Genomic DNA, 72089 nt, shown 5'->3' on the forward strand with positions numbered 1-72089 from the left:
AAAAGAACTATGCGTCTGCTCTATAAAATGTATGATAGTTACCATCAACAGCACAACGCTCATCCTCGGTAGAACTGCTGCCAAACATATCCACCTGGGAGGTCGTTGCACCTAGCTCGCTCACAGGGGTGTTGCAGCCAGACATCTGTTGTAGGCTTGCTGGAAAAATACCCATCATTGCCACTTTGTTAAGTTTAACTTGATACACCAAACTCACCTTTAGCAGCATGGCTTGCCGTCATGAGGGAGCCTTGCTCGCATGTCTTATGTAGGACGTCCTCACCAGCTTGTTCCTCACTTGCAGGACGGCTGCAGCCTACATTCATTGGCAACACTGAGTGTTAGTCGCAAACACAGGACACTACAAGTACCTTGCAAAGCAGGGTCTTCAAACATAGTGCTGATACCTATAGACTTTTCCAGATGGTCCTCTGGAACGGTGTTTTGATGTGATGCAACAGCGAAACCTCCAACAGATGGCACATCGGCAGCATCTGCAAAAGCTAAATAGAAAAAAATGTTCACCTGAGGTTGGTTCAGGTCGAAATAATTGCCACAAAACTCTTACCACTAGCAATTCTATGAAGACACAGAGACGTACATGAGCTACAGCAAAGTGCACCAAGACAGTGCTGACACTTGGAACTTTGCTCTATTGCGTACCTGAGGAAACTGTAGGTACAGCTGTTCTAATGAGTCGCGTGCGACCTGGGTCCAGGAAATCTTTTGCAGTGAAATGGTCGCTGCATATCCTGTATGACTTGTACAACACACCTGCCGGCTTTTCCATAAGGTCGGCTCTGCGGGAATATGCCACCCATGCCGTCGACCTGCGCACGTTTTAAAAGAGCATGTTGTATGGCACAAACAATAAGCATCAAGCATTTTATTGCATGAGTGCGTACATGCTTGACAAATCAGGAATTTCAAATGCGCTACATTAGTTATAAAAAAAAAATTTGTACACTAGTTTTGAAATTGCCGAACAGCTGTAGGGGCCTCTAGAATGTTCCACTTAATGCGATAGAATGTTTCATTTTGCAAATTTTCTATAACAAGATACTCACAAAGAGGTACACAACACTTAAGTTACAGGTACAATGGTACGCTTATACCACAAAAAAAAAGATGCATTTGCTGCAATGTGTAAATGCTCATGATTTTTTAAGAATCCCAAACTGATTCCAGAGCGTACACATTATGCCCCTCACTGGATTACTTCAGCTAAATAAATGTTATAATCGGGCGACATTGCTGGATATTTTCATTAAAGCAGCAGAAACAGTGCGCTGCTAAATTGCAACACAACAAACCTGCTGTCCTGTGGGCTACGAAAAAAACTGGTGCCGGGCTTCTTTCTCGTTCTTCCATTGTTTTGGCACCACTGTACACAACAGTAACTGCCGTACGAGCCACTACAGGAGGACATCTGTTGAGAAACGTAAATGACAAGCATGTGTCATTGATGTAAAGCGCTTGAAGAGGCGACATGCGCGAAAGCGGCGAACGGACGAGATTACGAACAAAGGCAATTAGCTTTAACATTTTTAATTTAACAAAACATAAGTTACAGTAACGTTGGGCGCCAGAGGAAGGGCCGCAAATTTATCTTGCTAGATGCATTAAAGCGCGAAGGCCGAGCTGCTTTTTGCTGCGTCACGACAGGCGCGGCGAGCGGGCCTCAAAATAATTTTCAACAATGTTGGGCGTCAGAGAAAGAAAAGCGCCATGAACTTGTCAGTGCATTAAAGCGCGAAACCGCGCACCACGGCAGAGCTGCTTTTCGCTAACTGCGTCGCAGCGCCAGGCGCACCCACTGCGCTTGAAAAGTACCCCAAAAAGTAACCAATTTAGTCACAATAATGTTGGGGGTCAGCGAAAGCGCCAATATGGCCGAAACTTGTCACATTCAGTACACGCGAAACTGCGTCACAGCACCCTGTGCGACTAGCGTCTATGCTAGCGTGCCCAAAAACTACTGAAATTAGTTAAAATTAGTTAAGGCTTACAGGAAGCGTCGCAAACATCTCCCAGTACGATTCTTTAATTAAAATTAACTGCTCCACGACGGCCACGCTGTTTTTCGTTAACTGCATCACAAGTCTAGACTAGGTGCCAGATAAGCCTAATTGCTCGAAATGCGTCGCAGACTGTCAAAGAAAGTTTCTCACCTTGCCGTTGTCCAATAGTGCAATTTCGTCATGTCGCAGTTCCGAACGAACGCTAGAATTCGCCGGGTGCCCATGAAACCAGGCTAAATCCCAAAACAGAAAAACAGTCACACGGGTGAGCAAACAGTCCGACGCTCAGATACACGGCCGGTCGCTCTCGCTTCGGCGGCGTGTCTGACGAATGACGCAAACATCTGCCTCGTCATTCGCCGGTTCGCCTGTCGCTAGGCAACGGAAGTAAGCCGCAAAGTTTAACTTAATTTATACGCAGATATTTTTAATTTTTCCGGGAAAGAATAAAATAAATTAAACAATTGCTGTTAATCTCATTTCACATTCTTCTTTTTCTCGATGCTCGCGACCCCAATTCGTCGATGTTAAAAGTATAGCGTGACGTGTTTCCTGTTTCCAATTTTCGCCGAGTGTCCGCTCTTGTTCAATTCCTTTCTCTATGGATGTACTGTCACATCGTTCAGAGGCCGCCTTCATGGCAGACATTACAGACGGAAGTTTGTATCAGCAGCAACGCAAGGATCTCGGTCTCGGTGCTATGGACTTGACCATGACGATAAACTCTGATGGAAGTCCGGTTTTCAACTCGTCAAAGTTTTCAATATGGCCCGTTCAGACGATAGTTAATGAGTTTCCTCCAGGATTGCGGTCCAAAAATGTTACAGTTGCCATGCTGTGGTACGGCCAGTGCCATCCAGATATGACATTGGTGCTGAAGGCATTTTCCAAGCAAATGGACTCTCTCGCCGAGACTGGGATCAACTGGACGTGTGACGGAGAGACCTTTCACTCAAAAGTGAGTAATTCCTTCTATTTGTTTTTGTAAGTTTCATCTAGAAAATGTAAAGGCACATCATCTATCCCTCCACACAATTCCACAACCAAAAAATGAAGAAACACATGTAAAAGGTGTAAGGACGATGGGATTGAAAGTACATATTGTTGCACTAGCTTTCTTTTTCTTTTTGGAAGCGCCATTTGTGTAATCTGTATAACATGTCAAAAACTAACCAACCTACAAAATAACTTTTTTATTTTTAAGGTGAGTCGCAAAATTGAATTGCAATTTTTTGTAGGTAGGTTATTCCAATGAATAATGTTATTGTTGTCAAAAGACCAATTGTCAACACATAAGCTTTTGAGCCAAGTGTAATATAGCAGTGTCACACGGCCACTTGCAATCGCTATTGAGCCCGATTCGGGTAGAAATTCTGGACCACAGTTGGCACCCTCGCGCAGCTTGCGCAAAGGAGCCGATCTTGACCGAGAAATTCTATCCCACCCCGCAGGGGCGTCTGCGTAAGCAGGCGTTTGGTGTGTTGCGCCACCACGTACCCGAGCACACGAGGGTTGGACCCTCCCGCGTGTAGCCGTGCGCGGCTTAGCCGTGTCTGGGGAAAGGGGGATCCTGGGGGTTGAGCCGATGCTGGGTGCTTGGACCTTTAAGGCCCCCCGGCGGAGGCAACACACCCCTTTGGCCTCTGCTTCACATAGACGGCACCTCCAGACTGACCCACCTGGAGGACATCGGCAGTCGCCTTTTCCTGTCTCTCCCTCCTCAAATCTTTATCTCTCACTTTTTTACCTTTCCTGTCTCCTTCTCTCTTCTTTTTACTTCCTTTCTCCTGGCGGCAAGGGTTAACCCTGTGTGGCTATCCAACCTTGGGTACACCATATTCGGTTATAGTGACGGCGTACGACTGGCGTCGTGCAGACTTGTATGCAAGCTCTGCCGCGTCCCCTCGTTGGGCTCCGTGGTGGGCGGTCGGCGCTGTTGCCGAACATATACAATTTTTCATGGAAACTTCTTTCCCCTCCCTTGCTGATCGCCCTCAGAAACGAGGGCGCACCGAAGATGTTTTCAAGTTTTTTGGACGTCAAACCCAGAATTTTCCCCGCTTTCACGTTATTCATTCTGAAAAGCCAAACAAAGTAGTCCGAAACGTTTCACCATTCCTTGTTTCAAAATCCCTGACTGATGCTTTTGGTCCAGGTTACAAGGTGTCGAGGATGGCAAGCGGCGACCTCCTCTTGGAGCTCCGCGATGTAAAACAATACGAGAAACTACCGCAACTAGTTTCATTTGGCGAGACCCCCATAACAGTAACCCCACACCGTACAATGAACACCACCCGTGGTGTTGTGTCAGATGATGATTTACTAGAGCTGACTGAAGCGGAACTCTTGGAGGGCTTCAGCGAACAAAATGTGATCAACGTCAGAAGAATAAAGATGAGGCGGGATGGTAAGGAAATTGCGACCAAACACCTAATTCTCACATTCAATTCAAGTGTCCTGCCCGAATCCATCGAGGCCGGCTACATAAAGCTCCGTGTCAGGCATTACGTGCCCAATCCACTCCGTTGTTTCAAATGTCAGCGCTTCGGTCACAGCTCGCAGAGCTGCCGCGGCCGCCAAACTTGTGCTAAATGCAGTGCCACAGAACACACCACTGAAACTTGTGAGAACGCTCTCCAGTGTGTAAACTGTGATGGGGAGCACGCCGCGTACTCACGGTCGTGCCCATCCTGGAAGAAAGAAAAAGAAATAGTAACGATCAAAGTTAAAGAAAATATCTCATTCAAGGAGGCACGCAGGCGGGTTGTATACCTGCCAAAGAAAAGCTTTGCCGAAGTGGCGCGTCAGGGGGCAGCGTCACAACGGCGTCCGGCGCCTGTCCGACCCACAAACAGTGAGTCGGCAGTTACGCCGTCTGCCCCCACGGTGGTTGCAGCTAGCGCTGCTCCGCCAACCGAGCAGAAGGGACCTACTACCCCGAAGTTGGGCGCAGCTGGGGCTGCTCCAACCACCCCGGCCCCTTCCAGCGCTGGCAACAGCCGGCGCAGCCAAATTCCCCAGGGAGCCCCATCGACCTCCGGGCCGGTGGGCGCAGCGGTCTTGCCCTCCAAGGCGGGACTCTCCCTGATAACTTCTCGCTCGCAAGAGCACGTGTCCGGCGCCTCACAAGAGGCAATGGACACAACACCTAACCTCAAGGCGCCCCAAGCGCCTAAGGAGCGGCGAGGATCCCTCGAACGCTCCAGAAAGGGCAAAACTCCCGTTACAGGGCCTCGAAAGGGCTCTGTAATTTAATCTCTGTAATCTCGATAATCACTGCTTCTGTAGACACAGCACCTACTGACCTCCAATATGGATACACAAATAATTCAATGGAACATCAGAGGTCTTCTTAGGAACCTTGATGATGTGCAAGAGCTTATCCAAAAACACAATCCACTAGTGCTGTGTCTACAGGAAACACACCTAAAACCACAACATACAAACTTTCTCCGACCGTATATTAAGATTCGCAAAGATCGCCATGATGCTGTCGTATCATCAGGCGGCGTTGCCATTTTGATTCATAAAAGTGTTTCCTGTCAGCGTTTACAGCTACAAACGCCCCTTGAAGCAGTGGCGGTTCGAGCTGTTCTTCTGGATAAACTCGTCACCATTAGCTCGATCTACGTACCCCCACACTACAAATTAAACAAACATGAATTTCAGTCATTTATAGACGAGTTGCCAGAACCCTATGTAGTTCTTGGCGATTTCAATGCGCACAGCTCCCTGTGGGGCGACTCTCGTACAGACGCGCGAGGTCGTCTTGTTGAACAGTTCCTTTTTTCTTCAGGTGCCTGCTTGCTCAATAAGAAGGAACCCACGTATTACTCCCTAGCAAACAGAACCTTTTCTTCAATAGATCTTACCATAGTTTCCCCGTCCATACTACCCGAACTCGAATGGGAAGTCACGAACAATCCTTACGGGAGCGACCACTTCCCTATACTGATAAGAACATCTAAAGAAAACGAATATCCTCCGCAAGCTCCTAGGTGGAAGATAGACACAGCTGACTGGGAGAAATTTCGAACACTTACTAACATCTCGCTGGCTGATATGTCTTCTTTAGAAATCGATGCAGCTGTGGAGTACTTTACAGCCTTCATCATAGATGCCGCAACTAAATGTATATCACAAGTAAATGGACTGGCAGGCAAACGGCGTGTTCCCTGGTGGAACGATGATTGTAGGATCGCTCGTAAGAAACAAAATAAAGCGTGGGGGTTGCTACGCGCCTCCCCCACTGCGGAGAATCTTATCAATTTTAAAAAAGTTAAATCCCAAGGCAGGCGAACCCGCCGACAGGCCAGAAGAGAGAGCTGGCAGAACTTTTTAACAGGTATCAACTCGTATACAGATGAGGCCAAAGTCTGGAACAGGGTTAGTAGAATAAGAGGGCGACAAACATACTCCCTCCCTTTAGTAAACACACAAGGCGAAACCCTGCAAGACCAGGCAGATTCACTAGGGGAGCACTTTGAGCGTGTGTCAAGCTCAATCAATTATTCCCAGTCCTTTCTTAAGCATAAAGAAATAATAGAACGTCAGCCAATCATACGGAAATCCAGGCAGAATGAACAGTATAACCGGCCTTTCGGTATTGCCGAGTTGAGAGCTGCCTTGAACACATGTAAAAGCACTGCACCGGGACCAGACAGAGTCATGTATGACATGATCAGGCACCTACATACTCACGCACAAGTTACACTTCTTACACTATACAATACTATTTGGGCTTCGGGGTACCTCCCATCCACATGGAAAGAAGCGATTGTGGTTCCTGTCCTAAAGCAGGGAAAAGACCCTTCCTTGGCGGCTAGTTACCGTCCGATAGCTCTAACTAATTGTCTGTGTAAGCTTTTTGAAAAAATGATAAATCGCAGACTTATACATTTCCTTGAGCTCAACAATATACTCGATCCTTATCAGTGTGGATTCCGAGAAGGGCGGTCCACAACCGATCATCTTGTGCGCATGGAAGGAAATATCCGCGATGCCTTTATACATAAACAGTTTTTTCTATCGATATTCCTCGATATGGAGAAGGCATATGACACGGCATGGCGTTACGGGATCTTACGAGACCTGTCGGCAATTGGCATCCGTGGAAATATGCTGAACACAATTGAAAGCTATTTGTCAAATCGTACCTTCCGAGTAAAAGTCGGCAATGAACTCTCACGTCCCTTTACGCAAGAAACTGGTGTACCCCAGGGAGGCGTGCTCAGCTGCACTCTCTTTATCGTAAAGATGAACACGCTACGTGCTTCACTACCACCTGCCATTTTTTATTCCGTATACGTAGATGATATACAAATAGGCTTCAAATCCTGCAACCTTACAGTATGCGAAAGACAGGTACAGCAGGGCTTGAACAAGGTTTCCAAGTGGGCAGACGAAAACGGATTTAAGGTCAACCCCCACAAAAGTGCTTGTGTTCTCTTCACAAGAAAGAGAGGCCTGGTCCTAGATCCTTGTGTAGAACTGGGCGGACACCAAATTCCTGTCAGCAAAGAACACAAATTCCTTGGTGTTATTCTTGACTCTAGGCTCACTTTCATTCCTCACATAAAACATGTTAAAGAAAAATGTCTAAAAACAATGAACCTACTTAAAATCCTATCATACACAACATGGGGTAGTGACAGGAAGTGCCTGTTGAATCTTTACAGGAGCCTAGTTCGGTCGCGAATAGACTATGGAGCCGCAGTGTATCACTCTGCCGCCCCGAGCGCGCTAAAGATGTTAGACCCCGTACACCATCTGGGAATCCGTCTGGCCACTGGGGCATTTAGAACAAGCCCTGTTGAAAGTTTGTATGTTGAGTCCGATGAGTGGTCACTCCATTTTCGGAGAACTTACATCAGCTTCAACTATTTTCTGAAAGTGCGCTCTAATAAGGAACATCCGTGTTTCACAACCGTTAACGACTTGACATGTGAAACACTTTTTCATAACAGACCCTCTGTGAGACGTCCTTTCTCACTGCGTGCAAGAGAACTTAGCACGGAAATGGATGTCCCAATTCTCGACCAACGCCTAATGCCTCCAGCTAAGCTAGTACCACCCTGGGAGTGGCAGCTGATAGAATGTGACACATCCTTTGTACAGGTCACTAAACATGCGTCAGAGACACATATCAAAATGCACTTCTTAGAGCTCCAGTACAAGTACTCGTGCACAGAGTTTTATACGGACGCTTCTAAGTCGCATGCCGGGGTGTCCTACGCAGCCATTGGCCCATCCTTCTCGGAATCCGGTGTACTGCACCCTGAAACAAGCATATTTACGGCTGAGGCCTATGCACTACTGTCGGCTATGAAACATATCAGAAAATCAAATGTTCAAAAAACAATTTTATTTACAGACTCCTTAAGCGTGGTAAAAGCCTTGAAGTCACACTGTAAACACAGAAACCCCGTAATTATTGAGCTCTATTCCGTCCTCTGTAGAGCGTATATGTCTAACCAGCATGTCATTATATGCTGGGTGCCTGGACATAGGGGCATCGAGGGTAACGTTCTAGCAGACCAGATGGCCACATCAATTTCATTGCATACAGTCAGTCCTACTGCTTCGGTCCCTGTCACGGACCTGAAGCCTTTCTTAAGAAGGAAACTGCGAAACCACTGGCAACGTAAGTGGGACGTAGAAGTAAATAACAAACTGCACGTGATAAAGCCACAGTTAGGTTCTTGGCCCTCCGTAACAAAATCACGGCGAACAGATGTCCTATTCTGTCGCCTCAGAATAGGACACACATTTGGTACACACAACTTCTTACTCACTGAAAATGATCCTCCAACTTGCGGTAGATGCGGGGAGAGGCTGACCGTCCTCCATGTCCTCCTGGAGTGTCGGAAAGCCGAATCTGACAGAAAGAAACATTTTCCGTTAGCATACCGGCAGCATATTCCCCTTCATCCTGTAATGTTACTCGGCCCAGAACCGCTCTTCGACACTAACGCAGTCCTAAGTTATCTGAAAGATGTTGTGTTGCATGTTGTTAGCCCAACATGTTCGTAGCGTCTCCTCTCTTCAGAGGATGGCGCTGCGATAGTTCTTTCGTGTAGCACGTGCCTCTAGGCCCTTGTGTTTGAAGGGCTCTGGCGAGGCAACAGTGCTCCAGGCATTTTTACCATCTCATATATTTTCTATTCTGCATCATTCTTTCACGATGGATTTTAGTGTTCATAGTATTCGTCATCTGTCATCGCCATAATTTTATAACAAGTTAATTTTACGCACTCTACAGCGAATATTTTTAGGCCACTTTACAGCCAAGTCACATCTTCCATAACACATCGTCAACATTACAACTTGTCATGGCGCTCTTTGGCCAAACCTGGCCCTTGCGCCACTAAAAACCACACATCATCATCATCAAATTCTATCCCAGCTGGGCTCAATTGCAATTGAAATTGCGCCATTTGAAAACCATATGACAGCTTCTCATTTTTACATCAAAGACCTTATTTTCCTATTCCGGTCTTTACAGGTCTACTGTTCCACTGGTACGGCTGATGCCCCAGCGAGGGCTCTGATGCAGAACACGGTCCAGTATAATGGATACTTTGGGTGTGGCTGGTGTTAGCACCCTGGCAAGTGCATTGAAGGTAAGCAAACTCACTTTTATACAAAAACATCTAGCTGACTGCATTTTAATCTGTCTATGGGTTTTACCATCACTAGTTTGCCACTGTAATTTGGTTTCTGCATTCTTATTTCCTCTACACAAATTTGTGTTTTGAGCATTCTTTTTGCGAAGTAATTTTGCCTCAAGTAAAAGTCAGTGTAAATACCAAAGGTCAGTGTAAATACAAGAAAAAAAAAAGAAAGGCTGCAGCCTTTCTTTTTTTTACTTGTACAAACTTTTTGAAAGCTTAATGGGAACTTCACATCAGCATGCACTGACGTGGCTGTTGGGAGTGTCACATGTATTCAGGAATATTAATACAAGTTGGAATATGTATTATTCATTGCAGCAAAGGTTTATTTGCCTACTAGTTAGTTTTGTACTTAATTTATTTCTTTTATATTTATTTGGCAGGAACAGTCAAGTATCCTGTCAGCGCCACAGCTGTGCCTGACAGGACTAAAGAAGGAATGATTGAGGACATGGCTGAAGCTCGCAGAAGTGGAGTGAATGTTCGGGGAGTGAAGGGGCCATCCCCACTGATAAACTTCTTGGGATTTGATATTGTGTGGGGCTTCACCCCTGACTACATGCACTGTGTTTTGCTTGGAGTGACATGCCAGTTTATGGAGTTGTGATTGTCTGGTGTTGGGGCTCCGTATTACATTAGATCACCTCAATGTGTTAGGACAATCGATCAAAGGCTGTGTGCCATAAAGCCACCACAAAGCATCACACGCCTGCCGAGATCTGTTCAGCTGAGAAAGTTTTGGAAGGCAAGTGAGTGGCAGCAGTGGCGTTTATATTTCAGCCTTGTGTGTGTTGATGGAATGTTGCCAGGCAAGTACATGAAGCACTTCAGCCTGCTGGTAAAAGCAGTTCACCTCCTACCTGCAGATACTGTCTCAGCTGAAGACATAAGGCAGAGCACAGAATGCCTTGTGCAATTTGTTGTTGGTGTTCAATTCCTTTATTCCAAAAAAGAAATGACATCAAATGTGCATTTATTGCTACATCTTGCAAAAAGTGCTACGATGCAAGGGCCACGTTGGGCACACACTTGCTTTGTTTTTGAAGCAGGAATAGGAAAGATTAAAAAATTGATTACTTCTGCAAAGGGCGTGTCTCATCAGGTGATGAGCAGAGTCCTAATGGCCAACGAGGTTGGTGCATACAAGGCAACTGCAAGTCGCCAAGTTAAAGATTTTGTGTGCTGGGATATGCACAAGGACGAATCGCTAGCCCTTTTAGGCAAGCCAAGGCTTGCCAGTGTGTCCCTTCGTAGATTAATCGAGGCACAGGTCCCTCAGCCGATCACTGGCCCTGTTGAGGAACATGACAGAGTCCGTATCTCAGGGCATATGTTCCACCGTGAACAATACCAAAGGCCTGACAGAACTGACTGCACAGCTGTACGACTGCCAAACAATACGCATGCAAAGATACAGCATATTGTCTCAGTGAGCTGCAGTGACAGAAAGAGAATTTACTTCGTATCGAAGAGCTATGTTAGTTCTCTCTCTTTTGGCACAACACACATTTCAAGCGTTCAAAAGTGCATGCCAGAGAAGGTCCTAGAGGTTGACAATAAAACAGCTGCATGCCTTTGGATTGAATGTGATGGAATGCAGTTTTTTTGCAATCTCGTCAATCGTTTCCAGTAATACATTTTTTACTTAACTTTTGTGTACATTCCGCTTTTTATTAAATAACTTTAAATATAAGCACAATCTGTGAGTATGCTTGCTATGAGCTTTATACATATTGTTACAGAACAAAATCGGAAGTGCCCTTCCACTCTGCGAAGAAGGATGACCAGCGAAGCTGTGTATGTGGGCCCCTTAATGGCATACTACACCGCCGCGGGTCGGCCCGGCATTGCACTATCCTCGGGATCGGCCCACATATGGGGAGTGCTTAATGCCTGCTTCACCTCCGCCGCGGGTTGGCGGAGGTGATGCTTAGAACATTTAATGTCACGGTTTTCAGGAAATTAGTATTCAGCAAAGTTTAAACTAGCTACAACAGCCCATTTAAAACTCACAATGTTTGTGTTGTTCAGTTCCTCTGGATAAATTGAATGTTAATAACAAATGAGTGTTACTTCCTCTGGTATCTTTGAATGTTACTAATAAATGTTTCCGAAAACATCCTTATAGTACAACGCTAAAGACCATGCGGCTGGTAACTTCACATTGTAGCACCTTTCGACATTGATGTCATCAACTTGACGAGTTCTGTGGTTCTGGGGCTTCCCGTGATGTCCCCCGAGCTCTGTTGACATTACCGATCGGGATGTTTGTGCATAGAGCATGATGGGAGACGACGATACTACTTTGTTGCCAGGCTGTTTGCCAGATGCAGTTACCAGGTGGCATGCTGAAGAGATTTTGCTTTGCAACTTTATTTCCGGCATGTTACTGTGGCTTATGAGGTCTCAACACAGAAAACTGAATAATTATTGGTGTAGTTACTTCCTACAACATGAATATTTTGCTGACCATAAATGTGAAATAAAATTCTATCATTAGAATTAACCTAGAACAAGATTGTAGAATCAGTGACCTTAAAACCATGCTGCATGCTTAGGAAATGAATTGCAATTTATATGTTTTGACTCTTTTACCTTGAGTATGCCACTACGGCATGGAACGTGAAAACTAATAAACTTGTTCCCTGAAAGCTATTCAGAACCGCTTTGTTACTTGCATGTAAAAGAATGTCTTATTGTCAGGACCATTTCAAAGGTCACTGTACTTTTTTCTAGACTATCTCTTCGACTGAATCTTGTGTGGAAATACAGGATTCCTGGTTGTGCTATATTATGTCCTCCTAGAACTTGCATTCTCTGTTATTGTTTATACATCTTTTCTTCCCTTCTACAAGAGATTACTTTATTTTGCATGATCACGTTTGCTTTGTTGGCATTATTTTGTATTGTTTGTGTATTCACGGCGGTATTTTGCATTGGTATTTCATGTATTATTGTTTCTTTTGTTTTTTGTTCCTGTCTTGGCCGTGTAATAATATAATTTGTTTTGTCTACTACCTGAGAGGATGTCCCTCTACAGCTTTATGCTCAAGGAACTCCTTCTATATCTTCAATTTTATTACACATATTAGCAGCTCAGTAAAACATGATTCTGATTCTCACAAGTGGACATATCTAAAGCCGCCCACATGCATTTCATGGTAATGTCAGTGTTGTACTTATTAAAGATAGTTCTTTTTCTCACGTAGGATAAACAAATAAAACAAAGGTCCTGAAGCGATGTTTGAGCCCCTGATAACGTTTTCCCTGAAGCATGCAGAAACCTGGTACTGCAACCAATGACATGAATATTTGTGGTAGAACACCATCTAAAACATTTCTTGAACATTTTCTTGTTCTTTGTTTCCAAGTTCCTTTTTTTGTCAGTGTTTATTCTTTGATGTATTATGTTTGCATTGAACAAGCAGTGTGTTGGTAATCTGTTCCTTATGTATAAACAGTATTTAGGTACAGTCTCTTTTACATTGTATATTTTTGTATGGATTTAATCATGTAACCCCTGCCCATGTGCCTTTGGATAAATGTAGTCACATAAATAAAAATTTCGAGCTGTTCATCTAACACATCACATGCTTTTTTTCCTTTCAAACATGAAATAAACAGCCTGAAGCATCCAATCTCAATGTGTAGACAGCTTCCATATAAACCTCACAAAACTATCTAATAAAAAATTTTTGCCAAATCACTGAAGGAGTAGCTATTTATGAATTGTAAATATAGATTGTAATTATCGTACTAACCAAAGACATGTTGGCACACATACAAGGACAGACATATAGGTGTATGTCTTGACACAGGGCTGGCCCTTTCTGAAATTTGACAGATACCTAGCCTTTGATTATACTGAAAAAATATTTGTGCCCCCTGTACTACTATTTTGCTTGCTCCCGCAGAAGAAAAACAATAAGCCTTGACAATGCGGGTTCATCTGCAAATATTAGGTACATCACCTCGCACCCTCTTGCCCCTCTATTCAAGAACGTAACTTAAGTTGCAGCCCTTGTTTGACTTGATTTAAATTATGCCTGTCGTGAATGCACCGGAGGAAACGCAATGACCGTCCTGGGCACGTTCATGCCAGGCGTCAAAGTCAAGCACGGGCTCCAACTTAAGTCGCATTCTTGAATGCGCAGTTTATGTTTCAAAATAAAATAATATGTACTTTTTCTCAATTTAATTATGCTAAGATCATATAATGGCAACTTTCATAGTGCATGTGTCAGTTCCATCTAGATGCATATAGAATACTACTATCATTATAGGAATAAGAACTACCCATTTTGAGATTCATAACGTGAAGTTACAGGTTAACTGCTTCATATAAACTGTGATACGATACGCCCATTTGGCTACCAACTGGGAACATTTACTGCTCATCTGGTCTATTAACTGAAAATTTCATGGCCAGTTGGTGCCCAATTAACTGTCGAGCCAGTTGATTTCTACTTGGTCCAACTGGGACCAGTTGCTGGCCAACTGGTCTGTACGTGGAAATAACATGCCCAGTTGACTCATAGCTGGAACCAGTTCACTTCCAACTTGGGCTCCAACTGGAACCAATTCACTTCCACTTGGGCTCCAACTGGAACCAGTTGGTTTCCACTCAGCCTCCAACTGGAACCAGTTGGTTACCACTTTGCCTCCAGCTGGGACCACTTGCTTCCCAGTAGAGTACCAGTTGTATTTCAACTGGGACCAGTTGATTACCAGGTGAAACCACTTAATACCAGTTGTAACCACTTGAGTTCCCAGTTCAGGATTTTCACTAGGGTATGCTCTGCACAAGCAAGAAGAGGGAGGCAGCACCCCTCTAGATTATCTAAAACCTTCCAAAATATCTCTTCGCAAAGTTCTGTCTCTTCCAGGGAAGCTGACTTACTTTATTTAGCAATCTTCATAAAGCCCAGCATCTTTGGTGTCGGGTGCTTTAAGGAACCTTGCTTGAGACTTCTGACTCAATTAAGTAACTGTCGCAGCCAACTGCTGGGATTTCAAAGCTTATGTCCGCTATGCATAGATCACATAGTGCGCCGTTTCTTACTTTATGAATGACATATCCACACAGATAATAAACAACACTCTCCCGGCCCTATGTTTCCTCGAGCATAAGTGTGCTCATTGCAAGCACATTCTGATGAGCTGCTTGGCTCCAGGCAACTTATCAATGTCGCCTCAATGGCATTGCGAAGACTACTTTTTTTTTACTTGCAGACTTCTCTCGTCTGCTTGAATCTGTCGTTGACGCCGACGAGCACAGGGCCTGGCACACCTTCCACGCTACCACGTAGCGCTGTTTTAACAGGTGTACACAGGCTTAGAAGGCGGAATATCTGCGTGAAGTTGATTATAGTAGGATGGGACTCATCGCAACCGAAGGAACGCACTAGTCCAATGTATTGCTGAAAAAACATGAGTGAGGGAATTTCCTAGCAAGCAGTGCAATGTGAATGCAGTCACAACAAATGTGAACAGTGTGCCTTACCTCCAATGGATCTGGATTTAACTTGGCTGTCGAAACATAGAGCGCACCTGGACGCGGCACATCATCGACAATGTCAAAAGTCGGCATCAGAGTTACTCTCAGCTACATTGTCGTTTGTTGTGATGCAAAAAAGCTTCAGGTTCTCTTGAATTGCATTCTGTTCCGTCAAGTTTAGCAGTTCCAAAAAAAATCTTTGATGACCTGAAATGATTAGTGTAACAAGTTTATAGCCCTTAGGAAATGTGCACGAAGTTCAAAGGCGGTGGTCTGGTGCACTATTTCGCCGTAGAATGCTCGCAAGTTTATAATAACACCCACAAAAAAAAACAATAGTGAGAACAGACAAAGTGATAGGAAGGGCGCTGCACCCTCCCTAGCTATTACTTTGTTCCTTTCTCGTGGTTTTTCTTGTTTCATTGCAGGCATGTTTGCTCACAAGGCGAGCAGCATTTTCCTGGCTCACAAATAAGAAACACGAGCAAAACATGGCACGCTGCTGCCCGCATCGGCGTCTCTGTCCGCCCGCACAAACGTTGCTCGCACCGCCCGCCTTCCGGCCGACAGTGTCGCGCGCGCCACTCCGCGGGTGCGACAGAAAGGGGCCAGGTGCCGCGGCGGAGTTTGAAAACTGAAAATAATCTAGTAACGTTGGGTGGGCGCACGGAGGAAGGAAACTAAGGTACAGTGTACTAGATAGGGGCAGTGTTTTCAGGAGGCGCTCTCCGCTGAGGCACTTCGCGTAGATAGCACGAGATGGCGCTGTAGGAACATGGGCTGTACGAAACCGACGGCGCAGCGCGTTGGTATTGTTGTAATCATTTTCTGTCGCAGTCAAATAGACGTGTAAATGCTCGGCGGATGCCCCGCAGGGGCGTCTGCGTCAGCAGGCGTTTGGTGCGTTGCGACAGCACGGACCCGAGCACACGAGGGTTGGACCCTCCCGCGCGTGGCCGTGCGCGGCTTAGCCGTGTCTGGGGAAAAGGGGATCCTGGGGGTTGAGACGAAGCTGGGTGCTTGGACCTTTAAGGCCCCCCGGCGGAGGCAACACACCCCTTTGGCCTCTGCTTCACATAGACGGCACCCCCGGACTGACCCACCCGGGGGAAATCGGTAGTCGCCTTTTCCTGTCTCTCTCTTCTCAAACCTTCGTCTTTATCTCTCACTTTACATCTTTCCTGTCTTCTTCTCTCTTCTATTTACTTCCTTCTTCTTGGCGGCAAGGGTTAACCCTGTGTGGCTATCCAATCTTGGGTACACCATATTTGGTTATAGTGGCGGCGTACGGCTGGCGTCGTGCAGACTTGCATGCGAGCTCTGCAGCGTCCCCTCGTTGGGCTCCTTGGTGGGCGGTCGGCGCTGTTGCCGAATTTTTATACATTTTCATGGAAACTTCTTTCCCCAAACTTCCTGATCGCCCTCAGAAACGAGGGCGCACCGAAGAGGTCTTTCAGTTTTTCGGACGACAAGTCCACAATTTTCCACGTTTTCATGTCATCCACTCAGAAAAACCAGCTAAACAAGTACGAACAATCTCCCCTTTCCTTGTCTCTAAGTCTCTTACCGAAGTTTTTGGCCCAGGATATAAGGTGTCGAGGATGGCTAGCGGTGACCTCCTCTTGGAGCTCCGCGACCAGAAGCAATTTGAGAAGCTGCCACAGCTAGTATCATTTGGGGAGACCCAAGTAGTAGTAACCCCGCACCGCACAATGAATACCTCCCGCGGCGTTGTCTCGGACGATGATTTGCTGGAGCTCACTGAGGCTGAGCTCTTGGAGGGCTTCAGCGAACAGAATGTCATAAATGTCAAAAGAATTAAGATGAGGCGAGATGGAAAAGAACTTGCGACCAAACACCTAATACTCACCTTCAGTTCAAGTGTCCTGCCCGAGTCAATCGAGGCAGGGTACATAAAGCTCCGTGTAAGACCGTACGTGCCGAATCCCCTCCGATGTTTCAAGTGCCAGCGTTTTGGCCACAGTTCGCAGAGCTGCCGAGGCCGCCAAACTTGTGCGAAATGCGGCGCGCATGAACATTCCTCCGAAGCCTGTGAGAATTCTTTCCACTGCGTAAATTGTGATGGCGAGCATGCCGCATACTCGCGGTCATGCCCGTCTTGGAAGAAAGAAAAAGAAATAGTAACAATCAAAGTAAGAGAAAACATATCATTCAAAGAGGCACGCAGGCGGGTTGCATACCTTCCTAAGGCCAGCTTTGCCGAAGTGGCGCGTCAGGGGGAGCGTCACAACGGCCTCCGGCGACTGTCCGACCCACACGCAGTGAGTCGGCAGTTACGCCATCTGCCCCCACGGTGGTTGCAGCTAGCGCTGCTCCGCCAACCGAGGAAAAGGGGCCATCGACCCCGAAGGTGGGCGCAGCCGAGGCTGCCTCAACCTCCCAGGTCCCTTCCAGTGCTGGCAATGGCCGGCGCAGCCAAATCCCCCAGGGAACCCCATCGACCTCCGGGCTGGTGGGCCCAGGGGTCCTGCCCTCCAAGGCGGGGCCTTCCCTGGTAACTTCTCGCTCACAAGAGCACGTGTCCGGCGCCTCACAAGAGGCAGTGGACACTGCACCTATCCTCAAGGCGCCCCAGGCGCCTAAGGAGCGGCGAGGTTCCCTCGAACGCTTCAAAAAGAGGAAAACGCCGGTTACAGGGCCTCGAAAGGGCTCTGCAATCTAAGACATTCCTTCCGTTTCCGTAAACACAGCACCAATTAAATTTAAAATATGGATACACAAATCATTCAATGGAATGTCAGAGGTCTACTTAGGAATCTTGATGATGTTCAAGAACTTATCCATAAACACAATCCAAAAGTGCTGTGTTTACAGGAGACACACTTAAAATCTACACACACAAACTTTCTCCGAAAGCACGTTACGTTTCGCAAAGACCGCGAGGATGCTGTCGCAGCATCTGGCGGTGTAGCTAATATTGCTGACAAAAGTGTAGCGTGTCAGCATCTAAAGCTCCAAACGGCCCTTGAGGCCGTGGCCGTTCGAGCCATACTTTTAAATAAACTCATTACAATCTGTTCTCTGTATATACCACCACATCATCACCTTCACAGACGCGACTTAGAGTCATTCAAGCTCATTCAAGTCATTAGCTCCCGGACCCCTATTTTATTCTTGGTGATTTTAATGCACACAGTACTTTGTGGGGCGATTCACGCTGTCATGCGCGAGGTCGCGTCATTGAACAGGTGCTTTTTTCCTCTGGAACATGTCTCTTGAACACGAAGGAGCCCACATATTTTAACCTGTCCAACAAGTCATACTCTGCCATAGATCTTAGCATTTTATCGCCGACGCTTTTACCCTATTTTAAATGGAATGTCCTTAACAACCCGTTTGGGAGTGACCACTTCCCAATAATCCTAACCACGCCGAAACAAGATCAACTTCCACCGCTGGTCCCTCGGTGGAAGATTGACTCAGCCGTTTGGGAACGGTACCGAACTCTTACTTACATGACGTGGACTGAGATGTCTGGTATAACCATAGATGATGCTGTTGCATATTTTACAGCTTTTATACTGGATGCCGCCTGTAAATGTATTACACAAACGAACGGCGTGGGTTCCAAGCGGCGTGTTCCCTGGTGGAACGATGCATGCAGGCAAGCACGGAGGAACCAGAACAAAGCGTGGGCGATATTTCGCGATTCTCCTACAGCTGAAAACCTGGAAAACTTTAAACATGTTAAATCCCAGGCAAGGAGAACGCGCCTGCAAGCAAGACGAGAGAGTTGGGCGTAGTTTATATCAAGCATCAACTCGTACACAGATGAGACAAAAGTATGGAATAGAGTGAAAAAGGTTAATGGACAACAAACGTATTCCCTGCCTTTAGTAAATAGTCACGGAGAAAGCCTGGAAGATCAAGCCAACTTTCTTGGCACACACTTTGAACACATATCCAGCTCCTCACACTACACCGAAACATTCCTAAAGAACAAAACGCGAATAGAACAGCAAAAGTTACAAAGAAAATGTGCTAAAGTGTGGCCTACAACGAACCATTCTCCATAGCAGAACTGCAGGCAGCACTGAACTGTTGTAATACATCCGCCCCAGGTTCAGACCGCATAATATATGAGATGTTGAAACAACTACCCCCCGAAACACAAAAAACCCTCCTTTACCTTTACAACATTATATGGTTTTCAGGCGAGATCCCCTCTGTTTGGAAGGAGGCTATTGTAATCCCAATTCTAAAGCAAGGAAAGGATCCTTCCTCTGTGTCAAGCTACAGACCCATAGCACTAACAAGTTGCCTCTGCAAAGTTTTCGAAAAAATGATTAACTGTCGCCTACTACACTTCCTCGAATCAAACAATTTGCTCGATCCATACCAGTGCGGGTTTCGGGAGGGCCAATCTACCAGTGACCATCTTATACGCATAGAGGCACGTATCCGTGAAGCTTTTGTCCATAAGCAGTTTTTCTTATCTGTATTCCTTGATATGGAGAAAGCTTATGATACTACGTGGCGGTTCGGGATATTGAGAGACCTCTCACACTTAGGTATCCACGGAAATATGTTCAATGTTATCGAAAGTTATCTATCAAATCGGACATTCGGTGTTCGTGTAGGCAATGTTTTGTCACGGAAATTTATACAGGAGACTGGAGTGCCGCAGGGTGGGGTGCTCAGCTGCACGCTCTTTATAGTAAAAATGAATTCTCTCCGTCTACACATACCACATAACATCTTTTATTCAACATATGTTGACGACGTGCAGATAGGATTTCAATCAAGTTCTCTCGCAATCTGTGAGCGACAGGTCCAGCTTGGTCTTAACAAGGTCTCCAAATGGGCTGACGAAAACGGGTTCAGACTGAACCCACAAAAAAGCACCTGTGTTGTTTTCTCTAGAAAAAGAGGCCTGCACCCTGATCCTGAAATTGTGTTGCATGATGAGCGTCTACCTGTAAACAGGGAACATAAATTTCTAGGCATAATTTTAGACGCGAAATTAACTTTTATACAGCACATAAAGTATCTTAAAAACAAATGCATGAAAACAATGAATATCTTAAAGGTTCTCTCACGCACAACCTGGGGCAGTGATAGAAAATGCCTCATGAACTTATACAAAAGCCTCATGCGCACACGACTAGACTACGGAGCCATAGTTTACCAGTCGGCTACTCCAACTGCTCTAAAGATGCTTGACCCTGTCCACCACTTAGGAATTCGCCTGTCCACAGGCGCCTTTAGAACAAGCCCAGTGGAAAGCCTGTACGTTGAATCGGATGAGTGGTCACTGCATCTGCAGAGAACATATTCGTCTTTCATGTATTTTCTTAGAGTGAACGGAAACAGTCAGCATCCCGCGTATTACACCGTAAACGATTTGTCCAGTTGCCAACTTTTCCGCAACCGCCCCAGAGTGGCACAGCCTTTCTCCATGCGTGTTAGAGACATGGCTGAAGAAACAAGGGTTCCACTGCTTGAATACCACCTTATGTCCCCTGCTATACGGCCCCCGCCGTGGCAGTGGCAACCAATAGACTGTGATACATCTTTCGTAGCTGTCACAAAGCACGCGCCTGTCGCGCATATACGAATGTACTTCCTCGAAGTACAGCACAAATACTCCTCTCCTGAATTCTTTACAGACGCATCGAAGTGTAATTTTGGCGTATCTTACGCAGCGGTCGGTCCATCCTTTTCAGATGCCGGTGTTCTGCACCCTAACACAAGTATTTTCACAGCAGAGGCCTACGCGATATTGGCTGCCGTTAAACACATTAATGAATTTAATATCCCAAAGGCAGTTATATACACTGACTCTTTGAGTGTTGTAAATGCTTTGAAAACTGTCCGGAAATATAAAAACCCTGTAATTCTATCTCTTTACTCTGCATTATGCACAACCTATCTGTCCAAACAGCATATCGTCGTATGCTGGGTGCCGGGGCACCGCGAGATTCAAGGAAACGTGTTGGCTGACCAGCTAGCCACATCCATCCACGCGAACGCTGCTGACATTTCCACGACTGTCCCTGTAATGGACCTCAAGCCCTCAATAAGAAAAAAGCTAAGGGCTTTCTGGCAGTGCTTGTGGGACAAACAAACAGAAAATAAACTACATGTTATCAAGCCGTATCTTGGCAACTGGCCGCCGGTATCAAAGAACCGCCACACAGAAGTAACACTTTGCAGACTCAGGATAGGACACACATACAGCACACACGCATACCTCTTGTCCGGTGGCGATCCACCCATGTGTGATAAATGTGGTGAGCCACTTACCGTCCTTCACATCCTGCTGCAATGCACTGAATTAGACGCTAATAGGAAAAAGCATTTTCCATTACCACACCGTCAACAAATTCCCCTTCATCCTCTTATGATCATAGGTATGGAACCGCTCTTTAAATATCGATCCGTGTTCGCACTTTTAAAAGATGCACATAGTTTTCATGTCATATCACCAGGAAATCCGTAGCACGGCCTCTTAACTGAGGTTTCTGCTGCGATAACTGCACTAAAACAAAGCACCTGCCTCCCAGCCTTTGGGCTCAAAGGCCTCCCGGAGGCTTAGGTGGTATTTCAACATTCTTGCATGTTAGCTCCACGATCACTTATCACGCGTACTAGATCCATAGACAACTATATGTATCACTATCATAATTTTATATTATATATCATTTTACGCTTTTATGATACGGATTGATTTTAGGCCACTTTACAGCCATGTCACATCCCACCATGGTAACTCACCAATCAGCGTTTAACACATCATTATCAGTCATGGCGCTCTTTGGCCACACCTGGCCCTTGCGCCACTAAACAATACACATCCATCCGAATGCTCGGCGGATGATCATATGCATGCCGGAAACTCACTTCATATAAGAGATGAATTATGTCGGCTTGTAGCGAATCTCAACGCCCATTAGCCGGATTTATTAACCTGACAGCAACGGCTTTGCATACATCCAAGTAATGGTGTGAAGCATTTAAATCTGTTTTAAGCTACGCTGCCACGTAATTAGAAAGTATTCAGACGGAAAAAGAAAACTGATTGATCAATGGGTTTAATATCCGCAAACAACACTCATGCTGGAAGTAGCACCATAGTAAAGGGCTTCGAATTGATTGAAAACAACTCGGATTCCAGGCGCACATTTTTTTTTTCGGTCCGCATTCATAAAAAAGCGACCGCGGCATCCGCGACCCAACGTCAAGCGCTTAGTTTCTCAGCTGCTGTTATAAAAGAGAAGGCAAAACAGTATGTACGTACACGGCCCAAAGACCTTCCCTGCTTGGCATTTACTTTCTTTCGCGATAAACATTTGTCCTTCGTTCTTTCATTTTCCAAGAAGACATTTGCAGTTTATTCGTAAATTTATTTATTTACACAGTGAAGTGCTCCCGATCGTCACGCTGATGCGCGAGTAGGAGACACACCGACATTTCACATTTCTATGAAAGGAATAGACAAGTATGAAAGACGCCAAGAGATCTCTGAAAAACTAAAAAAAAAACAGAAAAACAGAAAAACAGTGCGAGTGCATTCTAACTTAGACAACAGAGACCTACAGTGGGATTAATGTGCTTAAATGATTTCTTTAAAAAAATTTTTAATTATATCTACAAAATTAGCTTTTCAATGCACCAGAAAAAGTTGTGCATTTAGATTAAAAACACAAAGTGTCAGCATACATGTTGCACCAGCCTCCTAAGAACAGCGGCTAACTTTCAAGTGCAATTTCCTTTTTCGTCGTGTCTCTCTTGACTGATTAAGACCTTTAACATAAAAGTGCAGCCTTGTTAGCACATAAAAGCGCACAACTGCTGATGTGAAATCATCAGCATGCAATTTGCAGCCCATGGCATATCCAAACTTAGCTTTCACAAGAATCATGACATCGACTATGCTGTCGCTGCAAAGCTCCTCTTGGCTGAAGAAGGTTGTAAATATTCCCTCAAGTTTCTTTACTGCTTCAAAAAGCAACTTGGAGGGATACAGCAAGCCTCCCCTGTCACAAATTTCTGTGAATTTTGAGACTCTACTAGTGACACTAGAGCTCTGTAAAAGAAGAGAGCGGCAGTCCTTCCATTTGTTGCGAGTAAAAAATTTCCGCGCGACATACCCTGCCATATAATGGATGAGGCGGTCATCGCTCCTTTCTTCCACGTAAGCCCGGTGCTCTGCCGGAGTACTGTGTAGCCTTTGCTCCACCAGTGTCAGATTTCCAGCTTCAACTAACTCATCAAGTGATGCAACGTCCTCTTCCTTGTCAAAATTATCAGGTGAGTGAAGTAGCGATACTAAATCTTCACTGACCTCTGTGTTCCCTGTTTGCATTGCCTTCGCCAAGTTATAAAAAGACAGGCAATTCACAACAATCAAAAATTGAGAGGGCATCGGGTGATCATTGGATCCACACGACTGCCTCACAATACCAAAGAAGTTCTCCAACTTATCTTGGCTCAGTCTAGATGTCAATAGGTATTTAAAACCCTCTCCTTCCAAGTATTCTAACAGAGCTAAAGTGCTGCACAATGTCACACGGAGCCCATCTGCCGTCGACTGGCTCAACAAGCCACCAGCTCCTTTTGCATGCGACTCCCAGTGAGACAGAAACTCGAGGAATTCCTTCACAGTCTTCACATTTTCAGATCCTGGACGAAGGGCTCTGGCTGGGAACCGAGAAGTCATAATCTTGATGAGCTGGTTGATAGCCCTGAAATAGCGCAAAATTCTTTTTTAAAAATGCACTTGTCTTAAAGAAACGCATTTGTACAAGTTGGTCACTTGTCCTGAAACATTCAAAGTAGTAATTTCTGCTTACGTGAAAAATGATAACGTTGCATCAATCTTCCCCCACGATGACTCCAACGTGTCTTTGTAGAAATTCAGACCATGCAAAACACGGTCCCCAAACAGCTGAAATGCAAGGGTCACCCGCATTTTCTCAAAGCCATTCGGCTGCAGATGTACCAGTGTGAGACCAGGAATCGCCTTCAGAGTGATGTTCCCGCTATCTATCTTGAATGCTTGCCTTAAAGGTTGGATGGAAACCTGAAATTATAGGTGTAAGTAGTTGTAAGACTTTAGTGTGCACTCAGTAGCTCAGCGCAACTCAACAAAATTAATCTGCAGGTGATTATAAGCCATCAACATGAAATCGATTAGCAATTATTAAGACAATAGTTGGGAACAAACCGAACTTAAGTGGCACTGGTGAAAACAAAATACTTACCATCCCATTCGGAGTGTTCAGTGGGTGGCTGAGCAACGTATTCCTGACACACTTGATTAAGTGGGGAAAGTCCGACAGAAAATACAGGTGACGAGCAGGATCTACAGGGTGCTCACACTTGCAGGTGACCTTTCCCGACTCCACGCCAATACCCAAGATCTTCCACATGCGACGATTCCATGAGGCACCGTCACACGTGATAAAATCAACAAGAAGTCCACTGGCTTCAGCAAGTACTGTTGCTTCTATTAATATCTTGGCGAGGAGCTCCGCTTTCGCATTCCCTCGAGTGGCAAAGCAACCTATTATTTGCGTCCATTTCCCAGTAAAGGGAACGAACATTACCACCATTCCGTGGTCGCAGGGAATGCTCTCTCCTCCTTTGGTAAAACGGCCCATGTCGATAAATCCCTCAATATACCCGGACGACGTCACATTCAGGTGTTCTGACAGTTTGAGTTCATCGACCAACAGCCCTCCATGCCTGCTAAAAGTGCTCATGTGTCTTGTTTTCTGCTTGAGTTGTCTCAGTATTTTAGTGCTGAAACTAAAACCACTCTTGTACTGTTTCAAGTAACGTTTCAGTGTGCTCTTGCTCGGCAGTGAGAGAATGTTGTGCTTACGCAAGTGTTCATAGAGTTTGGCACTTTTCATCCTCATAAGGATACATTCCAAGATCCAGTCTTTTGAGTACACATTACCCTTCGCACTTTTCTTCTTGGCCGCTGAGAAGCACTGTCGGACACAATCTTGCTGTTTCGAAGGCAGTGATGCAATTTGTTCCCGTAAAATTTCTTCAGACTTTAGGGAGTTCTCCTCTTGCATTTGCTTCAGACGGTCTTTTAATTGAACACAAGGAGAGAGGAGTCTGCTATTTTTTTGTGCTGCTAGTCGTAGTCTAGCAGTAGTGGTTCGGGTGCGCTTTCTCATCAATGCCTGCAGCCTTGATTTTCGTGACTGAAGTGCCTTTCTGGTGTACCGGCAGGAGATGCACGCTTGTCCTGCAAAGAGCAAGTAAAACAAAACTGTACTCTGGGAATCAAAACTACTTGATCTTGACAAAAACTCTGCCATGCACCACAGTAAGTGAACTTGTAAATTATCACGTGTTTGCATGCATTTATTCTTAAGTACAGAGCACAAAAAATCATACCTTCTGATTGTTCCTTTCCAGCGCATTTTTTGCTGTAGTATGTCCCATTGCGGATGGTGACCTGTTGCTCTAGGCCTTCTGTTAGGTTGTGCTTGGGCATGTGGCTCGTTGGCAAGGCGCCAGAGCATACGCGATGCGAATCGGTTCTGAAGAGAACGTCCGCTGCTTGTTCACGGCTCAGAATAGTTCCCTTTTCGACGATGAGGCCGTAGAGATGCGCTGTGAACGTGACTTCAGGCCTGTCGTGCCGCGTAAACGTAACCGCCCTTTCACAGACAACTTCGGACTTGCGCATACTGAGCTTACAGTATACAAATCCATTATGGCCCGGTACGTTGTGCGAACTCCAGTACACAGAAGGCACATCAAGAGCGCGAAGGGATAACGAAGAATTTGCTTCGAACAGCTCCGATTCCGGTGCGTCGCCTTGCAAATCTGGAGTAGCAAGTGGAGCGAGTTCGTTTTCAGCACTATTGTGGCTGTTTTGCTCAGTAGAAGGCCTCTTTGAATCAGCACAACATACCGTGGAGTTCTTCCGCTTTCTTGGCGCCCGAGGCTTTACCGTCTTCTTCGATAAATAGGCGGGCGTGTTGGGTAAGAGCGTAGGTACGGCATCCGGCAGCAACTCTGGCTTTCCTCGTGGGGTGCGTACCTCTTTCCCGTCTATAATATGGACGTAATCTCGCAAGATGTAAGAAGGCTCGAAATGACGCTCGCAGACCGAGCAACTTTCATCCAGCACCTTATCTTTGCGATGCAGGCTTCGTTCCCAAACCTTTCTTCTTTGTTCATCTTTTGGCACGGCGAACAGGGAAGGCTGCTTGCCTTGGGCCCACTTGTAGCCGGTGTTGCACCCCGGCGCAAAGCAATGACGTTGCCGGCGGCGATTAGGCATTGGCTCTAACCCGCAAACACTGCGTGCAGCAAAATATCATACGGCCCGAGCGACCGAAATACCGCGTTTCAACACAAGCAAGGCAGAACTCCGCAAGCACATTTCCAACGGCCGCAACACACGGAGAACGCGTCCGTACAGCCCGTTAAAACCCCTCAATCTCCCAAAGTAGCGCCATTCACTTCTCTCCTCCTCCGCTCGGCGCGGCCTCGACGGTGGCGCCGCCGGCAGTGGGCCTGCCGTAGCAGACGACGGCTAACACGCTACGGGAGGAAATCCGCGGAAAAGTTCGTTCGAGTCCTGCGGAGCAGTTTTTTCAATCTAGATCTTGCTTTGTCAGTCGGTAACTGGCCTTAAGAATGTCGTGTCGGATTTGCGGAAGAAATAGAGAAAAGCACCATTATTCAAGGCGTATTTAAGGCGTAAAGCGCGCGCACGTTGAAAGTTCGTGTTGCTGAAACACGACACAAGCACGCGGTGTGCTCAGACACGCGAGTAATTACCAGAGTTTCAGGTTTTGACAGCGCGAAAGTATGTGCACGTGGTTTCGTAGGTTAATTTACGTACCTGCAGGATGCTTTTGTTCGGCCGGCGCGTGAGAGATTCCGACTGTCTGCGGTCAGCAATACCTGGCAGCAGGGCCGTTTCTGTTCCGCGCCTTTTACAGATGTACGTAGCTCATGCACAGGTTGTGGTGGCCATGAGCAACGTTTTCACACATAGGCGGTATAGATAATTTTAACAACTTACCAGCATATGAAATCGTTATTTATTTATTACAGTGCAAATGGTTAGAATTTGATAGAAAAGAAAGAAGGAACTTGATGGGACAACTGGAAAGAGGTTCAGAAAATAATTACCCCCTCCCTCATTGGCACCAGCAACACTTCTGTTGAAGTGCTAATTTTATCTCTGTATACTACGTGCGTCTGTATTCTTTTGCGTTGTAAGTTTTCACAAGGAAGCAGTGTTGCGTTAACTGGAACAGTCAAGGCACACAAGACAGAAGAAAAGTTGATTCTTGGGTTTTACATCCCAACACCACGATCTCATAAGGCACGCCATAATGGGGGCTCTGGATTAATTTTTTTTTTGCAGCTGGGGTTCTTTAACGCACCCCCAATGCACTGGACACGGGCCCGTTTTGACACGGGCGTCAAAAGAAGAGGTTGGAGGAGCCGTGTCACTTAACAAAGCCGCGCGTTCTTTGCCACTTGCTCGAAGTCAGCCCGCCCGATCTTGTGAATCCACACTTTTCTTCGTTTTGCGTTGCGCCCAGCGGATGGTAAAACAAAAAGCTTTTTGCCGTCACTGGGTCTGTTGTGGCAACCGTAGGCGCAGCAGCACGGCATCGCAATTAAGCACTCGGCCCTAACACATTGTATAAAACTACCGCGCTCCTTCAAACCGCCTGCCGTACTTCGTCGCGGAGGCCCAAAAATGGGGGTCGCAGGCCCAAGATTGGGGGTCGCAGCGCGCTGGAAAGAAAAGATATACAAAAGCGCGGCGCCTGCTCTGCGCCGGAAAGAAAAAAATATACAAAAGCGCGGGGCCCGCTTTCACGTGACACAGATTGGCCAATGGGGGAGCGGAGGAGGCTGGGGCGACAGGAGGAGTGGAGGAGGAAGCGCCTGGGTGAGCGGGGTGGCGGAAAGATCTAAGAATGGCGCTACTTTTGGAAAATTGAGGGGCTTTACAGCAGAAGCGTATCCCCGCAGGCCGGCTGTACCCGGTTTAGAGGCAAACCGGATGTGACGTGAGCCAGTGCCGTACTCCCTGCCCCCAGATAGGTACTTGTACGCCTAGGGAAAGACGCTGCTAGGTGCTGCTGCTAAATCCCTGTGGTTTCTGCCGGCTCACGTAGGTTCGTTCGCGTGGTCTTGTTACGCCTCGCTGGATCGTGTTCAGTCATGCCGTCCTTGCGCGGCGTCATTGTCGGCGAGTCAGGTTAAATTCTTTAATAGGTCGCGCCTGCGCCTAATTGAGTCTATTAAAGATTGCACATTCAGTTTTGCTGGCTACAATTCAGTGTGGCTGGCGTGGGCTGTCTCCACGATGCGCTTCAAGCGTGTCGATTTCGCCGTTCTTTATGTTGGCGGAAATGACCGTGAAAGCAACATGGATCTACAAGAAATATGCAACAACATCAAGGTAAGTCTACTGAAATCACAAAATTTGAAACAATAACCGCTAATAGTTCTGTTTTCTTTTCAATTTTAGGCCTTGATTGTTCAGCGAGACGGCGCCCGTCGTGCTGGTTTTCAAGGTGCCCTCTCGCTGGCTAGAAGATGCTGATGCGAAACAGAAAATGCAAAAACGTCGCTTGCTCAGCCGCAAATTGACGGCTACGCTGAAGCGCATGCCGTGTCTGCGGAATTTGAACCCCGAGGTATGGACCCCTTTTTTCCAGCGGCATGCCGTTACATACCGTCAGGAACACGCTTGGCTTATTTCTGACTCGGTAAAAAAATGTTTCACTTTTTCTCGCTGCTCGCTGCTGAAGAAATGCGGACCGTTTGTCGTAGTTGTCTCCATTACTGGGTGGTATTACTGCGGTGAACAAAGCAAGTGTTGCCGTACATACTGTGCGTACTTCACCCTTTGTTGGGCGGTCGGAAAATATTGGTCCCACTATTCAGGGCAACTTCGCTACTCTGTGTAATTTCCACCATTGAACGTTCCAGTGTAGACATGTTTCTGAATCACGTTAAGCACATTTTTTCGTCAATTTCTTTGTCAAACACGCGATAGAGCGGTTGCGCAGATTGTTTACTTCCCTTTCTACAATGTTTGGTTTATTCTGTCGCCGTCCTTCAAACCACCACAGCGGCAAATAGACTCTTTTGATCGAAATTCCGCGTTTTCATAATAGCTGAATTTTGGTGCGGTTAGGTGTCTAAATTTCTCGTGCCCACAGCTACCAAAACAGGTGATCAAATTATTAGCATTGCGAATAAATCGCATTCCTACATATGCAAGCTGCTACATATTTTTGATTGATTGATTGATTGAATAACTTTAATGAGCGGTTCTTAAAACGAAACCCTCTTTGCCTCTTCCTTGCTCAGTGGGTGGTGGCTGCTGCAGTCCTGCCAATATTGGTCACTGTGTATGGCACTGGATATGTGCTGCTTGGCATGTGTCCAAATGGCAACTTGGAAAACCTGTTAATTGCAGCTCAACATGTACCACTGGGTAGACACGTAGAACAAGAGGCAAGAAATTAAGTATACAACAGGAAATTTAAGAAGTCAGCCACAGAGAAGTCGGAAAGTCAGCATCGAAAGCAACCGAGTATGGACAAAAATGAACTAAACGAGACCAGGACATGCATTGTGTGCAGGGTTATAGAAGTGAACGAGTGGTTGCATTTTACTGAACATTACAAAGGCTTCACTTATAACCGATTTTCACATATGCATGGAATCTGCTAACTTTTCTGTGCAAAACTCTACCGGAAATGATATATTGCATCCATCGGTGTTAATATATTTCCTAGCATATTTTCTCTTTTTCAGCCAACATACACATCCCCGTTAATTCAAATAGATCACTGTAGATGGCTGCCACAAGCATATTACAAGAACTGTGAATTGGAAGCTGTTAGCTACCTGTGGCACGAAGTCATGCAAGGGTACATGTAGTCTTTGTGTGCACATTGACTTCATGTTTTACTCATTTGACTGGCTCCTATTGCACTCCGGCTGAATAGCAATAACACACAGGCCACTTTACGCTCGAGCTACTCGAAAGCCTGCGAAAGCTGCAGGTACATTCATAAAAGTTCATAAGTACATGGCATTAGTCAAAAAAATTAAAACCTTTTCTGGTACAGCCGTGCGTTGTCAGAAGTGTCTCAATGCATTGCAGTGATTAAACAGGCACATATTGGCTGTACCACTTGGATTTCAGCATGCACGCGTTGGCTGGATAAAAAATTCTACCATATTTTAACTCCAAACATTTGCCCACGGGTGGAAAGCGCTGTTTCTGTTGTAAATAGATGTGGCTTGCACACAAGGTATGCTGCATGAACAGAAGGTGCTGCAGCCACATAACCTGACCTTTGATCTTCATTATGCTCACAGATTGAAGGGATGGAACTAAGTGCGTGTCTTTTAAATGCTTGATTTCAGCCAGTTAAATTTGCCAACACGGGGGATTCAAACCACTGGTGTCCATCTGCTGTTGGGCTGGATTCTCAATTTAGTGAGAATACTAACTACTGCGTTCATTGGTGCTGACAGATATCAAGTCAGTTGTAGCTCGGCATTTACTGTATTCCGTTTGTCACCAAAATGCTAGAGAACCACTCGAGATCCTTCGATGTCAGCATCCTCATAATCAATGGGCACCCCATAAGAAAAATAGGTCAATTTTGTATGGTATCCTTGCAAGTGTGAGAAGGCTAGGCCACAGAAACTCTCGTTTCTGATTTGTGCACTATTCAGCCACGTTAAAATGTGAGGAGCCTAGACATCTAAAAGACGAGGAGCAAGCAAATTGAATGTAGCTACCAAGCAAAAAATGTGGAAGCGTAAGCTGTTGATTTTTTACTCTAAAGGCACGTTCACACTGAAGACGGAGCGGCTAAACCGGGCAAAGCTCTTGGCCAGGCGGATAAAAGCAGGCGTTAAACGAGGCAGCAAGCCCGATCGCTCGCGGACCACTTTTTTTCCTGCCCGCCAGAGCTGTCCGCTTTGCTGCAGCCAACTGGAACACCAGACGACGCTGGCGTGTGCGCGATAAGGATGAACGACCGGTGCCACGAGACGGCGACAAGTGCACCACAAAAACGTAAGATACTCCGCCTCGGCAGTGCGGGCAGCCAGGCAAGCTGTCCAGTATACAGGGTGTTTCAGCTAACTTGTGCCGAGGCTTTAAAAGAGAAAGACCGAAAGAAACTAGGCCTGCAGTACTCAAATGCAATCAGTTTAGTAAACTACCCTTTTGAGCAACTTTAGTACTTACGGCTCATTGATAGACATCTGCTTTATTTTTTCAAGACAAAAGAAAGTGCACAAAACCGAAAAAAAGTACCATGCAACTATGCACTTTTTAGCAGTGATGAACAATGCGGCATGCAGACAGGATGTAAAAAATATGCAGTTCCGACACACTGTGAAAATTATGTAAGCAGCTTTCTTTGCTGCTTCTATTCAGTGATGTGTTAAATGTTACCTTGCATGCACCACTTGTGTTTGTAGTACACAGAGCTCACAGGCAGACGTGCGCTCCGATGCTCAAGGTGGTGTTGTGCACCATCCATATCCTGTGAGAGTAGTGGCACTGTCATTCCCTCACATGGCGCATCGCATGGCGGGTGAGGTAGAGAAATCCGTTTATTGAATCCTTAGGAGAAATAGTTGCTGCCACGTCCTGTGCCCGACAGAGCAGTGCCTGCTGGCCACCCAGGCTTCTGTCACGCAGCATGGCCTCCCAGTGTTGCAGTGTAGGGACATTGAAGTTTTGAGGCTGGACCACCACTTGCATACTGTCGTTTTGACGGCGTGGTGCTGTATTGCAGTTTTGAATCTGCACATCCTGTGTCAATTGTTGGCATGGACACACTTGCCGTGTTTATTTTTTCAGAAATAGCATAAACATGCCATACCGCACCTTGAACTATCATTATATTTTTAGTTTGCCCACAACTGTCACCATGTCTAGTTGTAGTGTTTTTCTTTTAAAGAGACTCCATACGAAAGATGCTTTCTGATGGCATCTTTACCTTCTCGTATGATCATTCAGCGAGCACAAAGTACTGCAGCTTCTGCAATGCTTTTGTCTATTCCTTCCAGGCACACTACTCTCAATGTATCATTAGCACTGAAATAGAATACCACCTGTTGCTCAAAGCAGCTTCAATATAGATTCTAATCGGAATAGGCAGACTTGTGGCAGTATACAACTTTTTATAGCCATAAAAGGCAAGCTAGCATAGTGGGGCATCTCAATGCTCGTAAAAGCATTCAACTGCATGTATCTCCAAATAACTAAGCTCAAGCAGACACTGTCAAAATCTGTGCTTGTCACGGTGAGTTGGTGCGGGAACTTGAAGGTGTCGCTTTTCCTTCATTTTTGTGTCTCTTATGTTTTTGCTAAGGCTCTTGCCACAGCAAAGTTGCTCTTGTGGTATTTTAGAAGGGTAATTTACTAATCACCTAGGCGATGTCATTTCCTACATTTGGTTGCACCGTGTGCATCAGTGCAATAAAATGGGTCAAACGGCTTAATATGAGATGTTGCCAGGCCTTTTTGGCACGACACTTGTGGATAACATTTTGGTGTGGCTTGGGCGAGACCGAAAGAGAGAAATTTACACATACGAGCACAAAGGCCAGGCACTGTTCCCTTGTGGCCTGCACAACCACTAGAATAGCAGCTAGTCTTATCAATTCATACTGAGTATCACAAAGTGGAACATTGCAAGAACTGTAGCTTGGTTGAGACAAGGCACAGCTGCAGCTGAAACATGTGGTGTGATCAACATGTACAAGGTTACAATACTCTTCACCCTTCTTGTATTTAAGACTTTTTAAACTTTGCCCACAATTTGATTACAGCTTTCCAGAGTTCCTTGGAAAATCCTCCCATGCACCTGCCATGTACATTGCCCCCCCCCCCCCTCGATGTGGCATGCAAGATGGCAGCAGCAGCTGTGGAACAGTTGAAGAGGCGAAGAAAGGTCCACATTATAATGGGTTGTATGTAAATAAAACTGATCGAACACAACCGATTCGGCTTCTACTTTTGTCAAGACAATTGTCAGCAAACAAATGGAGTAATTTCAGTAGGGCGATACTAATAGTGCATAGAAATTCTTGGAAGCCTCGTCAGCTTTCTTGCTGTTAACAGGCTGTGTTGGTGAGGTGGTTTAGGCAGGGAATGCCAATTCATGAGGGATGGTCATGGCCACCATGTTTCAATGTATGTGCAGCATCAATCAGTTCTCTAGACCGAGTGCACTAATGTCATGGCAGACCAGCACTTCGTAGCATGATATATTTTCAAACCTCGCATGCTTTCTTTGGGGCTCTGAGAAAATTAATGAAGCATGAAACTAAAATCGGCATGTTGCAGTTTTCAATACAACCATCACTGCATTTGTCCATTCTTGAAACAAATTTTATTGTACCAAATGCATACAGAATTGTGTAATATCCGTAGTACATTTTGCTTGTTTTGGTCAAGCAGCTGGCAGAACAAAACCACAAAGTTCCAAAGCAGGAAGGTAACACTTCTTTTGAAGTACACAACGAGTGCAAAACTTGCCGCCAATTAAAAAAAGAAGGGCGCTGCTACACTCCATTTCTTGGTTCTTTGACCATTTATTTTTTCTTTTGTGGCTGATGTTTAAAAATCCTTGCTATAGCAAATTCAAAGACATCAAAAATCAACGCACGACAGATATTGGTACTATGGTGTAAAGTAATGAAGATATAATTTTGCATGCACATTATTTCGTCTGGAATAGAGGGATATAGCACAAATGTTGCTCTTCAATCCCAATAAAATATAAGGAACTCGTGGGCTACAAGAGGGCTACGGATGATTGTTGAGGGCCTCGGATTCTGTAATGTGCAGCTATACTTAAGTACACAAGCATTTTTGGAATCTGCCTCTACCTGGGTGCAGCTTTGTGACCTGGAATGAAAAGCCACAGCCATCGAGATCGAGCTGCTGCAGTGGCGACATCACAGTAAAAGGTAATAGCGAAAAATTAAAACAATAATATGGCCATGCAACTTGCAACAAATCAGATGGGTCACCTGAAGCTTCTATTTCCAATTTTTCTGGTGTTGCATAGAAGGGCAAAAATCTTGAAAAGTGATAGTGTACGACTTTCATGCATAAACAATTGTGCATATCTACTTTTTTTTTAACCATGCAGATATTTAGCAAAAAGTTTTGAGCACGGAGAGCCCGGCGTTTTTGCAAAGGAGTTTCTAGGTGACGTGGACACACTATGCTGCTAATAATGCGAGTTTCAGAAAATTAATTTTGAAAAATTCAGTCACTTTTTTATTAGTAACTTGGCGGCAGCCTTCTAAATGGCATATTTGGAGGCAGTCGCATGTGAACGCACACCCTTTCTTTTTCTAAATCTCGAAAATTGCACTTATTTTGAGATATTCATTATCACGCTCAATTGAGTACAATCAAAACTTGGTGCATCCTCCTCCACATCAGGCGGCAGTGCCCTGTCAAGAAGTGTGGGACAAAGCTTAAATGATAGCCTGACATGGCACACTGACGCACATGCTTGCCAGGCAAAGTGTGTTGCATCAGCAGCTACAATGACTGGCCAAGATGTTTCCATCTGATGAGATAGCGGGACCTTCTTTTCTGCACTCCCAGCAAACCCAGTTCCAATATTGCCTCGATTTACCAGTGAAATTCAATGATGAATATCTTGAATTAGGTGCAACTTTCAAGATTTGTAAGAAATGAGAGTGCATTAGAGGAATTCCTCTGCAAGAATGCCACATTTTCCGCGCTCATAACTTGAAAACAAGAAAATCTGTATGGTAATAAAAGACACCCTATACGTATACAGTGTGCATTGGAGCATTTCATGCAACCAATATTCAAGCACCTTCTGTCTACAAAGAATTCATAAAGCAAATTTATGCATTAATACTGGAATCAGTTACGATCACTGGAAATGCAAACACTGTTACGAACCCTGGTCACATGCCAGGCATTGTGTTGCTGCTCTCTGCGTAAGGCCTATGAATAAAAACCACCTTCAACATCGCACAGTAAGCTACTAATTGCTATGTGTAGGAAGACTTACAGTTCTTCAAATGCAATTATGACCTAGACATTCTAAAGCTTTTCTAATAATGTACTTTTAGTGAACAAGTACCCAAAACTTGGAACAACTCTGAAGCTATAATGCCATTATTATCTGAAAGATGCACTACACATTTTTTTAACGCAGTAAGGAAACATTCATAATCGACAATGCCACCATAGACATGAGAGTCATATAATATTGCACTGCGTGCAGCAAGGATAGCACAATCTCGCACAAAAGATTAGTCTCTCCCGCAGCCTTTGAGGCCCCCTTTATTATGTCTCGCTTATGATGCCGTAACATAGTACGAAACCATGATGACGTAACTTATGATCGTGAGTTACGCTTGAAAGAAAGCTTGTGCACACATGCATATTCCTGCATTGTAACTCTGGAGTGCACTTACAGTAAGGACACTGTGAAAAGAAGAAAAATAAGGCCAACAGCAAGAACCAGGCAGCGCAGTGCTATTTGCACCTTCTCGGCTGTTGTCGGTTTAAGTCACCTTTGCTGCAGCAGAGTTGTGTTATGCGGCGAAGCATATTTATCATCATGCAGTGAAGCATATCTGAAGTTAAAGGAGACACTGTCACGGGGCCCCTGCGGGTGCTTATGGTTACCCGACACTAGCTTAAGTACCTATACTGTGACCTCTTCATGCATTTGGACAACACCAATCGCCATGTGAAAACCTCTGTGTTCACTGCTAATCTCGCCAAGAGCCTAAATTGTTCCAAACTACAAATTTCACCAAGTGGCAAACTTGGCAATGCTTCTGGAACCTCATTCTAAAGTACTTTAATACTACCAGGTTGCTTCAACGTCAAACTGGATTAACAACCTGGGATGAAATTGCGCCAGCTTCTAACTTTCTGAATGTTTGCTTCACCTCCTACATCAGTGAGTAGGCAGTGTTCAATTGGCGCTCCCGCTTCACCAAGCAGACGACCGCTGATGAAAGCACAGTGAAGGCGAATAATGAGAGCGCACGCAAACATTCAGAATGCGAGATCTCACCCTTGGATTTAGAGAAAGGAAGGGTAATTTCATCACCAAGGAACCGAAGTATGCATTCAACAACAAAAGCTTCTGAACGAGCCACTTTCACATCAGCACTGTGTAAAGACTCTGATGAGCTTATCAACCAGCAGAAATTTTCACTCTTGGCAGAAATTTTCACTACCACAATCACAGGTTCAAAGATATTTGCATGATGACATTTTGGTCCAAAAAGAAGATCCGTTTGAGCGATGGTGTAAGTGTGGTGCCCACTGTTGGCTCGGCTTGCGAAGAGCGACCTGCTGATATCAGACACTTAAGCAGCTCTTTTTGATGTCTGAATCGATGGTGACATGCACTAGGTGTCACTGCTCTTCGAACATGTTGAGCTGTTGTCCTTGCTTCATGAAACATTAAGTAACTACAATTATGACATTGTCAAACAAAAGTGTTGTATTAGAGAATTTTGTTAACCACGAAGCATAATATCCCTGTACATTATTTGCTATGCAGTCTATGTAGTATAACTATTTTGCACCTCTGGTTGGTGACAAGAAATGGATATTCGAAAGATATTCGAAAAATATTCGCTTCGCACTTAGGTTTCATTATTCGAATTAGCTTTGAAATTAAAAAATTGATATTTCCACACCCATAGTTTTTACTCAAATACCTGGAGCATAAGTCATTTGAGGACGTAACTTCAGGAATAGCAACAGTATGCCACCAAAGCATCAACACAGTTAAAATTTTTTTTACATTCTTTTATAATTGTTTCCTAATGTACATTCATTAAAACCATCTTAAGCCTCAATAATTGACTAAACTAAGCTTTGATAACAGCTGCATGCTTGGAACGAACGGTGCATGTTCCAGCCACTCTAGGGTAGCAGTTTAGAGTAAAAAATATCTGTTACTTAGGAATGCCACTTGGTGACCTTGTGCAGAGAAACCCCAGCTGGACTTTGCCATCTGAAGCTGCTGCGCACAATGGCTAATCACTGGCTTCTTTGGTCTTCTCGATGGCATCTACTTGCTTGAGAAGCTCGACCTCAATGACGTCTGACCACTGGCAGCACATATTTCTGTTTATCACAGATAAAAATTGCCTATGAGCTCTTATTTCGCCCAAAACACAGACTTTTGCCACATTTAAAAAAGTGGCACTCTCCAAGTCAGTGTGGTCAGCATGTCTGGCATGCACTTTCATCTCCTGCGTCAGAGTGGAGTTACTATCCTAAATTAATGTGCTACAGAGATGACAGAGAGGTTGGCAAAGAAGTTATGTGCCCAGACAGAAAGAATGATAATATTTATGTCTACTGCAATTAAAAGCCATCTATTTGAGCACCTTGCACCACCAGAGAAATCCTAATGGCTTCCTTTTCTTCCATCTCATAATGTGGGCGGTAACACCCCATTAAATGGTCCCTAAGATGGTTTTTGTCAACCCTGAGGAAATCTCTCACAGAAAACTTGTAGACAGTCTTGATAAGTGTTGTCAGATTACCTTTCAATGTGTCCTTTGTCATCACTGTGATGATCATAATTTCAATTCATGTGCAGCACTCGCACAGTGTGCACTCCTTGCAGACATCTGTAACTAGTGGCAGTTTACCAGCATACTTGAAGGGAGGAAAAAAGAGCATGGCCACACCAACCACATCACAGCATGTGCATACATCAGATGACATTGTGGAACCTAATTCTATGTCAGCAGGAAATGCATGGCTGCTGTCGCTATTTCGAGTGCAAATATTTGTCCCACGGGTACAGAGAAGTCATTATGGCAACCACATAATCCAGGCAGCTTAGTGCTGGGCAACTGCAATATTTATGAAGCAGCACACTGCATTCAAAGCCAGGCACCGTCACACTTGTCTGGGAAAATCGGTGCTTGTATACACAGGGGCTGGACCATTTCAAACCACAGTCACATAGGAACTCTGTCCACTCTCGTAGGGTGCATTTTCTGTGTAGTCACTGCCACTGCAGGAATAATTTTGTTCGAACTGCACAAACAGAAAATTGTAGGACTGTGCTCTGCAGTGCTTGGTGCAAAGGCAGAACAGCCATGAGCCTTCTCCCATCCACAATTCAGAAATCCGCCAATACATAGATGGCTTACAGTGGCATCTCTACAGGCAGCACACACCACCTATATGCTGCCACTTAGATTGCTACACACTGAGGGTCTCCATGCCTTTATGTAAATGCTCAAATATACTACAGGACAGGATCTTTAGGGAATAAAGGTTGTTTCACGGTCCTCATATCTATGCTATGACAAAGCCAACTCCAACTGCACAGGTAGAAATTGCTGTGGAAAATTAAATTTTACAGTTCCATGTACCATATTTTCCATACAGTACTATAGTCTGCAGGATCTAATTTGGGCTGAAAAGCCCCTCTCATTAAGCACCATGGCAAATTTTAGTTATAGGTACATTGGAAGTTGTAAGATGCCGTCAAGGGAGCATTTCCTCAAACAAATATTTCTAATTAGTTCATTATTAAAGGAAATGGAAGAAATTGAAATGTTGCATTTTCACGCTGCCAGGAGGCGAGTGCTAAAAGTGACGGCACTCAACCCCTTTGCCTCCAAGTGATCTTCCTTCTTCATCTTCCCCCATGACGGAGCCAAGGGTTCACGTCACACTCGCATGATGAGCCGTCTTTTCTTTCCTTTTTTTCTTCTCTTCCTTTTTTGCTGTGGGGCACACACATCTAGGGATGGCATTTAACATTGGTTGGCTTACAAAAGTCACATGCCATGGTTGGTGATATTGCAGGCAGCACGTTTTACATAGAGACATTTGTGCATGTAACCTTAACTCTGGCTGAAGCAGGGCTTCGTTGAGACCATGATGGCTTTTGTTTAAAATTTCAGTTGTTTTCCCACTGTGCATCATTTTGATAATTTGGAGACAGGATTGTTAGTGTGTGATCTATGCACTGCACTTGTCGGTTTGCAACTTCCAATCTTGGTGAGACGCCTTTTCATATAACAAAGTGCAACTGAACTTCCTGAAGGCATTTGCCTCCTATGTTCAAGGGAAGCAGCCCACATCCGCATACCTTATTCACAGATGTCAATTCTTTTTTTGCTGCTGCTCCGTATTAAAGATGGGAACCCAAGACTGTGGAGTAGCGTGGGCTTGGTGGTCTGGAGCTTACCATTGGTTGTCGAATCGTGCCGCTGACTGCATTTTGCAGCGGCTCATGAGTGCCGAGGGGTCCAGGCAGGAGATACGGCAACAATTCAACGAGTAGCAATGAATGTTTAATTCACATTGTTACGGAGTGGTCAACTCTGCAAGTTTCCTGATGGTGAGCGACAGACATGCTAGTTTGCTCAAAAACTGAAGGCTGAAGTCCATTAGTGAAGACGTCCTTTATAGTGTTTGGAATACCCTCGCTCAAGAAAAGGAGAGAGAAAACACTCTCCACGCTGGCGGCTGCCGCTCGATACATGGAAGTGTTCAACGAATTTTCTAACCCCCACTGGCTCCGTACAAGGAAAGGCACTGACATGCGCATACACACACACACACGCACACAACGCTGGCATCTTCCCTGCCGAGGACGAAGAGAAAGAACGAATGCACACACGAAGCTTAATCGTCCCACTTGCTGAAGGGAGACAACACTGTGAAGACTAAGCAGACATCAGGGTGTTGTGCAAGCCGTGGGTAAGAAGGCGAAAATGCCTGCACAAATGATAAGGTCTTATTGCTATTGGGGCCTCCTAGGCGTTTTCCAACGGTTGCAGGCGGCTCGGCATATCTAAAGGGTCCAGCCTTTCGCTGTTGCTTTGGTGGCGCGACACAAATCGTTGACCACACAGGCCAGTCATAACATCAGTTAGACTAGTTCTTGTGCACGCTCAAGGACACTGAGCTTCAACGACGCCATGAATGCTCTGTCTTTTCAGTGCTATTAGAACTGTTCTTGTATTTTCTGTGTATACGAAGTCGATTATAAATCTCTTGTGCATTTTGCAACGTGGCCTTAAATATCCAAGCACTGAAACGCAGCCACATGATCAGAGTAAGCAGCATTCACTTGCATATCGTGAGTTGCCAGAATAAATTGAAAATATTGTGCTGCGACTATCATTACTGCGTCATGAAGCAACCAGAAATGACAGTACCATGCTTCACAATGCGACTTTCATTTCTCCCCTGGTGCGCTTGTACTTCTCTGGTCCCCTTTCCACTGTGTAGAGCTCCCAGAAAAGCTTTTCTCAGGACAGGGGACCATACTGTGCGCTCAACCAGGTGGCACCCATCACCACAACATTGCCCCAATCAGTCTCACCTTGTCATCTCTCGTCCTGTCCAGTGACGTTCTTCACATTTCAAGGATGAAAGTTTAGCACTGTGCTTCCGATGACTCTTTAGAGCTCTGGGACAGTGCTTCCGCTGCCAGGGATAATGCTACAGAACAGCGAGTCCACTGACGCAGGTACGCGATGTTTGAAGAGACAAAGATAAAACCTTGTGCAGGCTGTCCGACATGCATATGCATCTTTTTCTGCGCCTCTTTCTGAGCAACAATGCTTTCACTGGTGAACAGGAAGGCAGCCTTTGTTTCTTTTTTTCATTATCGTTTCTCAGTTTTACAAGGCCATAAAAAAATAAGGAAAACAGAAAAGATTGCGAACCAGCCCTGCAATTTTCTTGAATTATTGGAAACGAATATGTGCGAACAGAGGATGCCAAATGAAATGAACAGCCAGGTGCAACAACAAGTGACATCATTCAGGTGGTGCAGGCGGTTTGGGAGGCCCATAAAATGCCTTAATAATGGGATTTATTTGAGCGTGAACATGGTGAGAAGGCTGCTTCTCCCTTGCAGTGGTTTAAAGACTGCTGCATGTCTGGAGGTTAAATGCTCATCATTCTATCATACATTGGAAGTATTCCGACTATTTAGTGGAGGCATGAGTGAAAGCCACTCAAGCCTACATTAGCAAAATGTGTGGTACTGATTACAGCGAACGCACTCCCTCCATGTTCATGCAACCGAATGTAAACATACTGAAAGCTGAGGTGTACCTGACGAGTGTAGCATTGTGACGCTTGCCAACAGCCCATAGGACAGGAAAGGCAAATCTCTGTGCACGCATAGTGAATTCGTCACTACTGTGCATGCTCATTTCGGCAAACTGGCATAACAGATGTATTGCGAGTGCAATATGTGACTGTAAAGCATGTGGCGCGTCTTTGTCACCATAGCTTGAGCTTGGTGAGAATCAAGTGGTTTGATAAATGTACAACAGAGTCAGCAATGGTGGGACAGTTCTTAGAAACTTCACAGCATGCCCGTCTGCCTCTACAATGTAAAAAAAATGGCTTTGATCCAAGAGCCAGATCTTTCTGACTGGGCAACATTCATGCACCAGCTTTGTCAGTTTTTTTATGCTCCCACTACTTGTGCTGAGGTTGTGAGAAAGGCCTGGAGAGAGTATACAATTAGAGAATCATGTACGTCTTACATTGTGGATGTCCACGTCTCAAAATGATCGAATGCGACATATTAAAGGCACAAGCACTGTTACCTTATACGCCCTTGGTATGCAGAACCCCAGCACCTTCACCACTTCTAAGGAACCGCTTTATTCTTGCCGAGCTAGAGCTATGGCGAGGAAGAAGCAACATACTACGTACGGATGAGGAAGATGAAGGAAAGCCACATTGCGCTCACAATATCGCTAACGTGGTAGTTTCCCAAAGGAAGCAGTCACACCACTGCGTATAAAGTGTATGCAAAGGGATACTCATGTCTTCCCTGTCCAAGGGATTGGTGGCAAGCACCACAGAGCAGCACTGGTCAGGTGCATTCCAGTTAAATTCTTAAGAATTGAGAAAAGGCCGATTCCACACAAAGCAACGACCTGACACCCTTGCCAACAAATATGTTGAACTGGCATTGAGTTTCAGGTATTTGCGGCCACACGTAGGTAAACCAATGGGCAAGGTTCTGACTGGTGTTGTAGAAGTCGCCGGGCGCTTTTTTCGTTGCGACGATAGATCGGATTCATTTACAAGTACTGCTCCAGGAGGGCACATGTAACCGGCAAACAGAGGCCTCAGGAGAGCATTAGATTATAATCAAGGAGGCGGCAGGGTACCCAAGGGGTAGCGGAGGGATCAAAACTGGAAGCAGGGCGGTCCCAAACTGGAAGCAGGTTATGTTGCCCCAACCCACGGACCACCCTGACTCCTGCTTTTTTGTCCGCGAAAGCGGACAGCTGATCTTAAAATGCGTCAGAAAATTCGGGAAGTACGACTTACACACAGCCTACGGGCATCATAGATATACTACTAGCACGCGCAGGCCTCGGCGAGCCCCTACCCATGGACCAGTCCGGGTTCTAGCTCTGGTGTCCCCGTTACCGATTTGGTGTCCTGGAGACGCCGCCAATAATATGAAATAGTGACACGTTGTTACTAGTAAAAAAACACGATTTAAGCCGCTAACGCTACGTTCAGCACTGCCGCGCCCAACAACTTCTGCAACGCCTGTGAGAACTTCGCCAATCAATGGTTGTTCTAGGCAATACTTAGAACTTGTGAATTTTGTGTACCGTTCATGCTTAACTTTGTAGTGCACTGTCGCTTAATGAAGCACTACGCTTGCGTGTAGCATACGTACACATCTTACCTGATAGACGGTGAACGGGGTCTTGTACCGCTGAAGAAGAAAAGACTACACCTTCACATGTGTTAAAACACATGCCAAACTTGAAAAAACAGACGTACAATGAACCTCCACACGTTAAAATAGCAAAAGAATCACTTAAAAGGCGAAAACTATTGAAAACTTCGCAAGCGCCACGGCAAGCGCAAATCCGCCATTGCTGCTGATATTGATGTTGATCAGGCTGTCCCCTTGCGATCGAGTCGGCAAGCGCGCGGAAGCGCGTTTCTTTATTCTATGGAAGCGCAATTGGCGCAATGTAGCCAAAATAAGTAAATAAAGAAAACTGTGCATCAACTCGAAATACACACACGCCAAAGAAAATAGTCGGGATTCTCTATAGCGACGTTTCCAACCCCTTGACTGATATTTCATACAGCTCGTTGCATTAATTAAAATACCTGCAGTGCATTGTTTTCATAACGCGCAAAAAAAAATTCTGCGCTTAAGTTTACCCGCACAAACACGCGGCGCAAATTCGTAGAATGCCACCAGTGCAGCCCCCACCCTCCAAGAATATATATAAGACTATAGTCAATAATAATAGCATATAATTATAACGTGAGCGTCGGTGCAATCAATGGAGAATTCGATTTTATTTGTTATAGAAAATCAAATGCAATGCAGTAAACAATGGATAGAATTAAGCATACGGCTTCCTGGAGTCAAAAAAAAAAAAATCTGCCTTGAAACTTGACATGGTGACGAGGCAAATTGTGGGTATACGATTGAAAATAATTGCTATAATGTGTTCGCGTATGAGTAAGCTTCTCAAAAGGAGTTTCAAGTGTTTCCATAGTATGGCAAGCTTATATCTTGATTCATAAAGTTTTTTTTATTCATATTGGTCAATTATGTTTAAAAAGAGAATTGCAAATCCCAATGGTTTTGTTTTTTACCGGGGGAACACAGAGTTGAGCCACTGTTTTGAAACAAACTTTTATTTAAAGGCAGTTACAAGTAACGCCGACACCCTCACTCATGACAAAACAACTTTCACTTGCTGTTTCCAGACACTTGGTTCAAGTTGCATGTAATGCTTCATCTCCAAGCTTTGCGTGGTTTCTTAAAGGCATTGTGAAATCTACACCGTGTTTTTATTTTACACCTCCTCATCTCACAGCACAAGATCTGAAATGCGTGATTAAGAAGAGTCAGGCCAGCACATATTCACAGAAACGAACTCTTCACAGTGCAGTTGACAAGTGCAAAAATTACAGCAGAAACTGTCAGTCACATGATATGAGCAAAACATAACTGTTCTTTTTGCGGGAAAGCCTCAGTCCCATGCCCACATTAACCCATATGGTGGTCATCACTGGCAATGTTTGAAAGATTTTCATAAAATAGAGACTGAATGTCTGGAGTATTTATCACAAGGGAAGTAGAAACTCACACGTCTTCTAAACAGCACTTTGCAGTGCTAAATGTATGCTGGCTATTGATAGTAATAAATAGTATGACTGTTACAACTGTTAAACAAGACAAAAGCTCACAGTAATATGCAGGCTTGAAGTGATAAACAGTGTTTGGAGGGGGAATGTAGCTGTAATGAACCTTTTGACAAAGATTTGTCTTCGTCAGTGCTGCAATTAAGTTCTGCACAGCAATCTTTATACACGCTTAGCTCACTTTCCCACACCGTCAATGTAGGATGAAGAGGAGAATAATGAAGTTGAAGTATAGAAAAGAAATGGGGAGACAGTGAAAGAGAAGGTAGGAGCATCGTTGTAGATTATTCTTCCAAGGTTGCTCTTCCAAAAGAATAAAAGAAAAATATTAAATGTGTAAGGAAGCATTGCCAATTATTATTCTGCCACCATAAGCACCATAAGGGATGCAATATAAAACTGATCTGATATGTAGAGTGGCCTAAAGCTTTCTGCATAGTTTTTACTATCATTATGACACTGTCTGCTGCAGCCAAATATGCAGAAGTTTTCATTGAGTGCTCATGACCAGAGCAACTTATCCAGACTGCACACAACACCACTGGACATACCCTCTATTTTGGTAATCTGAAAAATAAAAGTTTATTCAAATGGGCAATAAAGAACATCACATGGAACACAACATCTAGATCGAATTATGAGGCATGCCACAATGCGGGACTCAGTATTATTTTGACCACCTTGGGTTCTGTGATGTGCACTTGAATTCAACTACACGCTTTTTTTTTCATTTCACCACCACTGAAATGCAGCCACCTTTGCTGGGATTGAACCCGCAGGCTTGAGCTCAGCAGTGCAACATCATGACTACTGCGCTACTGAGTGTTTACACAAATTTATAAGTAGCAAAACACATTGGAGGCTTTTGCACACTGAAACACTACACACCGTCCAATGCGCTTCCTATGTACAGACATACTTACCAGCGGCTCATATGGCAAGCATGGAGGCGTGCTCTAACACACTACTATCCAACAGCTGCCACATACCAGAGATAACCACTGGGTCTGTACCTATTTTCACAGAACACTTACCAGCAGCTCATACAGCAAGCATGGAGGCATCTCTCGTGCTCTAACACACATACCATTCAGCTGTGACATATGGCTGCACACCACAGACAAAAACAGACGGGCTAATCATCAGAGACCACATGTCATGATTTGTTTATATGCGAGCCCTCAACCTGCTTCTATAAGGCATGACAGCACAGCACTACTGCACCACTTCTCTCTTCCTAACTGCACTGGAGGCTTGTTACCAGTAATCGTGCCCTGCTGACGTGGTTATCTCTTCAGTTTCTATGTTGTTGTCCCTAAGCTGTTATTTAAGGACTTCCTTTTGAGCTTCAGTGGGCCTTGAAAGGCTAGATGATGGCTGCGACAATCTAGGGTTTTTTGTAGAGTGAAATCTTAACAGGTGCACAACTTTTTTGTTGGCTGGTTCATTTGAATGGTCTGGCATCTTTCTTTTTGGGTCACTTTCACTTTCCACAAGCATGAAAACTGGCTCAAACGAATTGTTTGCCTTCTCAGCCACACCCTCAGAGACTTCACCATCTGATATTGCCTGTCTCAGTCCATTTTTGCTCTTAAGAGTGCTGAGCTTGACACTGCTTTGGCTGCTTCCAGCTTTGTTATACTCTGTACAATGTGCAATGCCCGACTTGCCTCACATGCTTCTTTGGGTGAGCTCTCATGGGCCTTGTTGCTGCTAGTTGGATTAGCGATGACCACACAGTGACTGTGCTTGCACACACACTGCGCATTCCTTGCACCTCAAAGGACAGCAAGCACCATCTTTCACTTTTGACACTTTATATGAGAGCCCTTTAATAGACTGAGATGGCACAGTCCTTATGCCATCTTCATGTATGTTGGCACAAGCTGCCATTTCACTGCCAGACCTGTGGTTCTTCTGAATTGTTCTCAGCTCCTTACCCTTTACCCCTTTCATCATCTGGCTAGCCCCTTTTCATTAAAACATTATTTGTCAAGTCCATGAGGGCAGAAATTAGTTTGTCACCATGCTTATTCTGTTTTCTCTCCAGCATAGTATGCTTTAACGTCCTGTGCTTGCTCTCAAGGTGCATGTTAGTGTTGACAGCTGCTCTAGTCCTAAAGCGATAGGCCCACTCTTGCGGCCTAACTGCATAGTGGTCTTTGAAGTACTTCAGGAAGTCCCTCAGTTTTTCTTCCTCACTAGAAAGGAATTGCTTAAAATAATCTTCAAATGCCTTTTCTGTGAGGAACTCTAAGAGTAGCCACACACTATGGTAAACATGTGGCCTTAGCTGTCTCTCTACACACTCGAGTGTCTTCTTACGCCAATTGTTATCCACATGCACAGCACAGAGAAGTTTCTGTTTTGCGGCACCCATGACCCTGGACCATGCTTTGTAGAATTGCGATGCATCATCAGATATCAATGTCTTAGCGGCCATTTTATTGGCCATGGCCGACTCCAGATATTTGAAGAATGCTGTCAAAGTTTGCTCGTTCATCTGGTTGCAGATGAAATAAGCTATAGCTACAACTGATGCTACTTTATCTAGCACCAGAACAGTGGTCAGCTCAAACAGGTGCTCTATAGTTCCATGTGTGGAGTCAAGACATACAGTCCCTGCAGGGCCCAATTTTTCTAGTAGCTCCTTCTGAGGCTCTGTCATCAGAACAAGAGCAAAGTCTGCTGAAGAAAATGTACCACTGGGGTCCACTGCACCTTGTGCCTTGTACAGGCGGACAAGTGTTTCACCTTTTTCTTTCATCACAAGCACCCACATGTCTACACTGACAGCTTCATTAGTGTGACAACGTTCAGGAGCAGCAATGTTAAACTGCCGTTTGATGTTATGCAAGGTTGAGCACTCTGCCAAGTGCACTGGCCTCAGCTTGGATGCCACAGATGTTCTTATTCGCTTTAGAATGGTTTTCATGGGCACACCCCTTTCTAGGTTCTCTGCTACGCTGGCCTTTTCCTTGTCACTCATTCCCAAGTGCTGAATTTCTGGTTTATGACCATAATGGTTTCTTTGATACCTGACTTTTATGGTGGTGCTTTCAGGTGTCGGACTCTGAGTGTTGTCCATTGTGATGGTAATAAATGAAAGACACATCTTACCAGACCTACAGCTCCCCTGACTTTTCTCCCGACAGTCACTATGACCTTCCTTTTTCCTTGCCTCGCCTGATCTAATACAGTAATAGTGGATCCTTGTCTCTCCACTGGCCAGCTTTTTGGGGTCCCTGGGCAAAATGAACCAACAGTTTTGGCTACCCTCTTTTTCTGCTTTCCATTCATGAAATTCTGTAATAAAAGCACAAAATAGCATTAGATGGTGACAAGTACTTTGGGGAGAGAGATGCAAACAAAAATAATCACTTTGAAGGCTTTGGACACGGGCTAACGTAGCATTTATTTTACTCCGTCACCTTCAACTCGACTGTATCATGAAGTCACCCTTGATATTGCTCAAATTTCTGTTAAAATTGAATTTCAAATATGCAATGCGCCATAACTTCAAAAAATTGATCATATTAGTTTTGTTTTAATAAGAAACAAGTATGAAACTTAAGCATGATCTATGCTCACTCCTTCCTCAATATTGAATCAGACTGTACATTCACAGCAATGCTGTTAGGATAAGACAAAGACGAACTGAGAGCACGTGGTGCAAGCTACGCCCCAGAACAGTGTGAATCCCTTCCCTCAGTTTCTTCTTGAAAAGCTCCTTCTTTTCAAGAAGAGCTTGAATTTTTACTGTAGATAGGGGCTTGGCGAGGGAGTGTTCCATGGTCACACGGTTATGATCTGGCTTGGGCATGCGCCTGGTTCGAAGAGGCAGCATTATGTGTGATTTCAATAATCCAGTTGCTAGTCTGCGTTCGTCCTGTCTTCTTCTACGTTGGTGTCTTTTCCCAAGCGCAGTTTAAGTTCACAAAAAGATGTCTTACCAAGTAGCCTCCTAACACACTCTTCTTAAAGAAAAAAGGATTGCGCGTGCGTCAAATTTGGCTCTATTTTATGAATTCTACAACCAGAGTCCTTCAATTGAAGGACTGTGGTACTACTAAAGAATTTTCCCAAAGTACGCCGGGAGACCAAGCCGCTGACAGCCGCAATTGCAAGTGTATTGCGGTCGGCACTGAGGCGAAGACTGTACCACGCACGCAAGTAGCGCAAAGCAACGTGAGAACGCAGAGCAAATCCCTCCTCTCGTTTAAGAAAAAAAAAAGAAGGGGGGGGAGGGTGCGCGAGCGTCACATTTCGCTCTTTTCTATGAAATGTACTACTAAAGAGTTTGCCAACAATACGCTGGGAAACCATCCCGGCGACATCCGCAAATTCAAGTATGGTCCCGGTTCTGCGTCTCTGCCGCATTGCAACGTGCATTGAGGCGAAGACTAGGCCACGCACGCATGTGGCACAGAGCAACGTCAGAACGCAGAACAGCTTACTCCTGTCGCTTAAAAAAAAGAAAAAAAGATGTGCAAACGTCAAATTTCACTCCACTTGCTGGGCAGGAAAGCAGACCATGCCAAACGTATGTCATGTAGCGCACCGCTGGGAGCGCGCACACATGACTGTACTATATATAGATGGATAAACAAACAAATTATATTTAACGAGGATACAAGCTTCAACATACCCTAAGGAAATAAATTAGGCACGTGCGCAAAAGATACTCTTCGCGAAACAGATGGAGAAAGAAAAAACAAAGGCCCACAAGGTATAAACAATTGCTTTTGGAGGCACACTGCGCAACAAGAAATTTTAAAAAGTCCGACATATAATATTGCGTTTAAACGTCATTTGCTTACGATGACTGAGAATAAACGTAATAAAACTGTTCCTCACCCTTATTGTTCCGGAACACAGGTGCACGTAGTCAGCCTCGAAGTTGTGCGCAGCGATCTGGTGCACCGAATACTTCTCCATTGTAGGCAGGGAAGTGCCACATACGTCGCATTTCATCAATTTCTTGACATCCACGGCCATTCTGTGAACGTTCCTGATGTGTTGCAGCATGTTCTTCCTCTGTATGAATAGTTTGATGCAAAATTCGCAGCGACGACCGTTATCGCCGATGGCAGCTCGATCACAGACGTGCGCCATTCCGAAGCGGAGACACGGCGTTTAGAAGCACGTGGTTTCTGCGTCATTGCACGCGCTAGGATGCTAGGATTGTTGTATATTCCGGCAGTAATACAGGGAAGAAACCTCCTCAATCACGTGACACACTAGGTATTCAGTGGCCTCATAGGGACAGTTGGAAACCAACTTAGGGAACCAACATCCGGGAACGCAGGGTCACGTGGATGCTGCCTTCTATTGTTCACCGGCCTCAGCCGGCCTGCGGGGAAACGCATGTCTTTACAGCCCGTGCGACTGCAGCGCCGCCGCGTACATCCGGGACCTGTCTACGTTCCCGGCTTCAAAGCAGTGCGTGGCCGCTGCGCCGTCTGAACACACTGCCCCTATCTAGTACACTGTAACTATAGAGGCTAGAAGGTTTTCCTAGTGTCACGACCGAGCCGGCGCAGCTGAAATAACTTGCTATGCGCAAGGCAGATGGCGCTACCGCCCGCTGGCGCGAGGCAGGCGCAAGAAGCTCTCATGGGGGTAGTGCTCTCTGGTTCAGTCGGTTGATCGTGTGTGTGCTGCTGTCACTGCTTTCACAAGGCGTTAAAGTGCTAAAGACAGTGCAAACTCCGGCATAGGTTCTCTTGTCATTTAGATTCGACACGGACTAGCTGTAACGCCCAGAGCGTGCCGCGGCAGGAGCAAATGCAAGCGTCACATCGGGCCCGACCTACTGCGCCGTAAAGAAGCGTAAGAACACATCTTGTACATGATACCGAAAATGAAAATGAAGCGGGACAAATTGCAGGGCGGAATGTCTTTATTACACAAGGTTCCATGGCAACAATGTATACTAATGCCTTTCCTTGTGGGAAGTGCCCTGTGCGAGGCTACCGACAGCGCCTCATTTTCAGCAGCTTTTTCTTTTATCGCTGCGCGCTTTGTTTACTGACTTTACAAGAAAATGCATCCTAGTTAAGGCGTAAAACTTCATCACTTCTGTCGTAATTCGACGTCCATGCTCCTCGCAGCTCTCACCTTGAAGCTCACGTCCCTGAAGAAAATGCAGAAAGCTGACCATGCTATCTACGTGTAGCTTATTGCGATTGAAAAACACCGTAAATGCGTCCTCAAGCTTTGCTATGAGCTGTTCAATTGGCCTTGATGGATAAACTAAGCCTCCATGGTCAAAATTTCGAGTAAGCGAGGTATTGTTGTTTGACTCGGCTTGCAAAGACAAAGTGCTGAAACAAGTTCCACATTGAGGGCAAGGAAATCTTTTAAGAATTTTTCTTACAACATACCCAGCTACATAAAAAGATGTCACTTTTGTCACTGCTGTCACTTTTTTTTTGTCTACACAGCCCTGAGGATCGCTCAGGCTGCTGTGCTCCTCGAGCAGCTCTGCATGCAGCAGAAGCCAAGTTTCCGCCATCCAGTAAATTATCGACAAGTTCAGTTATTCGCGCATTTTTTTCTTTGGGGACATGAGATGGCTGCAAGAGGGCAGTCACTGCTTCTGCAGGTACTTTTGCTCCTTTTGGAGGCTTTGCGAGGCTGTAGAAAGCCAGGTTGTTGATAATTATCAAAAACTGCCCCACTATTGGATGATCATTGCAACCGAAGCACTGGCACGCAATACCAAATACATCCTCCATCCTGTCTTGGCTTAGGTTTGCGGTCAACAAGTACTTGTATTGCAGGGACGTGGTTAGGTATTTTACAAGCGGCAGTGTGCTTTGCAGCGTTACACGCAGCCCAAGGGCAGTTCCTGCACTTAAGAAGCCGCCACCATGCTGTGCAGCATATTCTTCCCATTCATTGAGAAAAACAATAAACTCATTAAAAAACTGTGCACTTCTTGAATCAGCACGAAGGCCTTTTGATGGGATTATAGACGACATTATAAAAATCAGTCTTTCCATTAGTTTTAGAAACCGTTCTGTCGTGTCGATGTTTCAGACGTTGTCCCTTTGCAAATGCGGATCAGGAGCTGTGGGCTCCTCATCCGCATGAGGATACATTCCAACACCCACAGCTGATTGAACCGCATGCCCCGGGTTGACTTTCTGGAAGCTGCCTCGAAACATGCCTTCACACCAAGGCGCTGCTTTGGAGGAAGGCCTCCGATTTTCTCCTCCAGCACAATAGTTGGGATGGACTGCGGGAGTACCCGGAGGTCTTTGACGGTCTTGCTGAAAGTTTTTTTTTTTCTGGGGGGCGGAATAAGTCAAGGGATTTTCGCTTCCTTGCATTTATTTGTTTCAAAGTCGTTAGTCGTTTCTTATGCTGCCAGCTGAACTGGTTCAAGATAAGCTTTCTTGAGTATTTGCATCGTAGGCAAGTATTGCATATCGGACGTCGTCACAGTGCAGGGTTTCGAGAAGTACGCTTTTCCATACTGTGTATGTTGGCCAGGTGAGGGAGGCTCAATCTAACAGCCGGGACAAAGTAGCAATTTATCTCGTGCTTTGAACGTAGCGTTCGTTGAAATGCCTTGAGCACACGACACAGGTTTCGTCGAGAGCCTTGTCATCTCGCGTTATGTTTCGAGCCCATTCTTGCGACCGATGAGGGTCGGACGGGGCGGGGAACGACACTTTTTCTTTCGACGACTTGTAGCCACCTTTGCAGAGCGGCACGAAACACGTGCGACCTTTTTTGTCGGCATTATTACACGTGCATCTAGAGGCACAAACAAATCACGCACAAATCCCAGCCCCCGCGCACTTGCCAACTGGCTGGGCGAACGGCGCGCCTAGAACAGCGCGGCCAAAACTCGCCTGGTAGCTGCAGCGCCACCTACGCAGTGCATACAAACGGTTTCACAGGGGCCCCTTGAAATGGCGGCCGTTCACGACACTAGGAAAACCTTCTAGCCTCTGTACTGTAACTAAGGAGAGGCCCTACCCCCTCCGCGCGCTAGGAGAAAAGTGTGGCGGAAATGACGCAGAGGTTGTTGCTTTTTTATTTTTTTTTGCTGCATGGCCACGCCTTTTGGGCCACAATGGCGGCGTTGTTCTGATTTTTTGAGCGCTCACACGTGTTGCTCTGGTAGGTTTCGTGCCGTGGCAAAGGCGCTGTGTGGGCGGGTTTGCGTTAGTCACCGTGTCTTGTTGCGCTGTGTTACCTGCAGCGTGCTCTGCCGGATGTTGCGCTAGAGCGCGCGCTCCGCGCGCGACACCACGCGCAGCGCGGCGTGGTTTCGCGAAAGATGTAAACAAGAGAGGAGGGTGGCACAAAAGGCGGAGCATCGCCATGAGCAACGCCAACTTCCGGCTTCACTTTTGCTTCACAGAGAGTGACGTCAGGGCCTCTCCTTAGTTTCCTTCCTCCGTGGGTGGGCGGTTACATACTGTTGCTGTGGTTTCGGGTTGCCAGACGAGGAATGCGAGGCGCTCCAGTTTTGGGGGTGGGGGACGATTTCGGCTTGAAGTGCGATTGTATAAGAGGATTCAATGCCCCCGAAATGTTGGGTGACTTAGGTAGGTGGCACCTCTGAGGCAGCTTGTTTCCCAGAAATGGACTGTTGTTAGCTGCAAACAGGAGGACATGTAAGAGCATAGGGCATTAAAATAATACACAGAAAGACTGATTTGACTTCATACAGGAGCAGATTTCGAGAGAAGCGGGAAGAAAAACACTGCCTATTTGGTTATGTCAGGTTGCACAGTAAAATGTATACACTTTCCCTCATAAATGACCAATCTTTGGTTCAAGCAAGAAAATTCTAAAGGCATGCTTTGATTGCAATTTGTGAAATAATAAGTAGCCATTATGTGCATGTATATTGTAATGAACACTGCATGAGTAAATAACAGTTCTTTTTCGCAAATTTGGATTGCTATAACGCATTAGCAAAAACTCAGCTGTTTCTATTCACGTGTAGACTGCACAGAAAAAAATTCGGAGCGTGTGTATAACAAAAGCTAGGTTAGAAAGGCGAAATAATATAGCAAAAGCGTATAGAACAGAAAGCGTGAGCATCCTACTTCCAAACAGCTTTCTCAGTGGCACTTTGTCGTCGTGGTCGGGCTTCGTCGATTGTTTTCCCCATGGCTTCGGGCCGCTCGTACACGACACGTCCTTCTGAACACGTCCCGTGGTCAGGATTCAATCCCGCGATCTCGTGCTTAGCAGCCCAACACCATGGCCACTAAGCAACCACGGCTGGTAAAACATAGCATGTATCAGTGAACGATTGAGAAAGGTGCACTCCAACTCCAACTAAGCTTTCCCTTAAACCCTCGCATGAGAGCTGACCAGCTTACAAAACAGTTTTAAGCCTGCCTTTTAAGTAAAGAATATGCGTGCTTTGCTTCTGGAATGACAACAGACATTACTATGCAATTTACTGCAACACGAACCGCAGCGCGCACTTACGGCACATCAGTCAGTAGTTTGGCTTCGCCGCACACGATTCGAAGGGGCCTGCAACATTTGCCTTTAACTTCCGACACGCTTTGGAGGCATTATCTCTGATGCGGCTCGCCGAACGGACACGCATAGCGCAACGCCGCGATTCGATGCCGCAATCCAGAAACTTGAGCGCGGCAAAGTGCCGCGGTGGTAGCCATGTGTTTGTTCATTTAAAGAGCTTGAAATGATTTCGAATGTTCATCGACAAAAAAAAAATCCACCGGGAGTACTAAAACCTACTGCGCGTTCTGACGCTTTTATAAAGTGTTGGGCCGCCACAAGGGAATCATTCGCGTTGCGGCATTGCCCATCCTATTATTTCCGTCCTGCATGTTCGCATGTATCAAGCACGACACCATTTTGAAATGGTCGCATGACTGATTTTGTTTCCTTCTGTGGGCTGGCGGAATAACAACCCCGCGCGGTCCGTGTGCCTTGGTTGCCAACTGCTGTTCTTTAAGTTGTATCCTACTAAGTCACACCAACTGGGTGGCGTGAGTGCTTTCAGTCTTGTGCGTTCTTGTCGGCGGACTGCTATAGTGAAAAAAGCTCGCTTCTGGTCGTCATTCCTACTGAGAAGCCTACATCTTGAAATACGCAGCAAAGTGGCCACGGATTTTTGTGAGTGTTAGAAATAATTATAGGCGAAACAACAATTAGAGAAAAGTCGGCGCCGGTGGCCACCATCTTCGATGCGCGATGAACTCGCATACACAGAAGCGTGGATCTTACAATGCCGAGTGCATTTGTTTTGCGCATGTTAAAAGGTTTATAACGAGTCAGACGGAGTGAATGAGGAAACAGCGCATTAACTTATGTGTCTTACAAGCAAGGTTGTTTCATTTCAGGATACTCTTGCCTTAAAAAATTATGTCTAGCTACTCAAGCGCTCTTTCTTTTTGCTTTGATTCCAGGATTTGTGTGTATATTACTGTTGAAGTTCTAGAATTTCTCATAGTTTCGCTCCGTCCTTAACGTAGAACAGTGTGTGGTGGCGATTGCAACATTATATTGTTTTTGCCTGCTGGAATCTTGGGGCATTGATGTGCGGATTATAAATTTAGGTTGACTAGACATTTAAAACAGGTTTTTGCGCGTAGTGGTTACATTTCAAATGTGATAATACATATCTTGAGTACCCTTGATTTAAATGGATACATTTTCATATAACCGCCAGATTGTTGTCGAGTTCCCTGTTGTGGCGGAACGCAATTATTTCAGGAATAAGCAGGCAGTCTAAAATGATATGGCGGTCTTCGCAGCTGGAAAATGCTGCTATCGCAGTAAATGAGCACACAGCCGAGAGAATTACTGAAATATGCTCTTATTTTATTTATTTCTTGCCCGCGGAAATTTAGGTGCTGATAAATTGCTCGTGTAGACCCATCAACGTTTACTAAGCGTAAATGCTGTGAGCTGAATTGAGAATTCTTCTCTGATGCTTTACGATGAATGTTATAAACTGCTGCAAACTCAAGGAATATCACGCGGTATATATATCACTGAAACAGCCCTGGCTTAATGTAGGGTGCCTGTAATTACCTAGCTTCTTTTATTGGCAGCCTTTGAATAGTGCCTGGAGTAGAACACGTGTTAATCTCTGTGAATTTCACCTAAATTCCAGGACTTTGATGTTATCGTGCCATGCGCACTGCCTAATCCTGATAGTCATACTCAGGAACCACGGTTCTAGGTCAGGCATCATTCCCAGCAAAACACACATGGCAGTACTTCTTTCTTCCATATAATGAATGCCTATTTTTACTAGTGCTTCCTGACGCAACTTCTCGGATCTTACGTGAAAAATTTTGCACGAAGGCCGCATTGTGTCTACACTATTTGAATCTAGGCTTTTTGTGACGTAGTAGGTATTGCTGCAATTTTTTTTTTAAATTAGAAAGTGCTACGCTGACTAGGTGTGGGGTGTAAACAAGGCGGACGGATCCTGCGCATTTTATGTTTGTGTTATAAATATTTTCTTTTACACCTACGAAACATGCCAAAAATGTCTAAATATTAAAGAGTGTTACCTGACAAATTTCTTGCAACAAAATTTCTTAATTTACCCAGTCGAACTCTCTGCTCAAACTTCTATTCTTGCAGTGTGGGGATTTCCTCAACATGAAAATATTTCCACATACATTTGTCATACCAACATCTCTGATAATATTTCTTTTTATTTTCCAGTGCGAGCGTCTCCTCCCATAAGGGTGAAGTCGCTATGGGAAGTGGTGGCAAATTCAACGAAACCACCGCGTTATCGGGATCCTCGGGCGCCTGATTCGCCCAGCTTCATCCAAGCACTGACCAACCTGCCTACCGATGTCAGCTCCCTGCCCGGAAAGCCCTGGCCAGCCCACCGTCCCCTGCACCTTGCCTAATTCCAATCCTCAAGGCCCTGCCTGATCTACCGCCATCCACCTAGCTTCCCGAGAACTGGATCTTTGGCGCCTGCCTGTAAATGAACTGTTTGAACATAATCGAGCGTCACTCATTTAGGTCCACGGAAAATGCCTTTTTTTGCAAATTTATTTGTAAATAAACTGTCATAAAAATGAATTTTAATATTCTGTTATTATTATTTGCATCCATAGAGGACTTACGCTTCTTGACATAATGTTTCTCTGTCGAGCTTTCTTAGCTACTATTGAGGCAGACAGTATGGGGACAATTGCTATCAAAAATGCCCCTAGCAAAAGGTTCGCGGTAAAAATGGCTGCGTACTCTAGAGCCAGCGTATTTACAATATTCGTCATGCAAAGGGCATTGGCTTGAAGCTGGGATGAATAATGGCAACGATATGGCTCAACACTGGCACTACGCTAACAGCACAATGGCTGCTGCATTGGCATAGTATTCGTCCAATCTTGGCTTTAACTCTGGGCCAGCATTGGATTGGGTTGCACTTTGCCAATATGCCAGCATTGGTTGATGATTGGTACATATTTCTGCCAGAATTGGGCCATGTTTGGACCAGTGCTGGTGTTCCGCTTGGGTGAGATGCGTATTCCCACTGTGGCTGTCCTCACTTTAAAAAGAGGTCGGAAGGAATTATGTATCTTTTCTCCGCAGTTATAGATGTTGAGGTATTGAAGTATCGCTTCGCGTGACACGTTGTCGAAAATCCCTTTCACGTCTAGTGCGACGATGGCTCTCCTGCTGTGCATGTACAGTTTGTCTGTCACTTTTGCCTTGATCTGCAGTAACACGTCTGGCTTGAATAGGTGAGCTCTAAATCCGAACATGGTGTCTCGGACGTGTTCGTTGACTTCGAGATGTTCGATCATGCACTTGTACACCATGTGCTCATACAGTTTTCCAGCACACGAAGTGAGGGATATAGACCTTTGCACTGAGGCTTCCATGGGCGCCACCATATTTAGACTACTGGCGCCGTCTAGCGTCTGCTTGGCGGCGACGCCATATTGGACTGTCGTTGGTCAGCCTCCGCCGGCGTATCGCTGCTGTTGCGATCAACGAGCAGGGCTAAAAACGTTTGTTGCTTTCCACATCTGTGTTTGTCCGTGTCTTCGGCCTTCACAGAGTCGTCTTGCCACTTTCATGCTATTTCGATCAGTGTCGAGAGGCATCGGCTACGCATCGAGAGGAAAACTTTCCTGCTGGCAGCGGCGGTACGACTGCGCGCGACTGCCGGATGGCGCCGGCAAGCGTCAGCTCAGCGCTGCTGCTGCCTTCACTGACGATTCTCTGTGGCTTAATTCTCCTCAGCGTCGCTTTGGACTTTTAGTCCAAGTATCACCAGTGTTGAGAGGTGTCGGTTTAGCATTATTAAGGCGAATACTTTCCTGTTGTGAGCACCCGTGGCTGCGAATCAGTCCGTGCGATTGCGGAATGGCGTCGACATCAGCCACTGTCGGCTTGCCGCCTGATTCTGAAGCACCCGTCGATATCGGAGGTAAGTAATTGTTTAGGCCACCTAGTCACGGCTAAGTGTGCGCAGTTCATGACGTTGAATGCAGTCAACATCGTGCCGTGCAGTGGTACCATTCGAAATGCGGATAGTGCACCGAGGATCTTTTAAATTTGTGCGAGACAGTAACGACTGGCTTTCGAAGCTTTGTCATTGCACGATACTCATTCGCGATGAGCTGCTGGAATCTATGCTCGCAAAAAGCGATCAGGATCCTGTTTTGCCCACTGTGTGTGACGCCTAAGGAAACTGCTTTAATTTGTTGTATGTTACAAATTACTTGGTGGTTTAAATACAGGAAAAAGCGAAGGGGTGCTTTCGCTAGCGAAAACGCTAGCTTGTGACTACGGGATAAGTGCTTGGTTTCTAGGTAGCCGATTACGTAAATTACGTACCGGATGCAGTTCCGTGCTGTAAGGTAATTCACCAAAGCTATAAAAACACACTTATGCGTTTAATGTCGATCGGCCGTCCATTCAGGCTGTGGATGCAAGTTCTCCCGAACACCGCTGACCGGATAGCATACGCGCTTACTCAAGGTAAACTGCCAACGCAGGGAAACGTCGAGTACAGTTACCTGGCGTATATGCCTTCCTTCATAAGGCATTATGTACTGTTACTTTTAAGAGCACGCAGAGGAGATTCTTAGATGTTAACGTCAGCCGAATTATCACTCGATTGTTTTTGTGTGCTAGTGTGCATGTTTGCATGCGTGCGCGTGCTTCCCTGCATCCAAATTGGCTTCCCTGTGAGCATTCTCTTGTGTATTCTTGTATTAAAGACTGAAACCGACTAAAGTTGCATACATTTGTTTTGGTTTGTTTCAGACAATAGCACATACTGCCACCCAAATGGAGTCACTGCTTGGTGTGAAGACATGCGGGAGTGGCCAAGTGTGAATGCGGCAGATATTATATTTTACCTCGTGAACTCCAAGGCATGTGATTTTCAACAGATGAAAAACTTCAGGGCCCTCGAGTCCTATAACTACGTGCAAAGTGGGTGGGTGGAGAAGGTTTCAACTCACAAGATATCGAGTGACTTATGTTACGTGAAGGGCACGGTAAGCCCATCTCAGTCCCTGAATGCAACACCAAGGACTGCTTGGGCGTGCGTGAAACAACACGGAGAAGTCACAGCCGGATGCACTTGCATGGCAGGGCAAGGAAAAGCCTGTAGCCACGTCGGTGCAATCTTATGGAAAATAGAAATGGCTGTGGGAAAAGGCTACACTACAACTTCTTGCACAGACAGGGCTGCATTGTGGAACAGTGGCACAAAACGCAATGTTGAACCAGCCACGCTTGAAGAAATAACTTTCAAGGTGCAGAAGGAGGTTGTAGATGATCCCCCCCCCCCCAAAGCGGCAAAGACCATCATTTGTGCCAATGACCCGAGAAGAAATCCGCAAATTTCATGCTGAGTCACCATTTCCATACCTATTTGATACCCCAGGTAAATAGAATTGACTATATCCTAAATAGCTTTAACACTTCCTGAAATTACTATCATTCTTTGGCATGTCTCTAGACAGTCCTACAAATAAAAGGCTAGAGCACTGCTGATTGATACTCAAAAAGACAAAAGTGCAAGCATTAGACCTTAGATCCATGTTTTGAGCTCCTTTTATATCTCTGGCCATCACAGAAGCTGAACACTGACAGCACGCTAAGCTTTGGTAGAGTTGCTGGTTCAGTTCTAGACCGATGTCTGTGGTGTGAAAACAGTTAAGCTTCTTTCAGGACTGTTATGTAAATGAATGCTTCCACTAGTTTCATTTTAACGTAATACGGCAGGAGAAACATGCACTTCACTGCAAGCTAAGAAGTACAAAACACTAGTAGAACAATGTGTAAAAGGTGTGAATAAAGCCTGAAGCGTTGGTTCATTAAAAATTAGTTTCGGGGAAAGACACTCAAACTAGTTCACTGTCCCGTGCCTTGAGAGACAGGATGGAGAGGGAGGGAAAGGAAGACAGAAAGGGGGCTGTAGTGCAAAGCTGCAGAATAATTTCAGCCACACAGATATGTTTATGTGCATGAACAATGCATAGCACATAGGTGCCTTTTTACAATTGCGGTTCGCGCCCCGCCGCGGTGGCCCAGTGGTTATAGTACTCGGCTGCTGACCCAAAATATGCGGGTTCGATCCCAGCTGCATTTCGATAGAGGCGAAATGTTGAGGCCCATTTACTGTGCGATGTCAGTACACGTTAAAGAACCCCAGGTGGCCGAAATTATCCGGAGCCCTCCACTATGGCGCCTCTCATAGCCTGAGTCGCTTTGGGACGTTAAACCCCATAAGCCAACCAATCAATCCTAGCTCACCTTTCGTTTGTTTCAAGGCTTAACCTGCAAGGGGATGAAACATGTTGTACATAATTGATTTGTGATGTCCTATATTTTATGCAGGCACTCTTCTCTATGAGACATTCCATCCAAGCCTGCAGCGGCAAGTGCCTCCACCACCAGCCAATGATGGGAATGAGCATGGCGACCACGGAAACGAAAGCTGTGCGGTGTGCACTACGTTTTATGAAAAGTATGTGGCATTGTCACCCCGTGGTGCTGATGTGCTTCAGTCAGAAACTGCAAGCCAAGCAACGCCACTGTGGTTTTTTTCGCGGAAGCTACGTTTGACCGCCTCAAATGTCAACAAGGTACCAAAAAGAGAGACTACGGGATGCGAGAAAGCAGCCATGAGGATGCTTTCCCCCAGCTTTTCTGGCAATGCTGCCACCAAGTATGGCAAACAGATGGAGCCTGTTGCCCGAAAGCAGTTTTCAAAAAAGACTGGGCTTACTGTAAACCAAATAGGAACAGTGGTGAACCCTGAGCTGCCGTGGCTTTCAGCTAGTCCTGATGGAATTATTGAAGGAATGGATGCCATTCTTGAAGTCAAATGTCCCAACATGTATGACTGTGTGCCACTTATCAGTAGTGGCTAGTATGATGTACGGCTAAACAAAGACGCCGAACTTGTACTTCAAGAGAGTGGGCCAAATGGCTATTACAGCCAGATCCAGTTTCAGATGCTCTGCACCACGACCCAGATATGCTTTTTTTATGTGTGAAATGTGGAAAATGATGTCATTGTTCAAGTGCCTTTTGATCCCAAGTATGTGTCGCAGACTTCACCACGGCTGCAAAAATTCTATTTTTCAGAGCTACTTCCTCGCTTCTTAGATTTACACACCAGTGGCAAAATGGATATATTTCATCGATATAAGCATATTTGCTCATTATAGTTGAATATGCACATTGTCGTAGCAAGTGCAAAACCAGGCATCATCATATTCAGCTTGATCACGCCCACTGCAGGGCAAAGGCCTCTGTCATATCACTCCAATTAATCCGGTCCTGTGCTATTCGCGACCATGTTATCCTCACAAACTTCTTAATCTCATCTGCCCATCCAATTTTCTGCCGCCCCCTGCTACCTGTTGTTGCTACCGCCCCCTGTTGAAGATTACTTTAGTCTTCTAGATAATAATATTTAGAGACACCAGTTTGCTTAGCCTGTCTAGCTTCTCAGTCACGTTCTGCAATCCATACCTGCCAACCTGGCGAGATAAAAAATCGGGAGACTTTATTTGCGGCAACGGAGGGGGTGGGCCATTCACTGCTCCAAAGTCCAGTGGGACCGGGGAGGGGGGCGTAGGGAGGGAGGGGTTGTTCAATCTTTCAAGCAGTGTTCGATGAGTCCTTTTGCAGGGACCTTGCAGTAGCAGACTTTGCTCGCTTGAAAACTTTGACGGAGTAGCTCTGCTCGAAACATGGTCCAGACTGATGGCCCTTCTCTAGCAGCAGGTTTTGGAGGGTTGTGTTGCACTGATGAGTGGAACTCGGTCCTAGTTTTTCGCACTGTGCTAAAAACCCTCTCACACTGTGCATTGCTGTGCGGTATCTAGAGTAAATTCAGCATCACCTTGGCAACTCGGTGAAACATCTGTTTTCTATTAGTGTTTTTCATTTCTCGAATCATAGACCACTGCACATCGCACCTTTCTTCATTCAGAATGTCCTCTGGAAAACTGTACGCTTGTAGTGTTGCAAACTCGGCTTCAAGAGCATCTAAAGCATCTTCAGCAGATTTATTGGAATCTCGGGGCAGCAGCTGAGGGAAACTGAATAAAGTAATAAGGACTCGAGAGCGATGCCTCTCAAATAAATTTTAGGTTGGCCACCTCCGCATTCTTCAGAGTTGCATTTTCAAGTCAGAATATGTTCCTCATGAAATCGCACGCAGTGATAAAGTAAGAGCGGACACAAGTTAAAAATTGATCTGATCATGTGAACTAAGTTTCGCTAACAATGCTGCTGTAGCGAACTGTACCCAATGACCATATCACTGTCTGCATTCTGATTGCGGATATCTTGATATAGAACTTCAAGCGGAGAAGGAGCACCCTTTACAGCAGTTGGCAAGGCAAACCTAGTCAAAAGCTCAGTGAGAAGTTGGAGCAGAACCGACTGCAGAATATGTATTTGAGGTGCCTGTGACTGTAGCTGGCAATTGGCTTTCTCAAAAAGCGGGATCACACTTTAAAAAAAAAATCCAAAAGTCAAGTTAATGTCAGAGGTCATAAAATGAAGCAGCCTTTCACGAGTCGGAACAATTTCATGTCTTGCAGACTCTGTTAACATTTTGGCTTTTTTTGTAGCTGGGGCATCCTTCTCGGTTGGTGCTTTACGCCTGCGACTGGCTTCGTCGGACTTTGCACCTCCTGATGGTTCAGGCCTACGAGGAATCTGATAAGACTCTAAAATGGATGGGTACTGCTTCTTTGATTTGATTTCTTTGAAGAGGTTTAACCAGAGGTTGCCACTGGTCAAGAATTCTTGTCAGACACTTGCCTAGTCACAACCAAAAAGTCGGTACATGCTTCAACATTTTTTGCATTTCTACATTGTGCATCTCTTGAAATTCAGACAGCTTGTCCTGGCGTTTAGAGCTTTTCTCCAAGCAATAAAAGATGTCCACAAGAACCTCGCCAAACTTAGCCGGCAAGCACGTGGCTCCTTCTCAGCGGCAAGGTTAATTAGATTGCATGGGCAGGCAATCACAACCAAGTTTTCTTGTGCCTCCTTTAAGACTGCAGCGATGCCGTCTTTTTTCCTTAGCATAACGTTTGCGTTGTCGGCACAAAACGCAATGCAGTTTGACACGGGCACGTCAAAAGTTTCCATTGCCTTCAACACGACGTTCCTGATTTTTCGTCCCGTCGCTTCCCCGAGGAGTTCCTGAATGCTGAATAATCTACTTTCAATGCGCGAGCATTCCTCGACGTAGTACGTCCCCACAATCGGGTACAGCTGTGCAGTAGTGTCGTTGCTGCCGTCGACAGCAACAGCAAAAGCACGGTGCTTGATGGTCTTCAGCATCATGCTCTGCACCTCTGATGCCATTTCTCCTACAATTGCGCTTGCCTTCGTACGTCCGCATCCATAATGCTTCGCCTCGTCGCATTTCGGAAACATTTTCCGTAGAAGAGGCCCGACGTGGTCGCTGACACTAAGGGACAGGTTGTGTTCGACGAGGATTCCCGTAAACAGGCCCTCCGCACGTATGACTCTGTCATCGCAGTTATTCCGAAGGAAGTTCACCATATTGACTTGCTGCTCAGCGTTGCGAACATAGCTTTGATGCTTCGCCGTGGAAACATGAAGTTTCACGTCGCCTTTGCCACCGTGCGACACGATGGCATCGCATCCACACGTGCAAAATGCAAAATGTTTTCTTGATGCCAAAAAGAACGGAAATTTGGAAGTATATGGCAGCAAAAACTTCTGCAGATACCTTATCTTGGGCTTTGGTAGCACCATTGTATCAGGCACACAATAACTTTACACACTGCACCGCACACAGACGGCGTAGCCAACACTAATCACACACTGCGACACATACGTAGCAATAACAAGATGCACAATGGAGGAAGGCATGCACAGGCATACATGAAATGCAAGAGCGACATTGGCGCTGGCTTTGGTTGGCTTTCTAAGCACCGTAATTGGCTGCTTAATTGATGATACCGATGGTGCTAGTGCAACCGTTGTTGGTGATGCTGACTACTACGATGTGGCTGTAGATTCCGCGGTGCCGGTTTCGCAAAAACCATTATTGCGCGAACAGAGACCGCTTTTCGGGAGATATCATGCAGTGATCGTACAATTGGAAAGTTCAGTAAAAATTAGGGAGTCTCCTGGGCGAATTGGAAGGGTTGGCAGGTAGGGCAATCAGCCCCCGTTGTTAGCATGCTTTTCAAGCAGAAGGTTGCATTGGAAGTGCCGTCCTTAACAAATTAAATGCAAAGAAAACAGACATAATCTTAAGGAGGCCAATATAATAGCTACTGGAAAATTAATTGAAGCTACTTTTGTTAGCAGTTCCACCCGCCGGTCCACATGCCGTGAAGCTGACAACCCAATACTAATTATTCAGTTTGCCCGAGTTGAAATCTTGTTTTACTGTTCGCGTTTCATTTGTTGAACACCGTACAGTAAGGTACCATGACAGTTCACTCGGTACCAGTACATTCACATAAGCTGCTTCACAAATATGGCAAAATAAGTGTTTATAGTCGAGCCTGTCGATGAACTGATGTAAGCAACTGTGAAATGATTACTTCAGGTTTTAGAAGAAATTAGCTGCGTTAAAGGTTTTTGAACCATGTGCAAACAAGATAAAATTCTCGCACCAGTGCCCAGTATGGTGGCGTGTATGGTGCCCATTACAGTCATGCATAAAGTTCACTTTATACGAAACAAAAATGTGTACCAATTACTTCACACAAGGACAAATCAGTGAATTCCTTTTGAGTCATTTATGCCTTTTTGCCTTGGTAATGAAGTTTTATCCTAAAGTTATGTGCAGATATTCTGAAAAATTATTGAGCATCTTAGTTGATGCCAACTGTGTTTTTGTGCATTTCCTCCTCTCTGACAAATGTACCGTAATTTGTGTGCCTTTGTTGCTTAATTGTATAGACGAGCTTCATGCTCAACTTTCAAATGTTGGCGAAGGTCCCTGGCACATTGAGACTAGGACTGCTGTTCACAGGGGTGCCCTGAAACTGAAGTTGGAAAATAGATTCTATTGTAACAGAGTGATGAAAATATATGAATGCTCGAGGTGCTTCTTGATAAAAAAGGAACTGGAGCAAACCTTCAAAACAAAGCACTTTATTGCAAAGTACCACAACTGCACTATTTTTACTGTGAAGCTGACAGCATTGGTCCTTCAACTCTCTGAATTTAACAGGATGTGAAGCAAACTACTCTTTTAAATGTCTCACACTGTGCCAATGGAAATTTCTTTACAAGTGAAGGGAAAAAAAACATTGCAACCAACGATAACAGACCCTATACTTCAATTGATCCAGCAGGAAGTCATGTACAGGAAGTTATGCTTTTTAATGGTATTCTATATAATTCCTTGATTTCCTTGTCTATTTTATGTTTTCTGGTTACTAGACACCCTGTTGAATGAGAGCAGGTTTAAGGTTGCATAACCCTGCACAAACAAAAACCATATCGCTAATTGTTTGTTTCGATTTGATTGGGAGTGCCTGTTTGAAGATTCTGTGCGTCTTGATCCGGTTGATTGCACGTTCCACATGAATGCGGACAGATGCAATGCGCCTTGTGGTGGTGACCTCCTTTTCAGTCAACTGCTTTTTTCCTGCAAAACAAAACGTGACATTGTATTTGCTGAAAACTATGCCAGTTGCATCAAAAATACCTTTCGTGAAGGCTGGCGTGTTTAGCCGGACACCTTGCACAAGTAGCTCGTCGTCAAGGGAGAAACCTCTGTCCGCCATTACTTCATCACCTCTCATGAAGTAATCTCCAATGCCACTCTCCCTTGTGATGAGCTTGTCCGAAGCACGTCCACCATATGCCTTAGATACAAGCATGATGTGCCCGTTAGGGGCAATAGCCACGAGGAACATTATAGTGTTGTGTGCTTTATAGCTACTAAACGTCTGTGCCCTGGCCATTAGCTTCTTTGGGCGCTGCAACATAACTTCAGTGCAATCAAGAATGCACGTTGTGGAACCATATCCACTCTCCGTGAAGGACGCTGGCATGCTGTCCTTGATGTCTTCTGTTAGCAACCAATTGACAACCCACTTCATTACTTTGCACAGCACTTGAAACATGTAGCGAATGTTGTTCCCCACAGCACAAACTGACATCTGGAAAATTCTCCCTAAATGTCCGTACAGAAGACCAAGACGAAGCCTCATAAGGCACAGTTTGCACAGTTTGTAACAGGTGTACCTGACCGGTACACCTGTTACATAATTTCCTCTAGTGCCATTCATGATCGGATAGCACCTGCCATATGCACTCCAGCCCACTCGTAGTCTTCAATTTTGCTGTCATGATTTGGACACCATTAGCTGGTCAGCACGTGACAATATGCTTGCCTTTTTGGCCAATGTCGACACTGCTTTCACAAGGTGTTTGAAAGCTGTTTGCGAGATGCCCGTATGAAACAAAATGTCGTCAGCAGAAAGCTTCTCCACAAATGAAGTTTTGTGTAGCGCAATCTTGGGAAGTTGCGCATAACAGTGGTCCTCATAGTTCACATTCTCCCATTGTGTTGACTTGTGTTCTTGAACCTAAAAAAATAAAAGGTAGGATGTCAGAGTCAAGGCACCAAGCTTTGTGTTTTGAGTCGTTCAACCATACTCAAAAAAGCTGAATGCAAGCGATTAGCATCTTAGTGAACAGTAAATCGGAGCATGGTTGAGACGCATGCACTTGTGTACTAAGCCAGGTGGTCTTTAATGTTTGTGTGGTCTCTCGCACTACGACCTGAAGTAAATCAGTTCTGAAATGGCTATACGCACATGGCATATTTTGGTATGTTATTCCACATCCATTCCACAACTTAGGAAATTTTATTTCAATGTTAAGGGCAAATAAAAATGGTACATTGAAATGTTTACTTTTTACAGCAAATTTTTTTTTGCGAACAGCAGGCATGGTTCTTAGGAACCAGTGTGTGTGACAAAGGAATTGTGCAAAGTTTTTGTTTTTGGTACGATGTAGGCTGCACTGAAATCTGACAAAAGTTGCGCGAGCTTTTGCGCACCACATTACTGTTGAAAAGTGTTGAATGTAACAGTCGGTCACTTTTACATTTAGCAGATGGGACCAATAACAAAAATGGTTGTGAAGACACTACATTATCTAAATGATGTCAGTTAAGTGTGGCAAGCAGTGTTTCACTCACACTGCTTGTACACTGTACTTCAGGTCTTGCGATGGTATTGGAGTCAGCAGCAGCCATGGTCTGTGTTGTCTGAAGTCACATTTGATACATGAATGCTTAACCACCATTATAAGAAAAACAAATATGAATGAAATGGTGCAATTTTCCCCCTCACCTTGTCATGGTGTGTTGGTGGCAATCCTGCTTCTGCATTAATGCTAGTACTAGGTGTTTGTACCATCTGAAATAAGTAAAACAGCGAATTTTTCGTCTGTAGGAACAGAGAACTTGTTATTACTGTCACAACAGAGAAATATGGCCCATGTGAAATATAGCCCCCAAATCTGGGAGTGCAAATGGATTCATGCAGCCATTACTGAACTCACTCTGGCTGCCTCGAAGCACGCCTTTGTCTGTGGTATACAGGCAACAGAACTGCCCTTCGTCTTTGTAACCTGAAAGTAATCAGCATGATATGAGGACCTTGCAGTAAAAAAAAATTGCTTTTCATGGTACAGTGTAAGGATAAAAATTCTGCGGATTCTAGACTGTCAAGTCGGCATTAAGTATGCTGCGTGTTAAGCTGTGCCTCCTCAGGTCCTTCCTCAGGAGACGAAGTATTGTATGTTTGCGTACTACCACAGTGTAATGAAGTCATGCAGATTCACCTGTTTAACTGCAGTTACTGTTATACACTGACAGTTCTAACCGCGGCTGCTCCTTTCTTTTTTTCTTTTAACCTGTCTTCATATCCCTGTAAAGTGCAATGGTAATAAATATATATTTTTGCCACACTTGTTCGATCATCATCATTATCTTGCCCACCCAAACTACACTCCCTGCAGGGCACAGACCTTTCCAATTTCTCTGCACTTAACATTGTACTGTGCCAGCTATGGCAAACTCGTACCCATAAGCTTCTCAGTGTCATCTGCCCACCTGACCTTCTGCTGCCCCCTGCCATGCATGCGTTGCTTATCTTGAAATCCAGGGCGATACTCTTAATGACGAACAGTTTCTTACCTTCGCATTACAAGCCCTACCCACACCCATTTCTTAGTCTTGATTTTTGATTAACTAGGATGTCATTAACTTGCATTAGTTCTTGATCACTCTGCTCTCATCCTGTCTCTTAAGGCTGCATGTATCATTTTCCTTTCCATAGCTCAAAACATTGTCCTCAGTTTGGGTGCAACAAGGCTCCGTTAGCCTCAATGTTTCTGCCCCATAGGTGAGTACCGGTCAGGTACACCTGTCACATAATTTCCTCTAGTGCCATTCATGATCGGATAGCACCTGCCATATGCACTCCAGCACACTCGTAGTCTTCAATTTTGCTGTCATGATTTGGACCTGCAGACACATCCTGCCTTAATTAAATCACCCTTGCCACTTCCAATGCTTTCGCTAGCCACCGTAAACTGTCATTTCCTGCTGGGGCTGTGGAACATCAATTTTCTGTATATTTATACCTATCATTCTGCTTTGCCTGTGTCGTCAATCGTGCTTTGCAATTCATCTTCTGCATTACTTAGCAAGGCAATGTAATCGGTAATATCATAGATTGCTAAATCATTCTCCATTAATTTTATCCCTAGCACAAGCATTTAAATATGCCTGGTAAACATGTATAAAAAATTATTGGAAATATTTTGTTCATCTCTCTGCCCGGTACACTACTTTTTTTTGGTGGAATTTTGTGACTTTTTTTGTGGACGACTACGGTGACTACCGGTGCAGCTGTTGTGGATACTCATGCTTTCATGTGCTAATTAGCACACTTCATAATGGTAAAAACAACAAACAAGTACATTGCACTTAACGATAAGGACTGGTTTCTGCTTTGAGGTAGAAAATGCAGCTTTGAGCCATAGAATAAGAACCAATTGCATGGCTTCATTGGTCATCCTTTTTTTGCAAGCGTCGTGTTATTGTAGTTGAGCAAACTATTAGCTGCAGTGCAGATACAGTAACAACATCCTCAACGATTTTATCTGTGGCAATTAAAAAAATCACTGGAGCCAAAGTCAACGTCATTAATGTAGTCCTCAGAAATGAATTAAACAGAGTATGAACTCAGGTGATTGTGTACAATATGGCAAGTCATAAATTAGCTAGGGCATTCACTTTAGATCCCATTACAAAATCTTAGTACGTGAAAGCGCTGTACAGAGCAAAGTTTGGCCTGCCTTGTTTCGGAAAATTCTCGGTGCAGGCAGCAGCGCAGATCTTATGAGCGGTTTAGCGTCCCAAAACCGCGCATGCATTGCGAGGGACGCCATAGCGGAGGGATGCGGTTTATTAATGCGACCGCGTTAAGGAGCTCGTGTCGCAGAAAAGCCGGTGTCGTCGGTGTCGTCGGCGTTGGCCGTGAGCGATAAATCCCAGCAGGCTCTTCATGAATAAAAAATAACTTGCAACATGGGCTGGGTGGGAATCGAACCAGGGTCTCCGGAGTGTGAGACGGAGACTCTACCACTCAGCCACGAGTTTTTTTTTTATTGCCTGTTTTGTACTTCTATATCAAACAACAAATGAAATTTAGAAAACAAGACAAATTTGCAAGTTTTCAGCACCAAGTGTCAGCCTGATAGGGCTGACTATTTTAGAATTCTTTGAGCGCGGTCAAGGGTTCCACCCTTGACAGCCACGCAGGTACACAATCTTGCGCTTTCTGAATTTCCACAAATCTCGACATGCATTCTCGGAAAAGCATTCGTGCAGGCCGAGCATCCGGATCGCAGTGATACCCCGCCATACGGGCGCGCCATAGACAGTGAAGGCCAACTAGCATAATAAGGTCAAATGGCAGTCCGTCATCGTTTTCTATAGATAAATATCTAATACCCTGTGGATCTAATGGAAAGTCCTTTTTGATAGTCCTCTGAAGTACATCCCAAAAGAAGACACCCGCCCAACAATCTAGAAATACATGATCTATAGTTTCTGGTTTCTTACAGATCAAGCAATCCGAGCCCCAGTGTAAGAAAAACCCACGATCTTCTAAAAAGGTTTTGACATTCAACGTACCCGTGTGAAGCTTAAAAAAGAAAGACTTGGTCTCTGGCGTTACTTGCATTCTTTTCACCCGCTTAAGCACGTCTTGCCCTTGACCTCCACTGTATATGGCCCTGTACATTGGCACAGGGAGAACTACATCGCATACATCTTTGTACAATGTTTTACGTTTCACTGAAAAAAGGTACTCATTTGAAAATCTAACGGACAAAAACCGTACACTTAAAATAACTTCTTTAAGAAATCCACAAACAGGACCGCTCATATTGTCTGTGCAGACTACATAGCCAGGTAACGCGCTCCTTAGCCTCACTTGACACACCGTGCGCAAGAAAGGATCCCTTAAGTCGCGGAAAAATAAAAACCGGTTTACTACCTGTCGTATAAAAAGGTGCGTCATTTCCAAACCTCCGTGTTTAATTCGCCTGAACAAATTCGTTCGACTGCATCGTTCCCAATTCGAAGCCCACACAAATATTGCGAATACTCGGTGCAACTTCTGTATATGTACCGTTTAACAATGCAATACCTGCATGACATACCATAATTTTGCAACAAAAAATAGATTGCAGACTGTAGCTCTTGCAAACATGGACAGATGTCCAGCTTTCCACTTGTTCGCTTTTATCTGTCCGTCTCTTGTTTGATCTTGCCAATACTCATCGTTGTTTTTGTAATATTCCAGCGGGACGCCTAGATATTTAACGGGTGTCGTCAGCCTTTGACATTGGCAAAAGTGACCGGGGTGGAAGGCCATTCTCCGTGCCAGAAGCCAAGACACTTTCCCCTGTTTACCATGCTTCCAGTTACCTTGCCAAAACCCTTCACTACATCGATAGCTGCAGCTACACTCTCTTTATCTGTACAACAAACTGCGACGTCATCCGCATACGCCAGAATTTTAACTTCCGATGCATTTAATCTGAAGCCGTGAATGTTGCTGCTTTCAATGATCGCTAGGCACATTGTTTCTATGTATATACTGAACAAAAGGGGACTCAGTGGGCAGCCCTGGCGTACAGAACGCTTTAGGTTAATGGGGGCCCCCACTGACTTGTTAACAATGAATCGCGTAGTGCAGTTCCGGTACGCCAAAGCTACCCCATCTCTAATGATGGATCCGACATTAATGTGGTCTAGGATGTCAAGCAAAATACCATGAGGTACACAATCAAACGCTTTCTCGAGATCGAACTGTAGAATTGCCACCCCTGCTTGCATAATGTCGCAGCACTCCATCACGCACCGCATCTTATGTATATTAGTCACAATCGAACGCCCCATAATTCCACATGTTTGGTGAGGACCAACCAATTCCTTAATTACTTTCTGTAGCCGCCTTCCTATCACTTTCATCAAGATTTTATAATCACAATTAGTTAATGATATAGGCCTGTATGAGGAAACCAATTTTAACTTCTCTGTCTCTTCTGTCTTTGGTATTAATACAGTATGTGCTTCCCCAAAAGACCGGGGCAGGACATCTAGTTCGTAAGCCTCATTAAAAAGCACTGTAAGCAGATGAGACAATTCTTTTTTGAACGTCTTGTAAAACGAAGCGCTCAGACCGTCAGACCCTGGGGACTTGCCGAGATTCAGGTTATCTATAACCTTTTCTACTTCCGTTTGTGATATGGGCGATTCCAACTCTGTTCTGGTGTCATCTTGCAGTCGTGGCATTCTCTCAAGAAATTCTTCTTTAAACCGCTCTGCATTCACAGGTCTAGAAGCAAAAAGCGCTTCGTAATGTGGAGCAAAAGCACGTCCTATGCTGTCATTGTCTGTCATTACTATCCCGTTATCTTCAATGACATCTATATGATTCCGCCCGGCGCGACTTTTTTCGAGTCCAAGTGCGCGTTTTGTTGGACATTCATCTATAGCCATCGCGTCTACCCTTGCTCTCACTTGCGCTCCGCGATAACGGTTCTCATCATAAAGCTCCAGTTTCTGTTTGATACTACGCAGACCTTCGGCATACACACCTGGCGTT

General features: G+C 45.1%; 3 long non-coding RNA genes and 1 pseudogene across 3 annotated transcripts; 2 read left to right on the forward strand and 2 right to left on the reverse strand.

Annotated features, from left to right (window-relative positions):
* The first annotated feature begins 9592 nt into the window (after window positions 1-9592).
* On the forward strand, window positions 9593-13312 carry LOC135898965 (uncharacterized; annotated as a pseudogene).
* Window positions 13313-28172: 14860 nt separating this feature from the next.
* LOC139048037 (uncharacterized) lies at window positions 28173-33197 on the forward strand. The gene is made up of 4 exons (XR_011507446.1): window positions 28173-28617; window positions 28687-28855; window positions 31031-31263; window positions 33033-33197. It is a non-coding gene; the product is annotated as an uncharacterized lncRNA (long non-coding RNA).
* A 375-nt stretch (window positions 33198-33572) lies between these two features.
* On the reverse strand, window positions 33573-43172 carry LOC135915125 (uncharacterized). The gene is made up of 2 exons (XR_011507447.1): window positions 42938-43172; window positions 33573-34113 (listed from the first exon to the last, which is right to left on the reverse strand). It is a non-coding gene; the product is annotated as an uncharacterized lncRNA (long non-coding RNA).
* A 726-nt stretch (window positions 43173-43898) lies between these two features.
* On the reverse strand, window positions 43899-49618 carry LOC139048038 (uncharacterized). The gene is made up of 2 exons (XR_011507448.1): window positions 49282-49618; window positions 43899-47730 (listed from the first exon to the last, which is right to left on the reverse strand). It is a non-coding gene; the product is annotated as an uncharacterized lncRNA (long non-coding RNA).
* Between the last annotated feature and the right edge of the window lie 22471 nt (window positions 49619-72089).

This window comes from Dermacentor albipictus, chromosome 7, assembly GCF_038994185.2.
Source record: "Dermacentor albipictus isolate Rhodes 1998 colony chromosome 7, USDA_Dalb.pri_finalv2, whole genome shotgun sequence".
NCBI classification, from domain to species: Eukaryota; Metazoa; Arthropoda; class Arachnida; order Ixodida; family Ixodidae; genus Dermacentor; species Dermacentor albipictus.